Consider the following 72089-nt stretch of genomic DNA (forward strand, 5'->3'; position numbering starts at 1 on the left):
AAGATCAAGAACAAGACAGGGATTTCCACTCTCACCACGTTTATTCAACATAGTTTTGGAAGTCCTAGCTATGGCAATCAGAGAAGAAAAATAAACAAAAGGAATCCAAATTGGAAAAAAAGGAGTAAAATTGTCACTGCTTGCAGATGACGTGATACTATACATAGAAAATCCTCATGTGACCAGAAAACTACAAGAGCTCATCAATTTGTTTGGTAAAGTCACTGGATACAAAATTAATACACAGAAATCTGTTGCATTTCTATACACTAAGAGAAAAAGATCAGAAAGAGAAATTAAGAAAACAATCGTGGGATTCCCTGGTGGCACAGTGGTTAATAATCCATCTGCCAATGCAGGAGACATGGGTTCAATAACTGGTCCAGGAAGATCCCACATGTCACAGAGCAACTAAGCCCATGCACCATAGCTACTGAGCCCACATGCCACAACTACTGAAGCCCACGCACCTAGAGCCCATGATCCACAACAAGAGAAGCCACCACAATGAGAAGCCCATAGGCTGCAATGAAGAGTAGCCCCCACTTGCCGCAACTAGAGAAAGCTTGCCTGCAGCAACAAAGACCCAACACAGCCAAACATAAATAATAAATAAATAAATAAAATTTAAAAAAGAAAACAATTTCATTTACTATTGTACCAAAAATAATAAAATACCTAGAAATAAACCTACCTAAGGAGGCAAAGACCTGTACTCTGAAGACTATAAGATGCTGATGAGAGAAATGAAAGATAACACAAACAGATGGAAAGATACACTGTGTCCTTGGATTGAAAGAGTCAATATTGTTAAAATGAACATAGTACCCAAGACAATCTACAGATTCACTGCAATTCCTATCAAACTACCAATGCCATTTTTCACAGAACTAGAACAAAAAAAAAATTTTGAACTTGTATGGAAACACAAAAGGCCCCAAATAGCCAAAGTAATCTTGAGAAAGAAAAATGGAGCTGGAGAAATCTGGCTTCCTAACTTCAGACTATATACTACAAAGCTATAGTAATCAAAACGGTACAGTCCTGGCACAGAAACAGACACAGAGATCAATGAAACAGATTAGAAAGCCCAGAAAGAAACCTACTTACCTATGGTCAAAGGAGGCAAGAATATACACTGGAGAAAAGACAGTCTCTTCAATAAGGGGTGGTGGGAAAACTGGACAGCTACATGTAAAAGAATGAGATCAGAACATTCTCTAACACCATACACAAAAATAAACTCAAAATGGATTAACGACCTAAATGTAAGGCTGGATACTATAAAACTCCTAAAGGAAAACATAGGAAGAACACTCTTTGACGTAAATTGCAGCAATTTCTTTTTGGATCTGTCTCATAGAATAATGGAAATAAAAACAAAAATAAACAAATGGGACCTAATTAAACTTTAAAAACTTTTGCACAGAAAAGGAAACCATAAACAAAACAAAAAGACAACCCTCAGAATGGGAGAAAATATTTGCAAACAAAGCAACTGGCAAGGGATTAATCTCCAAAATATACGAACAGCTCATACAGCTCAAAACAACAAACAACCTAATCAAAAAATGGGCAGAGGGCTTCCTGTTGGCGCAGTGGTTGAGAGTCCACCTGCCGATGCAGGGGACACGGGTTCGTGCCCCAGTCCGGGGAGATCCCACATGCCGCGGAGTGGTTGGGCCCGTGAGCCATGGCTGCTGAGTCTGCGCGTACGGAGTCTGTGCTCTGCAACGGGAGAGGCCACAAGAGTGAGAGGCCCGCGTGCCGCAAAAAAGAAAAAAAAAAATTGGGCAGAAGACCTAAATAGACATTTCTCCAAAGAATACATACAGATGCCCAAAATGCACATCAAACATTCTCACCATCAGTAATTATTAAAAACAAACGATATCAAAACCACAATGAGGTATCACATCACACTAGTCAGAATGGCCATCATCAGAAAGTCTACAAATATTAAATTCTGGAGAGGGTGTGGAGAAAAGAGAACCCTCCTACACTGTTGGTGGAAATTCGTACAGCCACTATGGAGAACAATATGGAGGTTCCTTAAAAAACTAAAATAGAGCTACCATATGATGCTGCAATCTCACTCTGGGCATATATCCAGAGAAAACCATAATTTGAAAATATATATGCACCCCAATGTTTATTGCAGCACTGTTTACAAGAGCCAAGACATGGAAGCAACCTAAATGCCCATCAACAGATGAATGGATAAAGAGGATATGGTATATTTATACAATGTAATTTTACTCAGCCATAAAAATGAATGAAATTTGCAGCAAAATGGATGGACCTAGATATTATCATACTAAGTGAAGTAAGCCAGACAAAGACAAATATCATTTGATATTACATATATGTGGAATCTAAGAAAAAATGATACAAATGTATTTATATTGAAAACAGAAATAGACACAGAGACATCAAAAATAAACATATGGTTACCAAAGGGGATATCAGGGAATGGAAAAATTAGGCATCTGGGATTAACATATACACAGTCTTATGTGTAAAATAGATAACCAACAAGGACCTACTGTACAGCACAGGGTATTCAATATCTTGTAATAACCTATAAGGGAAAAGAATCTGAAAAAAATAGATATATGTGTATGTATAACTGAATCAGTTTGTCGTACACCTGAATCTAACACAACATTGTAAATCAAATATACTTCAATTTAAAAAAAATAAAATTGCTTATATTTTTTTAAAATGGCCGTATCATTCTACATTTCCCATCAATCAATGCATACGGATTCCAGTTTCTCCACATTGTTTCTAACACTTGCTATTTTTATCTTTTTAATTACAGCCATTTTAATGGTGTGAAGTGGATTGTCATGGCGCTTTTGTTTCTTTTTCTCTAATGACTAAAGATGTTGTGAACCTTTAAATGTGCTTATTGGGCATTTGTATATCATCTTTGGAGAAATGGCCATTCAAATGCTCTGCCCATTTTCAATTTGGTTATTTGTCTTTTGGTTGTTGATTTGGAAGAATTTTACATACAGTATCCCCCTTTTATCCACAGGGGATATGTTCCAAGACTCCCAGTGGAATCCTGAACCCATAGATAGTACTTAACCCTCTGTGTACTATGAGTACTTAACCCTATGTGTACTATGTCTTTTCCTATGCATATATACCTATGATAAAGTTTAATTTATAAATTAGACACAGTAAAAGATTAACAAGTATAACTAATAAGAAAATAGAACAACTATAACAATATACTGTAATAAAAGTTATGTAAATATGCTCTCTCTCAATACCTTCTTGTACAGATTTAATGCTTTTTCCAACTTAACTAAGCACTTATCATGCACTGTGGCTATAACTTTTGTAGTATGAGTTGTCACAGCAAAACTAGCACAAGTTTCTTTTTCCTTCTCCAGAATTTCACAGATAGAAGATTTGTTCTTACTGTAGATCTTAGCAACCTAAGCATACATTTTTTTTCTTTCCTTATTAAGCCATTCTTTTCTTTCACCTTTACCCTTAAAGGAAGCAATTTACAGCTTCTCTTTGGCATATCCAAATTGCTAGCATCACTACTCTTGCACTTTGGGTTCATTATTAAATAAAATAAGTGGTGCTTGAACACAAGCACTGCAATACTGTAACAATCACCGAGGTGTCTACTAAGTGAATAACAGGCAGATAGCATATACAGAATGGATATGCTGGTCAAATTGATGATTCACATCCCAGGCATGATGGAGCATGGCAGCACAAGATTTCGTCATGTTTGTCAGAGTAATACATAAACATAAATTGGTTATTTCTAGAATTTTCTACTTAATGTTTTTGGACAGCAGTTGACTGCAGGTAACTGAAACCACAAAAAGTGAAACCACATATAAGGGAGACTACTGTATTCTCAATAATAGTTTGTTGTTAAATTTATGATTTGCAAATATTTTCTCCCATTCTGAAGATTGTTTTTTAAATTTCTTAATAGTGCCCTTTGGAGGATAAAATTTTTAATTTTTATAAAGTCCAATTTATCTACTTTTTCTTTTATTGCTTGTGCTATTGATGTTTTATCTAAGAAACTATTCTCTGATCTAATGTAATTAAAATTTATCTCTATGTTTTCTTCTAAGATTTTTAAGTTTCATGTTTTACATGTAGGTCCTTGATCTACTTTGAAATAATTTTTATATAATGTGTGAAATATAGGTTCAAATTTATTGTTTTTCATGTGGATCCAGTTCTTGCATCACCATTTGTTATAAAGACTATTCTTTCTCAATTTAATTCTCTTTATATCTTTGTCAGAAATAAATTGACCATAAATATATTTCTTTATTCTGGACACACAGTCCCACTCCACTTATCTCTATGGGCATTTTCAAGCCAGTAAAATACAGTATTGATCATTATAGCTTTGTAGTAAAATTTGAAATCAAGAAGTGTGAGTCCTCCAACTTTGTCCTTCTGTTTTTGTGTTTCTTTTGACTATTTTGGTCCCTTGAATATTCACATGAATTTTAGGGTCAGCTTGTCAATCTCTGCAAAAATATCCCCTGGGATTTTGATAGACTTAGCAGAGACTCTGTAAATTGTTTTGGAGAGTTTTGCTATCTTAACAATATTAACATTTTCGATCCATGAAAATGAATCAATTATTAAATTTATTTTTAAATATTCTATTCTTTTGCATGTTATTTTAAGTGGAATTATATTGTTAATTTAACATTTGGGTTGTTCATTTCTAATGTATAGAAATACAATTAATTTGTATATTGACCTTGTGTCCTACAAACTTGCTGACTTTTATCTTTAACAGCTTTTTGGGGGTTGTTTGAAACTTTCTATATACAAGATCATGTCATCTGCAAATAGAGATAGTTTTACTTCTTACATTAAAATTTGAACGTCTTTCATTTATTTTTCTTACCTAATTGCTCTTGCTAGATCTTTCAGTACAATGTTGAATAGAAGCAGTAAAAGCAAACATTCTTGTGTTGTTACTCATCTTAGAAAAAAGCTTTCAATTTTCCATTATGTATGCTGTCAGATATGGAAATTTTTCATAGATGCTCTTTATCACACTGAGGAATTTATTTTTCCACAACTTTATTTTTGGAGTTTATCTTTTTCATATTGAAAGAGAATTGGAGTTTTTTCAACTGTTTATTTTGCATCTATTCAGATAATTATGTGGTGTGTCCTTCATTCTATTAATATGGTTAATTACCTTTGATTTTCTTATGTGTAACTAATCTTGTATTCCTGGGATAAATCCCACTTGGATTAAATAGGATAATCAAGATGGAATGAACAACTTCCTAGGAACATATAATCTACATGGAGAATTATCCATGTGAACTTGAGAAGAATCTATGTTCTGCTGTTGTTAGTTAGGTCGAGTGTCTGTTAGGCCTAGTTGGCTTATGTTATTATTCAAGTCTTCTATTTCCTTGTAAATCTTCTGTTTAGTTGTTTTATCCATTATTGAAAGTATAGTATTGAACTCTCCAACTAATATTGTTGAATTATCTATTTCTCCATTCAATTCTGTCAGCTTTTGTTTCATGTATTTTGGAATTTTCTTAGGTGCATTTATAGTCATAATTGTTATATAACCTTGGTGGATTGAATTTTTATCGATATAAAATATCCTTTTTTCTCTCTGGTAATATTTTCTGTTTTAAATTCTATTTTGTCTGATGTTAATATGACCACTTCCATTCACTTTTGTTTATGATTTGCATCATTATCTTAGTCTGGTTAGACTATTATAACAAAAGACCATAGACTGGGTGGCATATACACACTGGTCAGAATGGCCATCATTAAAAATCTACAAACAATAAATGCTGGAGAGGGTGTGGATAAAAGGGAACCCTTTTGCACTGTTGGTGGGAATGTAAATTGATACAGCCACTATGGAGAACAGTATGGACGCTCCTTAAAAATACTAAAAATAGAACTACCATATGACCCAGCAGTCCCACTACTGGGCATATACTCTGAGAAAACCATAATTCAAAAAGAGTCATGTACCACAATGTTCATTGCAGTTCTATTTACACTAGCCAGGACATGGAAGCAACCTAAGTGTCCATTGACAGATGAATGGATAAAGAAGATGTGGCACATATATACAATGGAATATTACTCAGCCATAAAAGGAAATGAAACTGAGTTGTTTGTAGGGAGGTGGATGGACCTAGAGACTGTCATACAGAGTGAAGTAAGTCAGAAAGAGAAAAACAAATACCGAATACTAACACATATATATGGAATCTTAAAACAAAAAAAAAAGGTTCTGAAGAACTAGGGGCAGGAGAGGAATAAAGGCACAGACATAGAGAATGGACTTGAGGACATGGGGAGGGGGAAGGGTAAGCTGGGATGAAGTAAGAGAGTGGCATGGACATATATACACTACCAAATATAAAATAGATAGGTAGTGGGAAGCAGCTACATAGCACAGGGAGATGAGCTCGGTGCTTTGTGACCACCTAGAGGGGTGGGATGGAGACTCAAGAGGGAGGTGATATGGGGATATATGTATATGTATAGCTGATTCACTTTATTATAGAGCAGAAACTATCACACCATTGTAAAGCAATTATGCTCCAATAAAGATATTAAATAAATAAACAAACAAACAAATAAATAAACTGATATTAAAAAAAAATCACCTTTGAGAGGCCACTTTTAAATACCATCACCTTGGGGGTTAGAATTTCAACAAATGAATTTTGGGAGGACCTAAATATTGAGACCATAGAAATCACATATTTTTCCAGCCTATTTTTTTTTCAAACTTGTGTATTTGAGTCTAAAGTATGTCATTTGTAGACACAACACATTTGGATAATGTTTTTAATCCACTCTACCAGTCTCTCCCTTTTCTCTGAAGTCCTTAATCCATTTGCTTTAATGTAATCACTGCTAATGTCGGATTTTCATTTCCCATTTTTCTGCATTTTTATATTTCTGATGTATTTTTTATTCACTTATTCCTCCATGACTGCTCTCTTTTTTGTTTAACAGATATTTTCTAGGCTATCATTCTAAATTCTTTCTCATTTTTTTCATATATGCTTGTTATTTTCTGCATGGTTACCCTGAGTGATTACAATTAACGTCAAGTTGAAATTAATACCAAATTGACTTCAATAGTATACAAAATTTTTGCCCCTCCATAGCTCCATTCTCCCACTTAGTGCTATTATTGTCAAAAATTACATTTTTACACATTGTGTGCACATGAGCATAGATTAATAATTATTTTATGCTACTGTCTTTTAAACCATTTAGGAAAAGGAATAGTAACAAAAATGTATTTAAACTGGCATATTTACCTATGTACTTCCGCTTATCAGTGTTTTTATTTCTTTGTGTGGATTTGAGTTACTATTTCATGTGCTTTCATTTCAGCCTAGGGACTCCCTTTAGCATTTCTCTAGAGCAGGTCTAATAGTGACACACCTACTCAGTTTTTGCTTTTGGGGGAATACCTTAATTTCTCCTATAGTTTTGAAGGATAATTTTGCCAGAAACAGAATTCTTGGTTCATAGTGCTTTGCTTTTTGCTTCCTTTCAGCTCTTTGAATATGTTATCCATTGCTCTTTGGCCTCCATGATTGCTGATGAGAGGCAGCTGTTAATGTATTGAGAATAACTTGTACATAACAAGTTGCTTCTCTCTTGCTGCTTTCAAGACTCTCTGGTTTTTGACAGTTTGACTCTAATGTATTTTTTGTACATTTTTTTAACATCTTTATTGGAGTATAATTGCTTTACAATTGTGTGTTAGTTTCTGCTTTATAACAAAGTGAATCAGTTTTACATATACATATGTTCCCATATCTCTTCCCTCCTGCATCTCCCTCCCTCCCACCCACCCTATCCCACCCCTCTAGGTGGTCACAAAGCATCGAGCTGATCTCCCTGTGCTATGTGGCTGCTTCCCACTAGCTATCTATTTTATGTTTGGTAGTGTATATATGTCCATGCTACTCTCTCACTTTGTCACAGCTTACCCTTCCCCCTCCACATATCCTCAAGTCATTTCTTTAGTAGGTCTGTGTCTTTATCCCGTCTTGCCCCTAGGTTCTTCATAACCTTTTTTTTTCCTTAGATTCCGTATATATGTGTTATTGTATGGGATATGTTTTTCCCTTTCTGACTTATTTCACTCTGTATGACAGACTCTAGGTCCAACCACCTCATTACAAACAACTCAATTTCGTTTCATTTTATGGCTGAGTAATATTCCATTGTATATATGTGCCACATCTTCTTTATCCATTCAACTGTTGATGGACACTTAGGTTGCTTCCATGTCCTGGCTATTGTAAATAGAGTTGCAGTGAACATTTTGGTATATGATTTTTTGAATTATGGTTTTCCCAGGGTATATGTCCAGTAGTGGGATTGCTGGGTCATATGGGAGTTCTATTTGTAGTTTATTAAGGAACATCCATACTGTTCTCCATAGTGGCTGTATCAATTTACATTCCCACCAACAGTGCAAAAGGGTTCCCTTTTATCCACACCCTCTCCAGCATTTATTGTTTCTAGATTTTTTGATGATGGCCATTCTGACTGCTGTGAGATGATATCTCATTGTAGTTTTGATTTGCATTTCTCTCATGATTAATGATGTTGAGCATACTTTCATGTGTTTGTTGGCCATCTGTATGACTTCTTTGGAGAAATGTCTATTTAGGTCTTCTGCCCATTTCTGGATTGGGTTGTTTGTTTTTTTGTTATTGAGCTGCACGAGCTGCTTGTAAATTTTGGAGATTAATCCTTTGTCAGTTGCTTTATTTGCAAATATTTTCTCCCATTCTGAGGGTTGTCTTTTGGTCTTGTTTATGGTTTCCTTTGCTGTGCAAAAGCTTTGAAGTTTCAGTAGATCCCATTTTTTTATTTCCATTTCTCTAGGATGTGGGTCAAAAAGGATCTTGCAGTGATTTATGTCATAGAGTGTTCTGCCTATGTTTTCCTCTAAGAGTTTGACAGTTTCTGGCCTTACATTTAGGTCTTTAATCCATTTTGAGTTTATTTTTGTGTATGGTGTTAAGGAGTGTTCTAATTTCATACTTTTACATGTACCTGCTCCGTTTTGGCAGCACCACTTATTGAAGAGGCTGTCTTTACTCCACTGTATATTCTTGCCTCCTTTATGAAAGATAAGGGAACCATATGTGCATGGGTTTATCTCTGGGCTTTGTATCTTGTTCCATTGATATATATTTCTGTTTTTGTGCCAGTACAATAATGTCTTGATTACTGTAGCTTTGTAGTATAGTCTGAAGTCAGGGAGCCTGATTCCTCCAGCTCCATTTTTCGTTCTCACGATTGCTTTGGCTATTCGGGGTCTTTTGTGTTTCCATACAAATTGTGAAATTTTTTTTTCTAGTTCTGTGAAAAATGCCAGTGGTAGTTTGATAGGGATTTCATTGAATCTGTTGATTGCTTTGAGTAGTAGAGTCATTTTCACAATGTTGATTCTTCCAGTCCAAGAACATCGTATATCTCTCCATGTATTTGTATCATCTTTAATTTCTTTCATCAGTGTCTTATAATTTTCTGCATACAGGTCTTTTGTCTCCTTAGGTTGGTTTATTCCTAGATATTTTATTCTTTTTGTTGCAATGGTAAGTGGGAGTGTTTTCTTAATTTCACTTTCAGATTTTTCATCATTAGTGTGCAGGAATGCCAGAGATTTCTCTGCATTAATTTTGTATCCTGCTACTTTAACAAATTCATTGATTAGCTCTAGTAATTTTCTGGTAGCATCTTTAGGATTCTCTATGTATAGTATCTATAATGTATTTTTGTATGGATCACTTTCTGTTTATCCTACTTGAAGTTCATTGAACCACTTTGATGTGTAGATTCATGATTTTATCAAATTTGTGTAGTTTTCAGCCAGTATTTCTTACAATGTTTTTTCTGCCCTTTTCTCTCTTCTCTATTTATGAGACTCGCAGTATGTGTATATTGATATCCCACAGGCTTTATTCATTTTTCCTTATTAATTTTCCTTTTGTGCTTTGCACTGGAAAATCTCAATTAACACATCTTTAAGTTCATTAAGTATTTTTTCTCAGCCTGCTCAAATGGTTGTTGATCTCCTGTAGTAAAATTTTCATTTAAGTTATTTCACGTTTCACCTTCAGAATTTTTATTTGGTTCAGTTTTATAATTTATGTATATTTATCAATATTATCTATTTAGTGACACATTGTTCTCATACTTTCCTTTAGGCTTTTAGAGATAGCTTTCTTTAGTTTTTTAAACATATTTTAAATGATTCATTTAAACTCTTTATCTAGGAGGTCCAATGCCTGGACTTCATCAGGAATAATTTCTATTGACTTTTTTTCCCCATTTGGATAAGCCATACTTATTCATTTCTCTGTATATCTCATACTTATTGTTCCTGAAAAATAGACTTTTTTTTTTTTTTTTTGCGTTATGCCGGCCTCTCACTGCTGTGGCCTCTCCCATTGCGGAGCACAGGCTCCGGACGCACAGGTCCAGCAGCCGTGGCCCACGGGCCCAGCCACTCTACAGCATGTGGGATCCCCCCAGACCGGGGCACGAACCTTCATCCCCTGCACTGGCAGGCAGACTCCCAACCACTGCGCCACCAGGGAATCCTGAAAAATAGACATTTTAAATAATATTATGTAGTAACTCTGGAGATTTTACTTTTCCCCTCCCTAGAGTTTATTATTGTTGCTGTTGTTGTTACTGCTGCTGGTAGTTGGTTTTTGCACTATTCTGAACTAATTCTGTAAAATCTCTATTCTTTTTTTATTTGACCACTGATATTTCTTCTTACTTAGTTTAGTGGCCAGCTAATGATTGGATAGAAATTTCCTCAAATTTAGAGAACCAATAAGTCTCCCAGTCTTTACTGAGGGGTTCTGCGTGTATGTTGGTGTATGCTTGCAGTACTCAGCCAGGAAGTTGACAACTCTGCTTTAGCCTTCACTTAATGCTTGTGCAGAGCCTCAAGGTGAGGTAAAGGTAAGAACTTAGGGCTTTCTTAATTTTTTCTTGAATATGTGTACATCCCTGGACATGTACACAACTCTGCATATTTGTGTGGCCACTAAATTTACAGGATAGTGTCAGAGCTTTTCAAAGCCCTCTATAGACATCTCATCTCCCAGATTTTCCCAAATAACTTCATTTTTTGTTAGCCTATTGTTCGCTCCAACTAGTATCCAGCACCTCAAGTACCTATGATAAACAATTGTGGCTGACTTATTTTTTTACCAAATTTCCCCATGAAAAAGTCACTTTGTACTGAGTAAACTCTTAGTCAGTCCAAATAAAAACAAACCTTGCAAGTGTGTGCTTCCAGCCCAACATTAGACTAAAAAAACATGACAATTCCCTTGGATTGGGACTTTGCAGGTATTTCAAACTTATTTTGCCTCCTCCAGGGGCTGCCAAGATGCTTGTTTTCGCTGTAACTGCAGGTAGTAAAGTTCCAAGGCTACTGTGGGGGTGGGGAAAGGAGATGGAAGTAGGTTAAGTTAAAATGTTACAAAATTCACTGTTATTGCCAAGATTTAGTCTTTTCTTTTTTAAGTACTCTCTCTGGATTGCTGGAAAATTTTGGCTAATTTCCATAGCTATGGAAGTGTTAATTCTGACAATTTTTGTCTTTGATCTCATCACTAGTATAGAGGAGCAGAATTCTGGAGTTTCTTACACCACCATTCTTCCTGACATCACTCAATTAAAATTTATTTTACAGTGCTTGGCTAATAAGTCCCAACATCTGAGTCATCTGTGTATGTGGTTCTGTTGGTTTCTTTATCTCTTGGTGATGGAAGTTTTTTCTTCCTTTTTTCTATGAATCATACCTTTTAATTAAATGTTGGACAAAAGATGTATAAGGATAGTAGAGATTGAAGTAAATAGCATTTGCACCCAGAAATGGACCCACTTCTTTTATTAGGTCATTGCTTTTGGAATTTGAGGCAATCAAGTCAAGAGTTAATCTGGATTTGGGTTTTGTGGTTGCTGTCATTACCTTCAGTGCAGCACAGGCTTCAAGTTACTTCAGATTGCTCCAGAAGTTGGCTGTCATTACTTTGCATTTGGTGTGTATCTGTGGTTCCAGAAGGTTTTTCTTATTGTCCCTACTCCATCCTCAGCTTTCATCACTCCCTGCATGACTATGCTATGGAAATAGTCTCTCTCCATGGTCTTGCTTCTCTCCAAGTAGCAGACTTTTGTTGCTTGTTACTTGGAACTCTCCCCATCGTGGACTCATTCCACTGGTGCAGTCTAAGTCTTGGGCAGGGCTTGTGTTCCTGAAATGCAAGGTAAGACTTTCTCAGAGTTCCGTCTCCTCCCCCACCCCATGACAGTCTATTATGCCTTGTATGTTTGACAAATACTTGGTAGGAAAAATGTTCTGACTCTCCTCATAGTAGCAGATATCTGTTTTGTGTTGGTTCACTATCCCGACCTCAAGATATTTTTATGTCTTTCCTCCAGAATCAGAATGGCTTTTGCTTCTATCCTTCCCCTTAAAGCAGGATCTCTGCCTATTTCCCGGGGATGGGAGAAAGAGTTTACAGTCACTCCTCCAGAAGTCAATGGATTTTGCTTCTATACCTCCCCTCATAGTTTAAGGCTTATGCTTTGTATAACGTAAGGCTCAAAAAATGTGTGTTTTATTCCTACCACCAGTGACTGTCAATCACCTTTTGCACCTCTTTCTCTTTCTCCTCTTGCCCACTTCCCTAACTTTGTCATGATTACTTCATGAATGCCTATGGAGAAGAGTTTGTGAAATATTTTAAACATCCCTTGTATCTGAGGGCTACCATTTATTCTAAAAGAATTCTCAAACTCACATTAGGCCTTCAAGAATTATTTAAACAATTAAATGATTAATTTTCCCCCTTTTCTAGGATAATTACCTCTTCCTCCTTTGCTCTATCAAAGATGAAGCATTTCATGTTTCCCATCACTCCTTGGAGGGGCTTGTCACCATTAGCATTCAGCTCCCTTGGTTGACTTGCAACCTTAGTTCTTTGATGGGTTAAATAAATTGTGACTTGGAACTTCAAGCTCAAGATAGTGATGTAAGAGTATCCTTAATTCACCTCCTCCCACAAACACACTGAATCTACAACTACATACAGACAATTTCCTCTGGGAAAAATAAAAACCCAAGCCAGCTGAGTAACTCTCACATATTGAGCAAAGGAGGAAAAACACTGAGAATGTAGGAGAGGCTGAGACAAAAATCTCACCAGAAATCCCACCCACACAGGGGCAACTCACAACCAGGAAGACACTCAAAATCCCAAGCTTCCCCCTAATGAGCAAAAGGCTTGACCTCCACATCTGGCACCCCAACTTTTAAGACCTACACTTGAGAGGTAAGCCCCCTCAAACATTTGCTTTTGAAAGCCAATGGGGCTTGAATCGAAGAGACCTCTAAGGTATAGCAAACTGAGAAACCATTCTTATCATGCTTGTAGACCCACCCAGCCCAGGACCAAGTGAAGAGGCAATGAAATGATACTCTCCCTTGAAAAGAGGTACATTTGCTTAACTTAAAGCATTAGCTTGAGGGGCACACATCTAATTTAACACATATCTAGGGGAATACTAAAATACCCTGCAAAGATAGAGGTCAGTGGATGTCATCTTTGTACTCTCCCTCTCCCTCACTCCAGGTCACCAGTATCCCCCAGAAAAGAGATTCTACAGTGGTAAGGCACCCCTATTTGGGGGGTTGCTAACCAGGGAACATCTCTAGATTGCTTGTCTCTGGGAGCCAATGGAACATGCTCATGGGTTCTACATGACTCTAACCAACAGGGAAAAAAAATCTTGAGTGGATGCCACCCCCAGGTCACAGCAGAAAGGCAATGGATGGAGATATCCATTATTTCCGTGAAAGAGGCCAATTAGCTTATTTTCGTAGTTGCAGCTGAGAGGAAGTCTTCTAATTAAATATGTATGTAAGGGCTGACTGTGATACACTCCAGCAGTCTTGTCGAGTGGGTCATATATTCATGATCTGCCTCTGCTGCATCATAAAGATGCTCACTGAGAAGAATAAGTGAACAAAGTGAGAATTTCAACAAACAGATATAAAATATAAGAAAGCACAATATAGAAGTCACACAGCAGACTAATATAACACTGAAATAAAAAACACATTAGAAGGGTTCAACAGCAGACTAGATGAAGCAGAGGAAAAGCTCAGTGAATTCAAAGATAGGGCAGTGAAACTCACCCAATCACATCATCAAAGAGGAAAAAAAACTTTAAAAATGTGAGCAGAACTTAATGGAATTGTAGAACAATATTAAGCAGACCATCTTCTGCATTATAGGGATCCTAGAGGGAGAATGAAGATAGAAAGGAGCATAAAACTTATTTGGAGAAATAATGGCTGAAAACTTAAAAATTATTTGGAGAAATAGTGGCTGAAAACTTCCTTCACCTAGGGAAGGAAACAAAATCCCAGATCCAGAAAGCCCAGCAAGTTCCAAATAGAATGAACTGAAAGAGACCCACACCAAGACATATTATAATTAAAGTGTCAAAAATTAAAGCAAGAAGTGAATATTCAAAGCAGTAAGAGAAAAACAACTCATTACATACAGGGGAATCCCCATAAGACTAACAGCAGATTATTTATCAGACACTTTGGAAGCCAGAAGGGAGTGTCATGATGTATTTAAAGTGCTTAAAGAAAAAAACTGCCAACCAAGAATACCCTACCTGGCAAAGATGTCCTTCAACTTTGAAGAAGAGATAGAGTTTCCAGAGAAACAAAAGCTAAAACAGTTCATCACTACTAGAATAAATAATAAAGGGACTTCAAGCTGAAATGAAAGTCACTTATTAGTAACAGGAGAACATATTAAAGTATAAATCTCACAGTTATAGTAAAATTCAGAAAAATCTAATGCTGAAAAAGTGGTGAGTTAATCACTTATAAAGCTAGTATGAAGGTTAGAAGACAAAAGTAGTAAAAATATCTATAACTACAATAATTTATTAAGGGATTCACAAGATAAAAAGATGTAAATTGTGACATCAAAAACATAAATAAATATAGAATAAAAATGTAGAGCTTTGTACTACGTTCAAACTTGTTATCAACTTAAAATACATTGTTATAAATATAAATACTTTTACATAAGCCTGATAGTAACCACAAAGCAAAAACTTAGAGTAAATACAGAAAAGAGAGAGAGAGGTGGGGGAAAAGGAATCTGAGCATATCAGTACAGAAAATAATAAATGTATATATCAACAATTTGGACAACCTAGAAGAAGTTGATAAATTTCCAGAACGATGCAACCCACCAACACTGAATCATGAAGAAAAAAAAAAATCTGAACAGACCAATTACTAATAAGGGATGGAATCAGTAATCAGAAACCTCCCAGAAAACAAAAGTCTAGGATCAGATGGCTTCACTGGTGAATTCTACCAACCATTTAAAGAAGCATTAATACCAATCCTTCTCAAACTTTTTCAAAAAATAGAAGAGGAAGGAACACTTCCAAACTCATTGTATAAGGTCAGTGTTACCCTGATATCAAAATGAGCCTAGGATGCCACAAGAAAAGAAAATCATAGACCAATATCCCTGATGAACATAGATGCAAAACATCCTCAGTAAATATTAGCAAACAAAATTCAACAGTACGTTAAAAGAATCATACGCCATGATCAAGTGGGATTTATTCCAAGGGTTCAAGTATGTCTCAACATCCACAAATCAATCGCTGTGATACAAAACATTAACAAAATGAAGGATAAAAATTATATGATTATTTCAATAGATGCAGAAAAAGCATGTGACAAAATTCAACATTCATTTATTATAAAAACTCTGAAGAAATTCAATGTAGAGTGAACATACCTCAACATAATAAAGGCCATATATGACAAACCCACAGCTAGCATCATACTCAGTGACATGAGTTGAAAATCTAAAAGCTTTTTCTCTAAGATCAGGAACAAGGCAAGGAAGCTCACTTTCATCACTTTTATTCCACATTGTGTGGAAGTTCTAGCCAGAACAATTTAGGCAAGAGAAAGAAATAAAAGGATTCAAATCAGAAAATAAGAAGGAAAACTGTCACTATTTACAGATAATATTATATGTAGAAAATCCTAAAGACTCCATCAAAAAGTTTTAGAACAAATAAATTTAGTGAAGTTGCAGGACACCAAATCAATATTTTAAAAATTGTTTGTGTTTCTATATACCAATAGTGAACGATCAGAAAGAAATTTATGAAAACAATCCCATTTATAATTGCATCAAAAAGAAAAAATATCTAGGAATGAATTTATCCAAGAAGTTGAAAGACCTGTACACTGAAAACTACAAATCACTGATGACAGAAATTGAAGAAGACACAGATAAATGGAATGCTATTCTGTGACCATGGATTGGAAGAATTAATATTGTTAAAATGTTCCTACTACCAAAGAAATCTAAATATTCAATGGAACACCTATAAACATTCCTAGCATTTTTCAAATAAATAGACAAACAACCCTAAAATTTGTATGGAAACATAAAAGGCAACAAATAGCCAAAGCAATCTTGAGAAAGAACATAGCAGGAGGCACCACACTTCATGATTTCAAATTATTTTGCAAACCTATAGTAATCAAAACAGTATTGTATTGGCATAAAACAGGCACATAGATCAGTGTAACTGTTTAGCAAGCCAGGAAATAAACCCACACATATATTGTCAATTACTTTATGACAAAGGAGCCAAGAATATACAATAGGGAAAGGACAGTTTATTCAATATATCGTTTTGGAAAAACTGGACAACCACATGCAAAAAGAAATGTAACTGGACCCCTATCTTATACCATACACAAAAATTAACTCAAAATGGACTAAAGACTTGTATGTAAGACCTGAAACCATAAAACTCTTGAAGAAAATATAGGCAGTAAACTTCTTGACATTATTTTTGCTGATGATTTTTTTGGATTTGACACCAAAATCAAAGGCAAAACATGCGAAACTAAATAAGTGGGACTACATCAAACTGAAAGCTTCTGCACAGCAAGGGAAGCTATCAATAAAATGAAAAGGCAATCTACCAAATGGGAAAAATATTTTCAAATCATATATCTGATAAGAGGTTAAAATCGAAAATATATAAATAACTTATAAAACTCAATAACAAAAAAAGCACCGAGCTGATCTCCCTGTGCTATGCCTGGAGGGGTGGGATAAGGAGGGTGGGAGGGAGGGAGACGCAAGAGCAAGAGATATGGGAACATATGTATATGTATAACTGATTCACTTTGTTATAAAGCAGAAACTAACACACCATTGTAAAGCAATTATACTCCAATAAAGATGTAAAAAATAATAATAGTAACAAAAAAACCCCACAATCTGATTTTTAAAATGGGCAGAGAATCAGGATAGACATTTTTCCAAAGAAAACATACAGATGACCAGCATGTACATGGAAATGTGCTCAACATCACTAATCATTAGGGAAATTCAAATTAAAACCACAATGAGATATCACCTCACACTTGTTAGAATGGCTATTATCAAAAAGACAAGAAATAACTACTGTTGGAGAGAATGTGGAGAAAAGGGAAAACTTGTGCATTGTTGGTGGGAATGTAAATTGGTGCAGCCACTATGGAAAGCAATATGGATGTTCTTAAAACAATTAAAAGATAGAACTAAGTTATCATCCAGCAATTCTGCTTCTGGATATTTGTCCAAAGGAAATAAAAATACTAACTTGATAAGATATCTGCACTCTATGTTCATTGCAACACTATTTACAATAACCAATACATGCAAGCAACCTGTGTTCATCAATGGATGAATGGATAAAGAAAATGTGACATATATTTATATGTATATATATATATGTGTGTGTGTGTGTGTATATATATGTATATATATATATATATATATGTATCAGCCATAATAAAGGAATGAAATCTTGCCATTCACAACAATATGGATGGACGTTGAGGGCATTATGGTAAGTGAAATAAGTCACACTTAAAAAATAAATACCATATGCTTTTACTTATATGTGGAATATAAAAATCAAACAAACAAACAAATGAAAAACAAAATAAAAATCGAAATCATGGATAGGGAGACCATATTGCTGGTTACCTGAGGTGGAATTTGGGAAAAACGGTTGAAAGGGTTCAAAATGTACAAATTTTCAGTTTTCAAATGAATAAGTCATGAGGATGTAACAGCATGGTGACTATAGTTAATAATACTGTATTGCATATTTGAAAGTAGCTACGAAAGGGGATCTTGATAGTTCTCATTACACACAAAATATCTGTAATTATGTATGGTGTCAGATGTAAACTAAACTTATTGTGGTGATCATTTCACAATGTGTACAAATATTACATCATTACATTGTACAACTGAAACTATATAATGTTATGTCAATTATACTCAGATTTTAAAAAAGTAATAAAAGAAATAAAAGGTAGATAAGGTAATATATATATATATACAATGGAATACTCTTCAACCATTAAAAAGAAGGAAATCTTGCCATTTTTGAAAACAGGGTTGGATCTTGAGGATAATTATGCTAAGTGAAATAACTCAGAAAAAGACAAATACCATATGATCTAAATAATATGTTGAATGTAAAAGATAAACTCATAGATACAGAGAATTTGTGGGGGTGGGAGGTGGGTGAAATGGGTTAAGGGAGTCAAGAGGTACAAATTTCCAGTTATAAAATAAATGAAATGACATGCAATGTACATCATGGTATGTACAGTTAATAATAACTTATTGTACATATGCAAGTTGCTAAGAGATTAGATCTTAAAAGTTCTCATCATATTTAAAGGAAATTGGTAACTATATGTGGTGATGGATATTAACTAGACTGTGTCGATCACTTTGCAATATATACAAATATCTATAATTTTTATCTTACACACCTGATACTAATATAATGTTATATGTCAATTATATCTCAATAAAATAATTGTGATTTGTAGATTAGCCAGATTTTTTTCTAATTGTTTGAATAGGAGTGATGTTCTCTTACAGCTTTCTATATCTTAAGTAGAAGCAGAGTCAAAATTACATAAATTAAATTTATAAAAGCAAATGCTATTCTCCTTTTTCTCATTTTGTTGCAGGCCAGCATTAAGGAACCATGGAGATTTTGTATGTAAAGTGTTTAGCTTATTGCATGCTATATAGTGTCCTTTTGATTAGTGATAGTTGTTGTTTTTGTTATCATCATCTTCTTCTTCATTGCCTTTATTTATTTAGGGACCCAGTTAAACAACATATGACCAATGGCTTAGAACTTGTCTCTCCAACATGTCAGAGGGGAGAACCATTTCTCCTTTATTTCTCATTCACTCGTCACACAGCCTAAACTCAATGAATTTACTAGAAAATCCATGTCAGCATAATGGACAATGCCAATATTTTTAAGTCTTCCCCTTGATCAAATTAGAGTTACTGAAAGAAAAGAGAGGGCACTATTTGGTTCTTAAATATGTAATATAAAGCAAGTTGTGAGGACTGGAGATATATATATATATATATCTCCAGTATATATATATATATATATATATAGTTAAGAAGTTTGGTTTCAGTGTCAAGCTAGTCTCAAAATTAATTAGCCTGAAGCTCCTGTTTTTAATGAAGCCCTTAGCACTTACTTTTCACTTATTAGTTCATTTACTCCACCTACTACCTGACAAAACAATTCACACTAGTAGTAATCAATACTGTTGAACAGAACCTCAAATTTAATTTTCCCTTCCATGGTTCTTACTCTCTCATGTGTACATGAAAGGTTCCTGCCTAACACATTGCCTAGAAACGGCTCTCTCATAAGTACAGTAGGAGAATCTACAGAATATGATTAGAGGGTCCCCAAATTGGTCAACCTAGAGCAATGCTTAAACTCTCTTCTGAATTTTACAAGACAGAAACTCCTAGTCCCTCTGTGCCTTCTGTGTGAACCAGGTAAGGGGGGGGGAGGCTGCTATTTGACTCTAAACTTTTCTTCAAGCATCCCTCCACTTCTCACCCTTGGTTCCTTGCTTTCAAGAAGTAATTATAACCCCTGACATGGGTGGACATGTGCCTTTTGTCATATCTGATGTGTCCTGTCATCCCTGTGCTTAAAACCTATTGCTCTCAGGAAAAATTCCTTAAAAAGTTATACAAGTTTCTTTGTAAGCCAAGCCCTGTCTATTTCTCCAGCCACATCTCTCATCACTCCCCACCACACACTATACTTCAATCACACAATATTCCTTGTAGTTCCTCAAATGCAGCATGTTCTCTCATGTCATCCCTGCCTTTGCATGTTTGCATGAAATGTCCTTCTCTTTCAAGCCTGTTGCCTCTATTGACTTAAGTTTCACCAGTGAAATGTGTTGAGGTAAAGATTAAATGAAATAACATGTTGAGCACCAGGTACAGTACTTGGCCTTCTTTCATTTACTCATTCATTCAACAAAAATGTATTGAAATTCTACCACATGCATGATATAGTGCTAGAAGCTTAGGCTACAAAAATGAATACACTGCCTTCAAGGAACTGAGTCCTTGTAAAGAAACTGACAGATGAATAAATACAACAGGATAAGTGCTGACAAAGAGTTATGCATATTGGCCCATGGGAACATAGAGAAAGCACTTAACAGAACAGGAGAGGACAGGGAAGAAGAAAAGTGGCTGGTGGGGGAGAGTTTTAGGAAAGGCTTCCTGAAAGAGTTGACATGATTCCTGAGTTGACTCTTTAAAAGTGAATAGGAGGTAGCCAGAAAGACAAATTATAAGGTGTGGGGGTTAGGTGGTTGTGGGCAAGGATTCTAAGCAATGGGGATAGCATGTAGAAAGGCCCAGAGATGAAAGAGGGTCATGGTACTTTAGGAAACTGGCTCGAACATATGTACGTGCAGGGAACTGGTATTAAAGGAGAATTAGGAACCCATAGTAGGCATTTATTATTCTAGTTTGCTTCCCTCTCTCTTTTTCTCTTTCTCGCTCCCTCCCTCCTTCCCTCTCACCATTCATCCTTTCCTCTCTTTCTCTTTTTTTCCTGCTTTCTTTTTCTGTTTCCTGATGATCTCTCATCATGTTTCCTCTAGAAGTCACAATAGCTCCCTATTCTTACCCTTCTGCTTGCTTATTAAGATGCTTCATAATCTGACCCCTCTTTATCTCTTCACTATTTGCTCCAGTTACTCCTCAACACATACTCTCTGCTTTAGACAGCCTGGTCTCCTCATTGCCTTTAAATGTCCTATAATCATTTTCACTCCTATGTGTTTGCTCACACTCTTTACCATACTTAGAATGCCCTCTCTGCTTATGGCTATCAGAGATGGCAAACTCAAATGCCTGCAAAATCAAGCAGGTAATATAAATGAGTGAAGCTGATCAGGTATTATACAGTAGAGAATGCTAGGGCTTATGGTAAACTTCCATTTATTCATACTTAAAATGGGATTATAAAATCAACCTTAGAGTTTTTCTTAAAGGTCAAATGAATGAGGGTAAAGCAAGTGACTTCATATAGTAGTACTTACTTAACAACTGGTAACATTTAATTTTGCTGAGATTTTCTAGGCACTATGACTAGAAAATCACTATGACTTTGAACTACCTTTAAATTTGTTTCAAGGTAAGTTATAATTTCTTTTTAAAGTGTTTTATCACAGCTTCTTTAAAATCATTGTCAACTAGATCCAATATCTGATTCATCTTGGTGTTGGTGTCAATTTGTGATTTTCCTGGTTTTTGGTATGATGGGTGATTTTTGAGCATATCATGGATATTTTGTCTATCATTTTAGGATACTCTGGGTCCTATTGAACTCTTTTATTTTAGCAGAAAGTGTAGGGCTAGCATGCAGGCCTTGGTATACTTTTGTGAGTTGTAATTTCAATGGCAGCTTAATTTTCATAGCATTTGCTGGGTTATTTTGATCCTCTTGTTTTAGCTGCTTCTACTGAGACTTCCACTGGTTACACTGGTTTCTGTTGGTACTGCCTAAAGGGATGGGAGGGGACTACCCAGGCTGACCATCTGGATGGATGGGGTGTCTCTCCATGGGATTGTGGTGTGATGGGATCTCTCTACTACCTGACTCCCTCTTGAGATGCCCCAGTCTCTCTGAGGAGAAGACTCTTGGCCTGAGAGGACAGAGAATTCCAAGGCAGCCACTTATTATGGTTACTTCTCTCCAACCAGTTCTGCCTGCCAGCCCTGGTGTCTGGGTTCAGGAGGAGAGCCTCAAGGTTAAGAGGACAGAGGTTTCCTGGACCAGGTCATCTGCTGCATCTGGATCTCTCCTGTCATCTCTGTCCACCAGTCTCAATATCTATTTATGAGTAGGGGAGGACAGTTTCAGGCCTGGCAGGAGTGTCTCCCTTGGCTCTTTATTTTTGGCTGGACTCCTATTTTATACTCCTTTCTGGAAGTGTCAGGATTACTTGATGTCAGATGGACTCGTTTCACCCAGGAAAGGAATCTGCTTACCTGGCTGTCTTCTGTCACTAAGTCATGGGAAGGGAGACACTGGTTCTAGGTCACCTTCTTTCTCATGGTGGACACAAGATGTATTTCACTTTCTTCCTACCACCTTTCAAAATTCTCCTTTGGTTGTCTCTTGGGCCATTTGCAGAGTTTATAATTTTGTTTAGTGAGGAGAAGGGGAAAACAGGCGTATACCATCTTGTCTTGACAGAAAGTCTCCACATTTATTCTTAATAAGAGGAATGATAGAAAGAAAAAGTTGTGTAGACTGACTGGTAGAATTAATGATGGTATTTATTTTATTTTCCTATTTAAGTAAAATTGAAACTAAAATTAGTCATCAGTCTCTGCAATGAGATGGCATAGTGGAATAAGCAGAGCTTTGTAATCCTGAGTTTGATTTCCAGCTCTATCACTTCTTAGTGGGGTGACATTGGGCAAAATGACAACTTCTTTTAGCCTCATTTTCATAGACTTAAAATGCATCTACTAATATCTCCCTGTTAGAGTTTTGTGATGATTAAATAAGACAAAGTATATACTATAGTTAGCACAGGTCTGGTCCATGCTCACTTGATAGTAGTTATCTTTATGTATTATTACCATCTCTCTTTTAGAACCCCACTCCCTTCTTTGTCAGAGATTAATCCCCTGACCACTAGGTGAATTTTAGAGTACTTTCTCCATTCTTGAGGATAAAAATAAGTAGCTTTCTTCTAATGATGGTCAACTTCCAGTCTATGGACTATCTCTGGCAAAAACTCTACATGCTGTACTATACACATCTGTACAAGTGTTTAAGCTTTTTTCTCCTTTGTCTGTTGAAAGCAGGGATCCCACTTCAGGATTCCAGCAGATGTTTCTTTATTTAAACTGCATTCACTGAGAGGAAGGAAAGAGAGACAGACACACACAAGGAGGAAAGAGGTCTGGGTCATAGCAACACATTTATTCAGAGACCACAGTGCCAGGAAAAATGTGCACACCAATTGTAATTTGTTTTTTCCGTTTTATTTGATTTTTTTAAACAGGAATTTCTTGTTTCCTTAGATACTTATTAAATCTCAGTTACTGAGAACTGGTCAGCGGTCTTTCGATGTGGTGACAGATGGCTAGATACTGTATTTATTGTATACCCTAGCAGGAAATTTGATAGAGAATTTTTATTTCAATGCAGTGACTGGTTTTGTCTTCATGTGTATGTTTTTGTTTCATATGCAGTGTACACTGAAACATATACCAGAGGAGGAATTAAGTTTAGGGCAATTGTTTATTTTCAGGTTTGGGTCTATCTTTTATTTCATGTTTCCTATACATCAGCTTTGTTGTCTCTGGATAATTGTCACTCTTTAGACCATGTCATTATTCCATCTAACCCATTATTTTAACCTGTGGCCTTTGTTTAGATTAAATTTGCCCATTGTTCTCAACTACAAATTCTAACTTAAGCTGCTTTAGCACTATGCCAGAAAACATTGGTTGAAACATGAAAAATTTAGTCAAACTAGTGATTAGGTATCAAATAGAACAAAATTCCATTCCAAACTGTCTGCCTGGATTCAAAGTTGTTTTTGTAACAACTCAATCACTCTGGTAAGAGAATGTAAAGTCTGGAAAGAAACCTGTGTTGAAGAAAAGTCCTGGAGGACAAACCAGAGACTTAATTCTGGGCAGCATTGGATTCAAGTCCCATTCTTCGAGATGTTTGGTCTCTAGATGAAGCCAGGAATAATATGGGCCATCCTAGTTAAGTTCACAGGAACAACTGTGTGGCTAGGACATGTATGGAGATGAAGAATTACAGAAATATCTCCTAAGCAGTAAGCCAAGTGAGTTGTCCCTCCTTAGCAAAGACAACTATCTTTAAAGGAGACATGGCATGGTAGAAAGAGCAGGCCTTTAGAGTTAGGCAGAATTGACTTTGAGCTACCTTTATTATACATGTGACTGAGGAGATTATATAATCTCTCCAAGTCTCAGTTTCATCATCTGAAAAATGGGACTAATCAGATTATCTTAATTCAACCAATAAGGAAAACACTAATAACCTTAAAGGAAAAAGAGCAAAGAGTACAATAAACTTACAGAAGAACAAAATATAAATGACTGAAAACTAAAGAATTTCAAGCATCACTAATAAAGAAACACACATTAAATATGATGCTTAATACTGTGTGTTTTCACTTATATGTGGAATCTAAAAAATAAAATCAACTAGTGAATATAACAAAACAGAAATAGACTCACATAAACAAAGCAAACTAATGGTTAATAGTGGAAGAGGGGTGGCAGGAGGGGAAAGATAGGGGAAGGGGTTTAAGAGGTAACAACTACTAGGTATAAAATAAATAACATACAAGGATGTAAAGTACAGCACAGGGAATATAGCCAATATTTCATAATAACTTTAAATGGAGTATAATCTGTAAAAATATTGAATCACTATGTTGTACACCTGAAACTAATATAACATTGTAAGTCAACTATACTTCAATTAAAAAATGTGACACAGCTCTTTGTTTCCTGGTGCGCGAGGAGAGGGGTTTAAGAGCGCTGCTTAAAGGAACTCCAGAGACGGGCGCGAGCCGTGGCTGAAAGCGCGGACCCCAGAGACAGGCGCGAGCCGCGGCTAAAAGCACGGACCCCAGGGACGGGCGGGAGACGCTAAGGCTGCTGCTGCCGCCACCAAGGGGCCTGTGTGCGAGCACAGGTCACTATCCACACCCCTCTTCCGCGGAGCCTGTGCAGCCCGCCATTGCCAGGTTCCTGGGATCCAGGGACAATTTTCCCGGGAGAACGCAGGGCGGGCCTCAGCCTGGTGCAACGTCACGCCGGCCTCTGCCGCCGCAGGCCCGCCCCGCACGCAGTGTCCCACCCTCCCCCCCCCCCGGCCTGAGTGCACCAGAGCCCCCGAATCAGTGGCTCCTTTAACCCCGTCCTGTCTGAGCAAAAAACAGGCAACCTACACGCAGAGGCAGGGCCAAATCCAAAGTTGAGCCCCTGTGAGCTGTGAGAACAAAGAAGAGAAAGGGAAATCTCTCCCAGCAGCCTCAGAAACAGCGGATTAAAGCTCCACAATCAACTTGATGTACCCTGCATCTGTGGAATACATGAATAGACAACGAGTCATCCCAAATTGAGGAGGTGGGCTTCAAGAGCAAGATCTATGATTTTTTTCCCCTTTTCCTCTTTTTGTGAATGTGTATGTGTATGCTTCTGTGTGAGATCTTGTCTGTATAGTTTTGCTTCCACCATTTGTCCTAGGGTTCTATCCGTCCATGTTTTTTTTTAATTTTTTTCTTAATAATTAATTTTAATTTTAATAACTTTATTATACTTTACTTTCTTTCTTTCTTTCTCTCTTTCTTTCTTTATTTCCTTCCTTCCTTCCTTCCCTCCTTTAGACAACGAATCATCCCAAATTGAGGAGGTGGTCTCTGAGAGCAAGATTTATGATTTTTCCCCTTTACCTCTTTTTGTGAGGGTGTACGTGTATGCTTCTGTGTAAGATTTTGTCTGTATAGCTTTGCTTCCAACAGTTGTCCTAAGGTTCTATCTGTCCCTTTTTTTTAATAAGTATTTTCTAATTCAATAACTTTATTATACTTTATTTTATTTTACTGTATGTTCTTTCTTTCTGTCTCTTTTCCTTCTTTCCTTCCTTCCTCCCTCCCTCCCTCCTTTCTTTCCTTCTTGCCTTCTTTCTTTCTTTGCTTCTTTCTTTCTTGATTTCTTTCTTTCTTTCTTTCTTCCTTCCTTCCTTCCTTCCCTCCTTTCCTTCTTTTTCTTCATACTGCTACTAATTCTTTCTACTTTTTCTCACTTTTATTCTAAGCTGTGTGGATGAAAGGCTCTTGGTGCTCCAGCCAGGAGTCAGGGCTCTGCCTCTGAGGTAGGAGAGCCAACTTCAGGACACTGGTCAACAAGAGACCTCCCAGCTCCACATAATATCAAATGGCAAAAATCTCCCAGAGACCTCCATCTTAACACCAGCACCCAGCTTCACTCAATGACCAGCAAGCTACAGTGCTGGACAACCTATGCCAAACAACTAGCAAAACAGGAACACAACCCCACCCATTAGCAGAGAGGCGGCCTAAAATCATAATAAGGCCACAGACACCCCAAAACAAATCACCAGACGTGAACCTGCCCACTAGAGAGACAAGATCCAGCCTCATCCACTACAACACAGGCACTACTCCCCTCCACCAGGAAGCCTACACAACCCACTGAACCAACCTTAGCCACTGGAGACAGACATCAAAAACAGCGGGAAGTACGAACATGCAGCCTGCAAAAAGGAGACCCCAAACACAGTAAGATAAGCAAAATGAGAAGACAGAAAAACACACAGCAGATAAAGGAGCAAGATAAAAATGCACCAGACCTAACAAATGAAGAGGAAATACGCAGTCTACCTGAAGGAGAATTCAGAATAATGATAGTAAGCATGATCCGAAATCTTGGAAGAAGAATGGACAAAATGCAAGAAACAGTTAACAAGGACCTAGAAGAAATAAAGATGAAACAAGCAATGATGAACAACACAATAAATGAAATTAAATGTACTCTAGATGAGATCAATAGCAGAATAACTGAGGCAGAAGAACGGATAAGTGATCAGGAAGATAAAATAGTGGAAATAACTACTGCAAAACAGAATAAAGAAAAAAGAATGAAAAGAACTGAGGACAGTCTCAGAGACCTCTGGGACAACACTAAACGCACCAACATTCGAATTATAGGGGTTCCAGAAGAAGAAGAGGAAAAGAAAGGGACTGAGAAAATATTTGAAGAGATTATACTTGAAAACTTCCCTAATATGGGACAGGAAATAGTTAATCAAGTCCAGAAAGCAGAGAGAGTCCCATACAGGATAAGTCCAAGTAGAAATACGCCAAGACACATATTAATCAAACTGTCAAAAATTAAATACAAAGAAAGCATATTAAAAGCAGCAAGGGAAGAACAACAAATAACACACAAGAGAATCCCCATAAGGTTAACAGCTGATCTCTCAGCAGAAACCCTACAAGCAAAAAGAGAGTGGCAGAACATACTGAAAGTGATGAAGGAGTAAAACCTGCAACCAAGACTACTCTACACAGCAAGGATCTCATTCAGATTTGATGGAGAAATTAAAACCTTTACAGACAAGCAAAAGCTGAGAGAGTTCAACACCACCAAACCAGCTTTACAACAAATGCTAAAGGAACTTCTCTAGACAAGATACACAAGAGAAGGAAAAGACCTATACTAACGAACCCAAAACAATTTAGAAAATGGGAATAGGAGCATACATATCGATAATTACCTTAAATGTAAATGGACTAAATGCTCCCACCAAAAGACACAGATTGGCTGAATGGATACACAAACAAGACCCATATATACGCTGTCTACAAGAGACCCACTTCAGACCTAGAGAGACATACAGACTGAAAATAAGGGGATGGAAAAAGATATTCCATGCAAATGGAAACCAAAAGAAAGCTGGAGTAGCAATTCTCATATCAGACAAAATAGACTTTAAAATAAGGACTATTAGAAGAGAAAAAGAAGGACACTACATAATGATCAAGGGATCGATCCAAGAAGAAGATATAACAATTGTAAATATTTATGCACCCAACATAGGAGCACCTCAATACATATGGCAAATACTAAAAGCCATAAAAGGGGAAATCGACAGTAACACATTCATAGTAGGGGGCTTTAACACCCCACTTTCACCCATGGACAGATCATCCAAAATGAAAATCAATAAGGAAACACAAGCTTTAAATAATACATTAAACAAGATGGACTTAATTGATATTTATAGGACACTGCCTCCAAAAAAAACAGAATACACATTTTTCTCAAGTGCTCAAGGAACATTCTCCAGGATAGATCATATCTTGGGTCACAAATCAAGCCTTGGTAAATTTAAGAAATTTGAAATTGTATCAAGTATCTTTTCCGACAACAACGCCATGAGACTAGATATCAATTACAGGAAAAGATCTGTAAAAAATACAAACACATGGAGGCTAAACAATACACTACTTAATACTGAAGTGATCACTGTAGAAATTAAAGAGGAAATAAAAAAATAGCTAGAAACAAATGACAATGGAGACACAACGACCCAAAACCTATGGGATGCAGCAAAAGCAGTTCTAAGGGAGAAGTTTATACCAATACAAGCCAACCTTAAGAAGTGGGAAACATCTCGAATAAACAACCTAACCTTGCACCTCAAGCAATTAGAGAACGAAGAACAAAAAAACCCCAAAGCTACCAGAAGGAAAGAAATCATAAAAATCAGATCAGAAATAAATGAAAAAGAAATGAAGGAAACAATAGCAAAGATCAATAAAACTAAAAGCCGGTTCTTTGAGAAGATAAACAAAATAGATAAACCACTAGCCAGACTCATCAAGAAAAAAAGGGAGAAGACTCAAATCAATAGAATTAGAAATGAAAAAGGAGAAGTAACAACTGACACTGCAGAAATACAAAAGATCATGAGAGATTACTACAAGCAACTCTATGCCAATAAAATGGACAATCTGGAAGAAATGGACAAATTCTTAAAAATGCACAACCTGCCAGGACTGAATCAGGAAGAAATAGAAAATATGAACAGACCAATCACAGGCACTGAAATTGAAACTGTGATTAAAAATCTTCCAACGAGCAAAAGCCCAGCACCAGATGGCTTCACAGGTGAATTCTATCAAACATTTAGAGAAGAGCTAACACCTATCCTTCTCAAATTCTTCCAAAATATAGCAGAGAAAGGAACACTCCCAAATTCCTTCTACAAGGCCACCATCACCTTGATACCAAAACCAGACAAGGATGTCACAAAGAAAGAAAACTACAGGCCAATATCACTGATGAGCATAGATGCAAAAATCCTCAACAAAATACTAGCAAACAGAATCCAACAGCACATTAAGAGGATCATACACCATGATCAAGTGGGGTTTATTCCAGGAATGCACGCATTCTTCAATATATGCAAATCAATCAATGTCATAAACCATATTAACAAATTGAAGGAGAAAAAACATATGATCATCTCAAAAGATCCAGAGAAAGCTTTTGACAAAATGCAACACCCTTTGATGATAAAAACCCTACAGAAAGTAGGAATAGAGGGAACTTTCCTCAACATAATAAAGGCCATATATGACAAGCCCACAGCCAACATCACCCTCAAGGGAGAAAAACTGAAAGCATTTCCACTATGATCAGGAACAAGATAAGTTTGCCCACTCTCACCGCTGTTATTCAACATAGTTCTGGAAGTTTTACCCAAAGCAATCAGAGAAGAAAAGGAAATAAAAGGAATCCAAATCGGAAAAGAAGAAGTAAAGCTGTCACTGTTTGAAGATGACATGAAACTATACATAGAGAATCCTAAAGATGCTACCAGAAAACTGCTAGAGCTAATCAATGAATTTGGTAAAGTAGCAGGATACATAATTAATGCACAGAAATCTCTGGCATTCCTGCACACTAATGATGAAAAATCTGAAATGGAAATAAAGAAAACACTCCCATTTACCATTGCAACAAAAAGAATAAAATATCTAGGAATAAACCTACCTGAGGAGACAAAAGACCTGTATGCAGAAAATTATAAGACACTGATGAAAGAAATTAAAGATGATACATATAGATGGAGAGATATACCATGTTCTTGGATTGGAAGAATCAACATTGTGAAAATGACTCTACTACCCAAAGCAATCTATAGATTTAATGCAATCCCTATCAAACTACCACTGGCATTTTTCACAGAAGTGGAACAAAAAATTTCGCAATTTGTATGGAAACACAAAAGACCCCAAGTAGCCAAAGCAATCTTGAGAACGAAACATGGAGCTGGAGGAATCAGGCTCCCTGACTTCAGACTATACTACAAAGCTACAGTAATCAAGCCAGTATGGTACTGGCACAAAGAAAGAAAGATATATCAATGGAACAGGTTAGTAAGCCCAGAGATAAACCCATGCACATATGGACACCTTATCTTTGATAAATGTTCCAGGAATGTACACTGGAGAAAGGAGAGCCTCTTCTATAAGTGCTGCTGGGAAAAATGGACGGGTACATGTAAAAGTATGAGATTAGATCACTCCCCAACACCATATACAAAAATAAGCTCACAATGGATTAAAGACCTAAATGTAAGACCAGAAACTATCAAACTCTTAGAGGAAAACATAGGCAGAACACTCTATGACATAAATCACAGCAAGATCCTTTCTGACCCACCTCCTAGAGTAATGGAAATAAAAACAAAAATAAACAAATGGGACCTAATGAAACTTCAAAGCTTTTGCACAGCAAAGGAAACCATAAACAAGACCAAAATACAACCCTCAGAATGGGAGAAAATATTTGCAAATGCAGCAACTGACAGAGGATTAATCTCCAAAATTTACAAGCAGCTCATGCAGCTCAATAACATAAAAACAAACAACCCAATCCAAAAATGGGCAGAAGACCTAAATAAACATTTCTCCAAAGAAGATATACAGACTGCCAACAAAAACATGAACGAATGGTCAACATCATTAATCATTAGAGAAATGCAAATCAAAACTACAATGAGATATCACCTCACACCTGTCAGAATGGCCATCATCAGAAAATCTAGAAAAAATAAATGCTGGAGAGGGTATGGAGAAAAGGGAACACTCTTGCACTGCTGGTGGGAATGTGAATTGGTTCAGCCACTATGGAGAACAGTATGGAGGTTCCTTAAAAAACTACAAATAGAACTACCATATGACCTAGCAATCCCACTACTGGGCATATACCCTGAGAAAACCAAAATTCAAAAAGAGTCATGTACCAAAATGTTCATTGCAGCTCTATTTACAATAGCCCGGAGATGGAAACAACCTAGGTTCCCATCATCGGATGAATGGATAAAGAAGATGTGGCACATATATACAATGGAATATTACTCAGCCATAAAAAGAAACGAAATTGAGCTATTTGTAATGAGGTGGATAGACCTAGAGTCTGTCATACAGAGTGAAGTAAGTCAGAAAGAAAAAGACAAATACCATATGCTAACACATATATATGGAATTTAAGAAGAAAAAAACTGTCATGAAGAACCTAGGGGTAAGACAGGAATAAAGACACAGACCTACTGGAGAACGGACTTGAGTATATGGGGAGGGGGAAGGGTGAGCTGTGACAGGGTGAGAGAGAGTCATGGACATGTACACACTAACAAACGTAAGGTAGATAGCTAGTGGGAAGCAACCGCATAGCACAGGGATATCGGCTCGGTGCTTTGTGACCGCCTGGAGGGGTGGGATAGGGAGGGTGGGATAGGGAGTGTGGGAGGGAGGGAGATGCAAGAGGGAAGAGATATGGAAACATATGTATATGTATAACTGATTCACTTTGTTATAAAGCAGAAACTAACACACCATTGTAAAGCAATTATACCCCAATAAAGATGTTAAAAAAATCAAATGTGACACAACTTTTCTCTTTTCAAATTATCAAAGATTCCAAAAATAATAATGCGGTTTTGGCAAGGGTATGGCGAAATGAGCATTTTGTATACTGATGGAGTGTAAATTGATGGAACTTTTCTGGAAGGCAATTGCAAAACGTATCAAAAGGTTTCAAATAGTTCACAACCAATAATCTTTGACACAGGAATTTCTCTTTTAAAACCTTGGTAAAAGGGATTAGTCAAAAGCCCGACAAACCTTAATTTTCAAAGTCACTCATTGCAGTATTATTTATAATAGCAATATTGGAAACCTAAAGGACCAACAATAGGAAAAAAGGTTAAATAAATTATCATTTATTTCTTTAATGGAATATTATGAAAAATTTTAAAGGATATTTTAAACAATATTTATTCTTATTAGAAAACACTCATAATGTGAAGGCAAACAAGGAAAAAATAATATATACAGTATTGTCCCAATTTACTAATATATATACATACTGTGTGTGTGTGTGTGTGTGTGTGCGTGTGTGTAAAACAATGAATGACTTGAAGGAAAGAAATATTTTTGTTAATTATGAAGAGATTACGTCACCTTTTTTGTTTTATTTTTCTGTAACTTTCAACATTACTACAATGAACATATTTTCACAATCAGAAAAATATAGGATGATAGCATGATGGCTGTGAGGATTAAATGAACCAATTTGTCTAGTAACTTACACAAAGGTGTGTAGGTTCTCTTCATTAAATATTATCATTTTTGTTTTATTTGACTGATATATTTTAAGTTCAACTAGAGTACTGATATCTTCCTCAACTTTGTTTCCAGTTCCAAATCGTGCACATTTTGTAGTTCTGAATCAGAACTTACTTCACTCAAAACTCACTTTTTCTCTGATAGTTTTCTTCTCTGGGTTCCATCAAAAAGCATGGATAACATGAAAATATGTTCAAAATCATTAGGAATCAGGGAAATGCAAATTAAAATCACAATGAGATATCACCACACACCATCAAAATGGCTAAAATTTTTTTAAAAAATAGTGACAACACCAAATGCTAGCAAAGATGCAGAGAAACGATCACTCATACATTGCTGGTGGGAATGTAAAATAGTACAGACACTCTGGAAAACAGTTCTGCAGTTTCTTATCAAAGTAAACATGCAATTACTACACTATCCAATAATTGCACTCTAAGGAATTTATCCTAGGAAATCAAGAATTATGTTCACAGAAAAAGATCTGTAAATGGATGTTCATAACAGGTTTAATTCATAATATCCCCAAACTGGAAATGGCCCAGCTGTCCTCCAATGCGTAAATGGTTAAGCAAAGTAGGTACATCCTGGTACCATGGTATGGAAACAACACGAAATACTACTCAGAAATAAAAAAGAATGTATATTTTTAACATCTATATTGGACTATCATTTCTTCACACAGTTGTGTCAATTTCAGCTGTATAACAAAGTGAATCAGCTCTATGAATACATATATCCCCAAGTCTCTCCCTCTTGCATCTCCTTCACACACTCCCTATTCCACCCTTCCAGGTGGTCACAAAGAACCGAGTGGATCTCCCTGTGCTATGAAGTTGCTTCCCACTAGATATCTACTTTACATTTGGTAGTGTACATATGTCCATGCCACTCTCTCACGTTGTCTCAACTTACCCTTCCCCTCCGCGTGTCCTTGAGCCCAATCTCTACATCTGCATATCTATTCCTGTCCAGCCACTAGATTCATCAGAACCATTTATTTATTAGATTCCATATATATGTGTTACCATACAGAAATTCTTTATCATTTTCTGACTTACTTTAATCTGTGTGACAGACTCTAGGTCCATCCACCTCAAAACAAATAATTCAATTTCATTTCATTTTATGGCTGAGTAATATTCCATTGTATATATGTGCCACATCATTTTTTTTCATCTTTATTGGAGTATAATTGCTTTACAATGGTGTGTTAGTTTCTGCCTTATAACAAAGTGAATCAGTTATACACATACATATGTTCCCATATCTCCTCCCTCTTATGTCTCCCTCCCTCCCAACCTCCCTATCCCACCCATCCAGGCAGTCACAAAGCACCGAGCTGATCTCCCTGTGCTATGCGGCTGCTTCCCACTAGCTATCCATTTTATGTTTGGTAGTGAATATATGTCCATGACACTCTCTCACTTTGTCACAGCTTACCCTTCACCCTCCCCATATCCTCAAGTCCATTCTCTAGTAGGTCTGTGTCTTTATTCCTGTCTTACCCCTAGGTTCTTCATGACATTTTTTTTTCTTAGATTCCATACATAAGTGTTAGCATACGGTATCTGTCTTTCTCTTTCTGACATACTTCACTCTGTATGACAGACTCTAGGTCAATCCACCTCACTACAAATAACTCAATTTCATTTCTTTTTATGACTGAGTAATATTTCCTTGTATATATGTGCCACATCCTCTTTATCCATTCATCCGATGATGGACACTTAGGTTGTTTCCATCTCCTGGCTATTGTAACTACAGCTGCAATGAACGTTTTGGTACATGACCATTTTTTTTTTTACTTATTTATTTATTTTTCCTTTTTTATTCATTCTTTTACTTTTTTTTTACAACTTTATTGGAGTATAATTGTTTTACAATTGTGTGTTAGTTTCTGCTTTATAACAAAATGAATCAGTTATACATATACAGATGTTCCCATATCTCTTCCCTCTTGTGGCTCCCTCCCTCCCAACCTCCCTATCCCACCCCTCCAGGTGGTCACAAAGCACCGAGCTGATCTCCCTGTGCTATGTGGCTTCTTCCCACTAGCTATCTACCTTACGTTTGGTAGTGTATATATGTACATGCCTCTCTCTCGCTTTGTCATAGCTTAAACTTCCCCCTGCCCAAATCACAAGTCCATTCTCTAATAGGTCTGGGTCTTTATTCCTGTCTTACCCCTAGGGCCTTCATGACATTTTTTTTCTTAAATTCCATATATATTTGTTAGCATACAGTATTTGTCTTTTACTTTCTGACATACTTCACTCTGTATGACAGACTCTAGGTCTATCCACCTCATTACAAATAGCTCAGTTTCATTTCCTTTTATGGCTGAGTAATATTGCATTCTATATATGTGCCATATCTTCTTTATCCATTCATGCGATGATGGACACTTAGGTTGTTTCTATCTCCGGGCTACTGTAAATAGCGCTGCAATGAACATTTTGGTATATGACTCTTTTTGAATTATGGTTTTCTCAGGGTATATGCCCAGTACTGGGATTGCTGGGTCATATGGTAGTTCTATTTGTAGTTCTTTAAGGAACCTCCATACTGTTCCCCAGAGTGACTGTATCAGTTTACATTCCCACCAACAGTGCAAGAGGTTTCCCTTTTCTCCACAACCTCTCCAGCATTTAATGTTTGTAGATATTTTGATGATGGCCATTCTGACGGGTGTGAGATGATATCTCATTGTAGTTTTGATTTGCATTTCTCTAATGATTAATGATGTTGAGCATTCTTTCATGTGTTCTTTTTATTGCAATGGTAAATGGGAGTGTTTTCTTGATTTCACTTTCAGATTTTTCATCATTAGTGTATAAGAATGCAAGAGATTTCTGTGCATTAATTTTGTATTCTGAAACTTTACCAAATTCATTGATTAGCTCTAGTAGTTTTCTGGTAGCATCTTTGGGATTACCTATGTATAGTATCATGTCATCTGCAAGCACTGACAGCTTTACTTCTTCCTTTCCAATTTGGATTCCTTTTATTTCCTTTTCTTCTCTGATTGCTGTGGCTAAAACTTCCAAAACTATATTGAATAAGAGTGGTGAGAGTGGGCATTCTTGTCTTGTTCCTGACCTTAGTGGAAATGCTTTCAGTTTTTCACCATTGACCATGATGTTGGCTCTGGGTTTGTCATATATGGCTTTTATTATGTTGGGGAAAGTTCCCTGTATTCCTACTTTCTGCAGGGTTTTTATCATCAAAGGGTGTTGCATTTTGTCAAAAGCTTTCTCTGCATCTTTTGAGATGATCATATGTTTTTTCTCCTTCAGTTTGTTAATATGGTTTATGACATTGATTGATTTGCGCATATTGAAGAATGCTTGCATTCCTGGAATAAACCCCACTTGATCATGGTGTATGATCCTTTTAATGTGCTGTTGGATTCTGTTTGCTAGTATTTTGTTGAGGATTTTTGCATCTATGTTCATCAGTGATATTGGCCTGTAGTTTTCTTTCTTTGTGACATCCTTGTCTGGTTTTGGTATCAAGGTGATGGTAGCCTCGTAGAATGAATTTGGGAGTGCTCCTCCCTCTGGTATATTTTGGAAGAGTTTGAGAAGGATAGGTGTTAACTCTTCTCTAAATGTTTGATAGAATTCACCTGTGAAGCCATCTGGTCCTGGGTTTTTGTTTTTTGGAAGATTTTTAATCACAGTTTCAATTTCAGTGCTTGTGACTGATCTGTTCATATTTTCTATTTCTTCCTGATTCAGTCTTGGCAGGTTGTGCATTTCTAAGAATTTGTCCATTTCTTCCAGGTTGTCCATTTTATTGGCACAGAGATGCTTGTAGTAATCTCTCATGATCTTTTGTATTTCTGCAGTGCCAGTTGTTACTTCTCCTTTTTCATTTCTAATTCTACTGATTTGAGGCTTCTCCCTTTTTTTCTGGATGAGTCTGCCTAATGGTTTATCAATTTTGTTTATCTTCTCAAAGAACCAGGTTTTAGTTTTATGGATCTTTGTTATTGTTTCCTTCATTTGTTTTACATTTATTTCTGATCTGATTTTTATGATTTCTTTCCTTCTGCTAACTTTAGGGTTTTTTTTGTTCTTCTTTCTCTAATTGCTTGAGGTGCAAGGTTAGGTTGTTTATTCGAGATGTTTCCTGTTTCTAAAGGTAGGATTGTATTGCTACATAATTCCTTCGTAGAACTGCTTTTGCTGCATCCCATGGATTTTGGGTCATCGTGTCTCCATTTTCCTTCGTTTCTAGGTATTTTTTAATTTCCTCTCTGGTTTCTTCAGTGATCAGTTCATTATTAAGTATTGTATTGTTTAGCATCCATGTGTTTTTTTTTTTTTACAGATCTTTTCCTGGAATTGATATCTAATCTCATAGCATTGTGGTGGAAAATATACTTGATACAATTTCAATTTTCTTAAATTTACTAAGCCTTGATTTGTGACCCAAGATATGATCTATCCTGGAGAATGTTCCATGAGCACTTGAGAAAAATGTGTATTCTGTTGTTTTTGGATGGAATGTCTTATAAATATTAATTAAGTCCATCTTGTTTAATGTATCATTTAAAGCTTGTGTTTCCTTATTTAATTTCATTTTGGATGATCTGTCCATGGGTGAAAGTGGGGTGTTAAAGTCCCCTACTATGATTGTGTTACTGTCCATATCCCCTTTTATGGCTGTTAGTATTTGCCTTATGTATTGAGGTGCTCCTATGTTGGGTACATAAATATTTACAGTTGTTATATCTTCTTCTTGGATCAATCCCTTGATCATTATTTAGCGTCCCTCTTTGTCTCTTGTAACATTCTTTATTTTAAAGTCTATTTTGTCTGATATTATAATTGCTACCCCAGCTTTCTTTTGGTTTGCATTTGCATGAAATATCTTTTTCCATCCCCTTACTTTCAGTCTGTATGTGTCTCTAGGTCTGTAGTGGGTCTCTTGTAGACAGCAAATATATAGGCCTAGTATTTGTATCCATTCAGCTAATCTGTGTCTTTTCTTGGGAGCATTTAGCCCATTTACATTTAAGGTAATTATCGATATGTATATCCCTCTTCCCATTTTCTTAATTTTTTGGGGTTCGTTATTATAGGTCTTTTCCTTCTCTTGTGTTTCTTGCTTAGAGATGTTCCTTTAGCAGTTGCTGTAAAGCTGGTTTGGTGGTGCTGAATTCTCTCAGCTTTTGCTTGTCTGTAAAGGGTTTAATTTCTCCATCAATCTGAATGAGATCCTTGCTGGGTAGAGTAATCTTGGTTGTAGATTTTTCTCCTTCATTATGTTAAATATGTCCTGCCAGTCCCTTCTAGCTTGCAGAGTTTCTGCTGAAAGGTCAGCCATTAACCTTATGGTTATTCCCTTGTGTGTTATTTGCTGTTTTTCCCTTGCTGCTTTTAATATGTTTTCTTTGTGTTTATTTTTTAACAGTTTGATTAATATGTGTCTTGGCATAAGTCTTCTTGGATTTATCCTATATGGGACTCTCTGTGCTTCCTGGACTTGATTAACTATTTCCTTTCCCATATTAGGGAAGTGTTCAACTATAATCTCTTCAAATATTTTCTCAGTCTCTTTGTTGTTCTCTTCTTCTGGAAACCCTATAATTTGCATGTTGGTGCACTCAATGTTGTTCTAGAGGTCGCTGAGACTGTCCTAGTTATTTTCATTCTTTTTTCTTTATTCTGCTCTGCAGTAGTTATTTCCAATATTTTATCTTTCAGGTCACTTATCCGTTCTTCTGCCTCAATTATTCTGCTATTGATCCCATATTAAGTATTTTTCATTTCATTTATTGTGTTGTTCATCATTGTTTCATCTTTATTTCTTCTAGGTCCTTGTTAAATATTTCTTGCATTTTGTCTATTCTATTTCCAAGATTTTGGATCATCTTTACTATCAGTATTCTGAATTATTTTTCAGGTAGACTGCCTACTTCCTCTTCCTTTGTTAGGTCTGGTGGGTTTTTATCTTGCTCCTTCATATGCTGGTGTTTTTCTATCTTCTCATTTTGCTTACCTTACTGTGTTTGGGGTCTCCTTTTTGCATGCTGTTGGTTTGTAGCTTCCGTTGTTTTTGGTGTCTGTCCCCAGTGGCTAAAGTTGGTTCAGTGGATTGTGTAGGCTTCTTGGTGGAGGGGACTAGTGCCTGTGTTCTGGTGGATGAGGTTAGATCTTGTCTTTCTGGTGGGCAGGTCCACGTTTGGTGATGTGTTTTGGGGTGTCTGTGTACTTATTATGATTTTAGGCAGCCTCTCTGCTAATACGTGGGGTTGTATTCCTGTCTTGCTAGTTTGACATAGGTTGTTCAGCACTGTAGCTTTCTGGTTGTTGAGTGAAGCTGGGTGACTGTGTTGAGATGGAGATATCTGGGAGATTTCCGCCATTTGATATTGTGTGGATCTGGGAGGTCTCTTGTGGACCAGTGTCCTGCAGCTCGCTCTCCGACCTCAGAGGCACAGCACTGACTCCTGTCTGCAGCACCAAGAGCCTTTCATCCACACGGCTCAGAATAAAACAGAGAAAAATTAGAAAGAAATAATTTGTAGAAGTAGAATGAAAGAAGGAAAGAAAAATAGAAAGAAAGAAGGGAGGGAGGGAGGGAGGAACGAAGGGAGGAAGGAGGGAAGGAAGGGAAAAAAGAAGATAAAGTAAAATAAAATAAAGTAGGAAATATAATAAATTTATTAAAATAAAAAATTATTAATAAAAAAAGAAAAAAATTTTTAAAAAACGGATGGATAGAGCCCTAGGACAAATGGTGGAAGCAAAGCTATACAGACAAAATCTCACACAGAAGCATCCAGATACACACTCACAAAAAGAGGAAAAGGGGAAAAAATCATAAATCTTGCTCTCAAAGTCCACCTCCTCAATTTGGGATGATTCATTTTCTAAAGGAGGGAAGGAAGGAAGGAAAGAAAGAATGAAAGAAAGAAAGAAGATAAAGTAAAATAAAGTTATTAAAATAAAAATAATTATTAAGAAAAAAAATTTTTTTTAATGGATGGATAGAACCCTTGGACAAATGGTGGAAGGAAAGCTATACAGACATAATCTCACACAGAAGCATACACATACACACACACAAAAAGAGGAAAAGGGGAAAGAATCATAAATCTTCCTCTCAAAGTCCACTTCCTCAATTTGGGATGATTCGTTGTCTATTCATTTATTCCAAAGATGCAGAGTGCATCAAGATGATTGTGGAGCTTTAATCTGCTGCTTCAGAGGCAGCTGGGAGAGATTTCCCTTTCTCTTCTTTGTTCTCACACCTCCCAGGGGCTCAGCTTTGGATTTGGCCCCGCCTCTGCGTGTAGGTCACCAGAGGGCGTTTGTTCTTTGCTCAGACAGGACGGGGTTAAAGGAGCAGCTGCTTCGGGGTCTCTGGCTCACTCAGGCCGGGGGGGGGAGGGGCATGGAGTGCGTGGTGAGCCTGTGGTGGCCGAGGCAGGTGTGACACTGTACCAGCCTGAGGCGTGCCGTACATTCTCCAGGAGGAGTTGTCCCTGGATCCTGGGACCCTGGCAGTGGCCTGTTGCACAGGCTCTCAGGAAGGGGGTTGTGGATAGTGACCTGTGCTTGCACACAGGCTTCTTGGTGGTGGCAGCAGCAGACTTAGAGTCTCATGCCCGTCTCTCTGGTCCACGCTTTTAGCCATGGCTTGCGCCCATCTCTGGAGCTCCTTTAAGCAGCGTTCTTAATCCCCTCTCCTCGCGCACCAGGAAACAAAGAGGGAAGAAAATGTCTCTTGCCTCTTCGGCAGGTCCAGACATTTTCCCGGACTCCCTCCTGGCCAGCTGTGGCACACTAGCCCCCTTCAGGCTGTGTTCATGCCACCAACCTCAGTCCTCTCCTGGCCCTCCAACCGAAGCCCGAGCCTCAACTCCCATCCATGCCCACCCCGGCGAATGAGCACACAAGCCTCTCGGGCTGGTGAGCCCTGTTCAGCACCAATTCTCCCTGTGGGAATCTCTCCCCTCTTTGCCTCCACACCCCTCTTGCTGTGCTCTTCTCCATGGCTCCGAGACTCTCCCCTCTGCCACCTGCAGTCTCCGCCCATGAAGGGGCTTCCTAGTGTGTGGAAACCTTTCCTCTTTCACAGCTCCCTCCCACTGGTGCTGGTTCCATCCCTATCCTTTTGTCTCTGTTTATTCTTTTTTCTTTTGCCCTACCCAGGTATGTGGGCTGTTTCTTGCCTTTTGGGAGGTCTAAGTTCTTCTGCCAGCATTCAGTAGGTGTTCTTTAGGAGTTGTTCCACTTGTAGATGTATTTCTGGAGTACTTGTGGTCAGGAAGGCGATCTCCACGTCTTACTCTTCTGCTATCTTCCCAGAAGTCTATGACTCTTTTTGAATTATGGTTTTCTCAGGGTATATGCCCAGTAGTGGGGTTGCTGGGTCATATGGTAGTTCTATTTGTAGTTTTTTAAGGAACCTCCATACTGTTCTCCATAGTGGCTGTACGAATTCATATTCCCACTAGCAGTGCAAGAGTGTTCCCTTTTCTCCACAATCTCTCCAACAATTATTGTTTCTAGATTTTTTCATGATGGCCATTCTGACTGGTGTGAGATGATATCTCATTGTAGTTTTGATTTTCATTTCTCTAATGATTAATGATGTTGAGCATTCTTTCATGTGTTTGTAGCCAATCTGTATATCTTCTTTGGAGAAATGTCTATTTAGGTCTTCTGCCCATTTTTGGATTGGGTTGTTTGCTTTTTTGTTATTGAGCTGCATGTGCCCCTTGTAAATTTTGGAAATTAATCCTTTGCCAGTTTCTTCATTTGCAAATATTTTCTCCCATTCTGAGGGTTGTCTTTTGGTCTTGTTTATGGTTTCCTTTGCTGTGCAAATGCTTTGAAGTTTCATTAGGTCCAATTTGTTTATTTTTGTTTTTATTTCCATTTCTCTAGGAAGTGGGTCAAAAAGGACCTTGCTGTGATTTATGTCATAGAGTGTTCTGCCTATGTTTTCCTCTAAGAGTTTGATAGTTTCTGGCCTTACATTTAGGTCTTTAATCCATTTTGAGTTTATTTTTGTGTATGGTGTTAGGGAGTGATCTAATCTCATACTTTTAAATGTACCTGTCCAGTTTTCCCAGCACCACTTCTTGACGAGGCTGTCCTTTCTCCACTGTATATTCCTTCCTCCTTTATCAAAGATAAGGCGACAATACATGCATGGGTTTATCTCGTGGATTTCTATCCTGTTCCATTGATATATCTTTCTGTTTTTGTGCCAGTACCATAATGTCTTGATTACTTAGCTTTGTAGTATAGTCTGAAGTCAGGGAGTCTGAATCTTCCAGCTTCGTTTTTCGTTCTCAAGATTGCTTTGGCTATTCAGGGTCTTTTGTGTTTCCATACAAATTGTGAAATTTTTTGTTCTAGTACTGTGAAAACTGCCAGTGGTAGTTTGATATGAATTACATTGAATCTGTAGATTGCTTTGGGTAGTAGAGTCATTTTCACCATATTGCTTCTTCCAATCAAAGAACATGGTATATCTCTCCATCTATTTGTATCCTGTTTAATTTCTTTCATCAGTGTCTTATAATTTTCTGCATACAGGTCGTTTTCTCCTTAGGTTTATTCCCTGGTATTTTATTCTTTTTTTTCGAATGGTAAATGTGTTTCCTTAATTTCTCTTTCAGATTTTTTGTCATTAGTGTATAGGGATTCAAGAGATTTCTGTGTATTAATTTTATCTCCTTCTACTTTACCAAATTCATTGATTAGCTCTAGTAGTTTTCTGGTAGCACCTTTAGGATTCTCTATGTATAGTGTCATGTCATCTGCAAAAAATGACAGTTTTACTTCTTCTTTGCTGATCTGGATACCTTTTTTTCTTTTGCTTCTCTGATGGCCATGGGTAAGAATTCCAAAACTGTGTTGCATAATAGTGGTGAGAGTTGGCAAACTTGTCTTGTTCCTGATCTTTGGGATAATGGTTTCATTTTTTCACCATTGAGAACAATGTTGACTGTGGGTTTGTCATATATGGCCTTTATTATGTTGAGGTAATTCCCTCTATGTCTATTTTTTGGAGGGTTTTTATCATAAATCAGTGTTGAATTTTGTCAAAATCTTTTTCTGCATCTATTGAGATGATCATATGGTTTTTCTCCTTCAATTTGTTAATACAGTTTATCACATTGATTGATTTGCGTATATTGACAAATCCTTGCATTGCTAGGATTAACCCTACTTGATCATGGTGCATGATCCTTTTTATGTGCTGTTGGATTCTGTTTACTAGTATTTGTTGTGCTTTTTAAGAATTTGTCCATTTCTTCCTCGTTGTCCATTTTATTCACATATAATTGCTTGGAGTAGTCACTCATGATCCTTTGTATTTGTTCAGTGTCAGTTGTTACTTTTCCTTTTTCATTTCGAAAGCTGTTGATTTGAGTTTTCACCCTTTTTTTCTTGATGTGTCTGGGTAATGGATTATCAATTTTGTTTATCTTCTCAAAGAAACTGCTGTTAGTGTTATTGATCTTTGCTATTGTTGTCTTCATTTCTTTTTCATTTATTTCTGATTTGATCTTTATGATTTGTTTCCTTCTGCCAACTATGGGTTGTTTTTGTTCTTCTTTCTCTAATTGCTATAGGTATATAATTAGGTTGTTCATTTAAGATCTTTCCTGTTTCTTGATGTAGGACTGTATTGCTATAAACTTCTCTCTTAGAACTGCTTTTCCTGTATCCCATAGGTTTTTTGTCATCGTGTTTTCATTGTCATTTGTTTCTATGTATTTTTTTATTTCCTCTTTGATTTCTTAAGTGATCTCTTGGTTATTTAGTGGTGTACTGTTTAGCGTCCATGTGTTTGTATTCTTTACAGCCTTTCTCTTTTAACTGGTATCTAGTCTCATAGCAATGCGGTCAGAAAAGAGAGTTGATGTGATTTCAATTTCCTTAAAATTACCAAGGCTTGATTTGTGACCCATGATATGATCTATCCTGGAGAACGTTCCATGTGCATTTGAGAAGATAATGTATTCTGTTGCTTTTGGATGGAATGTCCTATGAATATTAATTAAGTCCATCTTGTCTAATGTGTCATTTAAAGCTTGTGTTTCCTTATTTATTTTCATTTTGGATGATCTGTCCATTGGTGAAAGTGGGTTTTTAAAGTCCCCTTCTATGATTGTCTTACTGTCAATTTCCCCTTTAGTGGCTGTTAGCATTCCCCTTATGTATTGAGGTGTTCCTTTGTTGGGTACATAAATATTTACCATTGTTATATCTTCTTCTTGGATTGATCTTGTAATTATTATGTAGTGTCCTTTGCGTCTTGTAATAATCTTTATTGGAAACTCTATTTTGTCTAATGTGAGTATTTCTACTCCAGCTTTCTTTTGATTTCCATATTCATGGAATATCTTTTCCCATCCCCTCATTTTCAGACTGCATGTGTACTAAGTCTGAAGTGGGTCTCTTCTAGACAGCATATATATGGGTCTTGCTTTTATATCCATTCAGCCAGTCTGTGTCTTTTGGTTGGAGCATTTAATCTATTTACCTGTAGGGTAATTATCAATATGTATGTTCCTATTACCATTTTCTTAATTGCTTTGGGTTTGTTTTTGTAGGTCTTTTCCTTCTCTTGTGTTTCCCGCCTAGAGAATTTCCTTTAGCATTTGTTGTAAAGCTGCTTTTGTGGTGCTGAATTCTCTTAACTTTTGCTTGTCTTTAAAGGTTTTAATTTCTCCATAGAATCTGAATGAAATCTTTGCTTGGTAGAGTAATCTTGGTTTTAGGTTTTTCCCTTTCACCACTTTAAATATGTCCTGCCACTCCCTTCTGGCTTGCAGAGTTTCTGCTGAAATATCAGCTGTTAACCTTATGGTGATTTCCTTGTATGGTGTTTCCTGCTTTTCCCGTTCTGCTTTTATTATTTTTTCTTTGTATTTAACATTTGATAGTTTGATTAATATATGTCTTAGTGTGTTTCTCCTTGGATTTTTCCTATATGGGACTCTCTGTGCTTCCTGGACTTGGCTGACTATTTCCTTTCCCATGTTAGCGAAATTTATGACTCTAATCTCTTCAAATATTTCTCAGACCCTTTCTTTTTCTCTTCTTCTTCTGGGATCACTATAATTTGAATGTTGTTGCATTTAATGCTGTTCCAGAAGTGTCTGAGGCTGTCCTCAGTTATTTTCATTCTTTTTCCTTTATTCTCCTCTGCAGCAGTTATTTCCAATATTTTATCTTCCAGGTCACTTATCTGTTCGTCTGCCTCAGTTATTCTGCTACTGATTCCTTCTAGAGTATTTTTAATTTCTTTTATTGTGTTGTTCGTCATTGTTTGTTTGCTTTTTATTTCTTTTTCATCCTTGTTAAGGCTTTCTTGTATTTTCTCCATTCTATTTACGAGAGTTTGGATATCTTTACTCTCATTACTCTGAATTCTTTTTGAGGTAGACTGCTTATTTCCTCTTCCTTCATTTGGTTTGGTGTGTTTTTACCTTGCTCCTTCATCTGCTGCATATTTCTCTGTCTTCTCATTTTGTTTAACTTACTATGTTTGGGGTCTCTTTTTTGCCACCTGCACATTTGTAGTTCCATTTATTTTTGGTGTGTGCCTGCAGTGGGTGAGGTTGGTTCAGTGGCTTGTGTAGGCTTCCTGGTGGAGGAGACTGGTGCCTGTGTTCTGGTGGATGAGGCTGGATGTTGTCTTTCTGGAGGCAGGACCTCTTCCCATGGTATGTTTTGGGGTGTATGTGAACTTAGTATGACTTTAGGCAGCCTCTCTGCTAATGGGTGGAGTTGTGTTCCTGTCTTGCAAGTTGATTGGTATGGGACCTCTAGCACTGGAGCTTACTGGCTGGTGGGTGGAGCTGGGTCTTAATATTGAGATGGAATTCTCTGGGAGAGCTCTCACTGATTGATATTACTTGTGGCCCGGAATTCTCTGGTCATCCAATGTCCTGGACTAGGCTCTCCCACCTTGGAGGCTCATGCCTGACACCTGGACAGAGAACCAAGTCCCTTCCAGCCACACGGCTCAGAAGAAAAGGAAGAAAAGAAAAGAAAAATGAAGAGTTAGAACCTCAAACCAAATGGTAAAAGGAAAACTAAACCAACAAACTCACACAAAGAAACATACACACACACAATCATGAAAAGAAAAATTAAAAAATACAAACAAACAAAAAAGGCAGAACCCTAGGACATATGGTAAAAGCAAACCTAAACAGACAAAATCACACAAAGAAACATACACATACACACTCACAAAAAGAGAAAAAAGGAAAGAAAAATTAATTTTTTAAAAAAATAATAAATAAATATTTAAATAAAGGAAGAGAGCAACCAAACCAATAAATAAATCCACCAGTGATAACAAGCACTAAAAACTAAACTATGACAAACCTAAATCTGAAAACAAATCAGATGCAGAAATCAATCCCCAAGTGTCTAGTTGCTCCCAATGTCCACTGCCTCAATGTTGGGAACTTTCTTTGTCTATTCCTTTATTCCACAGATGCATGGTTTATCAAGTTGACTGTGGGTATTTAATCTGATGCTCCTGAGGCTGCATGGAGAAATTTCCCTTTCCCTTCTTCTTTCATATAGCTCCTGTGTTTCAGCTTTGGTTTTGGCCCTGCCCCTGCATGTAGGCCACCCTCAGGCCTTTTTTCCCTGACCAGATAGGAGAGGGTAAAAGCAGTAGCCAATTAGGGCTCTCTTGCTCACTCAGGCAGGGAAGAGGGAGGGGTATGGTAGTCATAACTGGAATGCAGGATTACTCTGCAGCGGCAGAGGCCAGCGTGACATTGCAACAGCCTGAGGCATGCTGTGTGTTCTCCCAGGGAAGATGTCCCTGGATCACCAGACCCTGGCAGTGGTAGGCTGCAGAGGCTCCCTGGAGGGGAGGTGTGGATAATGACCTGTGCTTGCACACAGGATTCTTGGTGGCAGCAGAGGCAGCATTAGAATTTCATGCCTGTCTCTGGGTCCTAGCTGATAGCCATCGTTCACGCCCATCTCTGGAGCTCACTTAGGCAGTGCTCTGCCTTCTGTGTGCACACAGAGCAGGAACCCCTCTCCTTGCCCACCTCAAAACAATGTCCTCTTGCTTCTTCTGCAGGTCCGGACTCTTTTCCCAGACTCCCTCCCAGCTAGCTGTGGCGCACTAGCCCTCTTCAGGTTGCCTTCACACAGCCAACCCCAGTCTTCTCCCTGGGGTCTGACCTCTGAAGCCTGAGCCTCATCTCCCAGACCCCACCCACCCTGGCGGGTCAGCAGAGAAGCTGACAGTTTGGTGTCTCAGTTTGGTGAGTGCTGGTCAGCACTGAACCTCTGTGTGGAAATCTCTCCGCTTTGCCCTCTGCACCCCTGTTGTTGCACTCTCCTCCATGGCTCCAAAGCTTCCCGCCTCTGCCACCCACAGTCTCCACCTACAAAGGGGCTTCCTAGTGTGTGGAAACTTTTCCTCCTTCACAGCTCCCTCCCAGAGGTTCAGGTCCTGTCCCTATTCTTTTGTCTCTGTTTTTTCTCTTTTCTTTTGCCCTACCCAGGTACGTGTGGATTTTCTTGACTTTTGGGAAGTCTGAGGTCTTCTGCTAGCATTCATTATGTGTTCTGTAGAAGTTGTTCCACATGTAGATGTATTTTTGATGTATTTGTGGGAAGTAAGGTGATCTCCATGTCTTACTCCTCTGCCATAATGAAGGTTCAAAAAGAATGTATTAATGATGCATGCAACAATTTAAATGAATGTCTAGGAAATTATGCTGAGTGAAAATAGAAATGGTAATCTCAAAAAGTCACATATTATATTATTACATTTTTATATAATTTTTGAAATGACAAAATTGTAGAGAAGGATTGCTTATTAGTTGTCAGGAGTTAGAGATTCAAGCAGGTGTGGAAGGCTGGGTGGAGAGCTAGGTGGTGGGTGTGGCTATAAAGAGATAGCATGAGGGAGCCTTGCTAGATATCCAACATAGAATAATTCTGTATCTGGATTTTGACAGTTGATACAGAAACACCCACAGTCAATAAAATTGTAGAGAACTTATATTGCACACACATATACATATACAAATGAGTACAAGTAAAATCAGGAAACTCTGAAAAAGATTGGTGGATTGTATCAAGGTCAATTTCTTGGTTGTAACATTATACTACAATTTTGTGATATATTACCACTGGGGATAACTGGGCAAAGTATACAAGGGATTTTTCTGTATTATTTCTTATAACTTCATGTGCTTCTATAATTATCTCAATAAAATATTTTAATTAAAGAATTTATGTATATATACCACATACCCTTGTTACCTATGTATACTGTGCCCTTGTAGGCATTGTTCCCTGTTCACCACAACTCCCTGTGAGCAGCCAATGTCTTGTATTTTTGTATCACCAGGATGCCAAACACAGGGTTGAGTGCACTAATTTCATTTTATTAAATTAGAAAGCAATACCCCCACAAAAAAATAATTTTTATGACAGCAGTAGAATTTGAGTTATTTTATTTTTTATTTTTCAATTATTCAATAGTACTATTGTAAAAATGTTTTGAACACCAACCAGTTTCTGAAAACTGGTAGAATATGAAGCTAACAGCAAAAAAAGGGAAAAGAAAAACAAAGGAACAACAACAACAAAATACCAATAGGTATTCCCTACCTTCTAGGCATTATTAGAAGCATTTTAGCATAATGCTTTAAAGTGAGTTGAAGTCCCAGCTTTTCCCCTCATTAGCCTTTGGGTAAGTTATTTAACCTCAGTTTCCTCATTCCATAAAATGTGGATAATAATAGTACCTGTATCATAAGTTTGTTATGAAAATTAATTGAGCATGAAAAATGATTATTACAGTACCTGGAAAAGAGTAAGTGCTCAATAATGTTATCTATTTTTCCTATTGCTGATATCTTTCTGGTCAGCTCCTAGTATAGATGCTACTTAAGTGCTAAACCATGTAATACAGACAAAAGATATGTTAATATGTTAGTGTCTCAGAATGCCATAATAAAGTATCACAAACTTGGTGGCTTAAAACAGAAACTTGTGCTTTAGAAGTTCTGGAGACTAAAGTCTGAAATCAAGGTTGACAAGGTTGGTTCCTTCAGAGCACTCTGAAGGAGAATCTGTTCCATGTTTCTCTCCTAGCTTCTGGTAGTTACTGGCAATACTTGGTGTTACTTGACTTATAGACTTATCTCTTCAATATTTTCCTCCATCTTCACATGACATTCCCCTCATGTATCTCTGTGCCTGTCCTCATATCTACCTCTTCATATAAGGGCACCAGTTATATTAGATTTAAGTCTCACCTTACTCCAGTATGACCTCATCTTAACTTGATTATATCTGAAATAACCCCACTTCCAAATAAGATCAGATTCACAAGTTCCTAGAGCTAGGACTTCAACATATCTTTCAGAGGGGGTGGGGGACACAATTCAACCCATAACAGTGGGTATTGGGAGTGAGGGTAATGACTGAAGACTGAAATAATTATTAAGAGCTTTTTGAAGGAAGTGGGACTAGAGGTCTTGAATTGAGCTGGTAAAGAACAGTGGGCAGGGGAAGAAGAACACTGGCAATGGACACAGGCATAATTAGAAACATTACCTGATAAACAAATTCAATTATTTTCTCTTTATCTCTTCCTATATTTTGTCTCTGTTACTCACATTGTGCTTGTATTAACCTGTAAGCTCTTCATTAGTGTGAGGGCTTTTGAAGGATGGAGATAGCTATTTCTTACCTGTCTCCCCTGCATTCTCTTACCCAAGGCTTGGCATAACACATGTACTCAATAAGGGCTTTCAGAACTGATCTGTACTTAGCAATGTTAGCAAGTAATTGATGATTGAAGCAGTCTTCCAACTGATGCAAATAGACTTTTTTCTCTGTATGGGCTCCCCGAACATAATTAAATATGTTTCAAAGATCAGATTCATATATTATGGTTTTTGTGAAGATGCAGTAGAAAGAGATCTAAGAGGCTGAACTTGTATCAGAGTTACAAGTTCTTTCTACCATAGGTGACTGCCAAACTTTGCTTGAATGTCTTTGGGAATGGCCGACTTAGTACTTCTCATAACTCTAATTGTTAGAAAGTTTATTTATTTGTTTGTTTGCTTGTTCGATTAAATATTTAGGTCAAATGTTTGTTTCTGTAATTAAGACCCATTGGCCTTAGTAACGCCCTCTGGGAATACACAAATTAGGTACTATTACAAAACCACAGTCCAAGAGTAATATTCAGTGGTGAAAGCCAAGGTAGAGGAAAGGCAGAGGTACAATCAGCATTCCCAGAGTAAATCATTTCCGTTTGTATGTCTGGTGGACATATGCATTTGACCTACTCTCTCCTTGTAATTTCTTTGAATGTGACTTGTAAGGCAGGGCAGACAAGATTTCTGTTTGATTCAAGTCCAGGACATTAGCTGCACAAATATATTTTTACTCTTAAGATGGCTAACTAGGTCAATGGTTTAACATTGGAAAATGCCTACTTCTCTCTTCCTCTCCCCCAGGGCCTCTGAACACTGAAGTATGGCAGGAAACAAGTTTGAGTTCCTTCTTAGGCGTGTGTGTAAATCATGTCATTTTTTTTCGGGGAAGCCCAGACAGCCTAATTTACACTATCTGTTATTGATATGAGTACATATTGCAGATGGGGAAACTGAGACTCACATGGATTAAATGAAGTGCTAAAATCACAAAGCTCATATAGTCTTTCCTAAAGTCTGGAACTCACTATAAATAACCCAAAGAATGAACAAGAATTCTACAAATGGGGAAAGAAAATCACATGTGCAATTTTACAGTGAACCAGCCATAATCAGCAAGCTGTTGGTGACAGGAAAAAGAATCAATCCCAAAAATTTGTCCTAGGAATTTGATCCAGTCTCAATACTGTTTGGTGTTTCAGACCCATTAAACCTGAGATGGAGTGGAGTACCAGCCAAATTAACATTGGGTGGACCAACCCAATTTGGCTTTGCTTCTAGAGCCCCCATCCCATAGCAATCCCTTTCAGAAGTTGTGCATTCAGTGTTGTACACTTAATCTTTTTGTTTGTTTGTTTCCTTGTCTATATTTCTTTTATTTCTTTTTTTCACATACAGCATAAACTAACATAACATTGTACACCTAATCTTAACCCACCAGTATGCCACTTCTGTTTCCTGAAGGAGTATTACATTAGAAGAGAATTAAAGGTCTACTTCTTTGGTCAGCTACTTACTTGCAGTCATGGTAACCATTAACAAAGTTGAGACTCTGGGCCACCTGCTATCCAATCTATCTTGGACACTTCCTTTTTAAAAAAAGAGAGAAAGACGTGATTATATCAAATAGTAGTACTGTGTTTTCCATGACTACATAATAGTCAGCTGTGGCTTTGGCTGAGTATGCAATAATGGAATCACATTTTTGGTGATTTAAAAAAAACCTCAATGCCCACCTGGGCATCAAATGAATTAACTTATTAGGAAGATTTTATTGCTACCCACAGGAAAGGAGACTTAGTTCTTGCTTTCTATTGGAAACTGTGAGTCCCATTTCATTTATACATTCTCTGTGGGCTTTGCCAACACTGTAAAGGTAAAACTTTTAAAAATCAGTATCAGATGACTTCCAAGAGAAATTCTCTGAATAGTCACAGAGGTCAGCGTAAGTTTTATGTAACTTTTACATCTCATTTGAATTTATATGAAATCCGTTTTATTATTTCATGAAATGAAAATCCCAAAGCTGGGTATAATAAGAATACCAATTCCAGGAATAATGTCACACCATATCAGGCCGTTGGAGCTCCTTTCTGTAGGAGGATTTAATTAGGACTACTGAGAAAAGAAAGTGGCAAGGAGGACTGTGACTCTAAGAGTTAGACCGTAGTACGCTGGAATTTTAACTGTAAAACCAAAAAGAGAATAAGATACCCTTAATACTTCAGGAGATTATTGTGATTGTTGTTTGAGAGGGACACTTTGAGTTGGTATCACTTAAATATCCAGGTCTGGGGGTTCTTGTGCAAAATTTCTCAAGAGACAGTTCTATAATAAATGAAGATAGAAAAACCATTCTTTAGAAGAGCCCGATAAAAGAGTTTACCTGCTGGGACGATGTAACGACCTGAAAGAAAGTCTCTCCTCACCTCTTTAGGGAGTCTAGTAAGGTTTTTAATTCTGGTGGAGACACTCCTACTCTTCCTGCGAGAGAATAACATCTGTGATAACATAGCTAGAGACACATAAGAGAGCATGGGCAGGGCCACCAACATGGACAGCAGTAGTGAGGTTAAACACCAGTGACAATGTCAAGATCCAACCAACAGTTAGAAGTGCCAGAGTCAAAAAAAGCCACAAGGCAACAGAGCAGAGATGGCAGCATCAGACATTATCAGGAAAACTCAGGCCACAATAAGGTATAATTGATCCATCCGGGGTACTACCATGGAAAGGAATGGGCTTGAGAGCCTTGGACAATCAGCAAATTCTATGTGGGAACTTTTAGAAGTAGAAATTCCTTTGGTTTCCATTGACATGGCTACTAATATCTCTTAGTTTTCTTCCCCAGGTCTTTACTTCATCTCAATACACATACAGATGTGTAAATGCACCTTTCAGGAGCAACCTATGTCCTAATCACAGCTCTTTGCCAAGAGACACTTTGTGACTCTTCACAGTAAATGGTATGACACCATGGTATAGGACCATCTAAAATCTGAGACAGTTCCTTAAGGGTGGCCTCACAGGACAAAAGTGAGAACAAGTGTCAATTCCACAATCTTTCAATCAAAGCATCTCCATTTGATCTTTTATCTACTTTGAGTTCTATGTAAGTTTAATTTGAAGAAAGATTCTGCTTTTTTTTTTTTTACTCCATTTATATTTATTGTAGTTATTGCTGTGGATGGATTTTTTTTTAACATCTTTATTGGGGTATAATTGCTTTACAATGGTGTGTTAGTTTCTGCTTTATAACAAAGTGAATCAGTTATACATATACATATGTTCCCATATGTCTTCCCTCTTGCGTCTCCCTCCCTCCCACTCTCCCTATCCCACCCCTCCAGGCTGTCACAAAGCACCGAGCTAATATCCCTGTGCCATGTGGCTGCTTCCCACTAGCTATTTACCTTACTACGTTTGTTAGTGTGTATATGTCCATGACTCTCTCTCGCCCTGTCAAAGCTCACCCTTCCCCCTCCCCATATCCTCAAGTCCGTTCTCCAGTAGGTCTGCGTCTTTATTCCTGTCTTACCCCTAGGTTCTTCAGGACATTTTTTTTTCTTAAATTCCATATATATGTGTTAGCATACGGTATTTGTCTTTTTCTTTCTGACTTACTTCACTCTGTATGACAGACTCTAGGTCTATCCATTTCATTACAAATAGCTCAATTTCGTTTCTTTTTAAGGCTGAGTAATATGACCCCAGCAATCCCACTACTGGGCATATACCCTGAGAAAACCAAAATTCAAAAAGAGTCATGTACCAAAATGTTCATTGCAGCTCTATTTACAATAGCCCAGAGATGGAAACAACCTAAGTGCCCATCATCGGATGAATGGATAAAGAAGATGTGGCACATATATACAATGGAAGATTCTGCTTTTAAAAGTTGAAAATGACTGAACTAGTAAAACTTTCTCTGGCATCGGTCTCTTTTTGGTAAAATTGGGATAATAATAATATTTACAACATAACCTACAATAGTCCATTACATTATATCCTTGCACTAGCCTACCTCCCTCCAGGAAAATAGGAGCTCCCTGAGAGTAGGTAACTGTCATTCATTCATAAAATAAATAATCATTGAATGTCTTTTTTTGTACCAGGCACTGGAGATAGGCAAGTAGGCATTCATGATGAACAAAATAGACATGGCTCTTGCCTTCCTGGAGCTTACTCTCCAATTGTTCCAAAGTCCTTACAACAGCCTACAGAGCCCTATATAATGGGGTTTAACTGACCTCATTTCCTTCTACTCTACCTCTTGTTCTTTGTGTTCTAGCCACACTGACCTTTTTGCTTTCTCTTCAACACTCCAGTCATGATCTATTGATACACTATCTGTTTCCTTACTTGAAATATTATATATATAGTTAAGCCTCTACTCCCTTCAATCTGCTTTAGTGTCACCTTCTCAAATGAAGCCCATTCTGACCAATGTATTTGCAATTTAACTCCAATTCCCAGTATTCATTGCCCCCCTTATTATGGTGTAATTTTTTCTCCACAATATTCATCACTTTCTAAATCCCATATAATTTAGCTGTTCATTATGTTTATCATTTATCTGTCTCCCCCTATTAGAATAGTACTTCCATTAAGGCAGACCAAGATTTTTGTCTGTTTTGTTCATTTAATGGCCTAGAACAATGCTTGGTACAGAGTAAGTGCCTCAATTAATATTTGTTAAATGAATGGATTCCTAGAGGACTTTTCATATTCCCCCTCCCCCCGTGTGACTCTGTGTCCACCCAGATTCCTTTATTCTGTTATCCTCAAAGAACTGCATTTTTCTTTCCTATTCCTCCTTTTCCTGGAAAAAAAAAAAAGCCTCACTGGTGTTTCATCCGTTCAGGGCCCTGTTTTCTGTTAAGGAACCAACCAACTCCACAGAGTCTAATAGCTTAAAGTAACCTAGAGTATGTCCTTGCTTACAAACCCAAATAAATTAGGATGGTTGGGAGATTTTAGGAATGATACAGAGCTGGTGTGGGAGATATTTGAGGCCAAGTAAGCCTTTTTCTGGTCACAAATTTCATCCCATACTATCTGCGGGTAGTAGAAAGACAGCCTGATATAATGGAAATATCTTAGGATTTAGACTCAGAAGCTATGGATTTCAGTCTGGACCTGCCACATATTTATTTGTGATATCGGGAAATTTACTTGAAACTTCTGATTATCAATTTACTTATGTCAAAAATTGGGAGGGATAGTAGTAATTGTTATGCAGAGTTGCTATGGTGAGAAAATGGATCATATAATAACTAATGCACTTAGCCCATATTAATCTCTAAGTAAATCATAGCTATCTTTTCCAGCACACTTTTCTATCACATAATTTGTGCACATAAAATATTAGTTCTCTGTCTCACAAGGTCATGATTGTTAAATAACATAATGGATTAAGAAACTATAAAATGCTGCACAAAGCTTAATTGGAGACAACTGTTAAGTCAAAAGAAAAAATAATCCAGTGTATGCAAGTATGACAAGTATAGCAGTATGGAAACTAATTACCAATTCAGTCTAAATTTTAGAAGATGTTGTAAGAAGGTAGGTATCATCTGATTGACAATTCAAGCTGTTTCTGAAAAGTTAGCAAATGTTAAACTGAAAAGCACATTCTGATTATGTGATGGAATTACTGTGTGAAATCTTTTCTTTGGATATACATCCTATGTTGGATTTTTAAAAACCACTTCAGGGAGACCTTCAAGATGGCAGATGAGTAAGACATGGAGATCACATTTCTCTCCACAAATACATCAGAAATACGTTTACATGTGGAACAAATCCTACAGAACACATACTGAGTGCTGGCAGAAGACCTCAGATTTCCCAAAAGGCAAGAAACTACCCAAGTACTGGGGTAGGGCAAATGAAAAAACAGAGATAAAAGAATAGGGACAGGACCTGCACCTCTGGGAGGGAGCTGTGAAGGAGGAAAAGTTTCCACACACTAGGAAGCCTCTTCACTGACAGAGACGGGGGGTGGCAAGGTGCAAGCTTCAGAGCCACGGAGGAGAGTGCAGCAACAGGTGTGCAGAGGGCAAAGCAGAGAGATTCCCTCACAGAGGATCTGTGCCGACCAGCACTCAGCAGCCGGAGAGGCTTGTCTACTCATCTGCTGGGGCGAGTGGGCCTGGGAGCGGAGGTTCAGGCTTTGGAAGTCAGAACCCAGGGAGAGGACTGGGCTTGGCTGCGGGAACACAGCCTGAATGGGGCTAGTACGTCACAGCTAGCCAGGAGGGAGGCCAGGAAAAAGTCTGCAACTGCCTAAGAGGCAAGAGACCATTGTTTCGGGGTGCACAAGGAGAGAGGATTCAGAGAACTGCCTAAACGAGCTCCAGAGACGGGTGTGAGCAGCAGCTATCATCGCAAACACCAGCGACGGGAATGAAATGTTAAGGATGCTGCTGCAGCCACTAACAAGCCTGTGTGCAAGCACAGGTCACTGTCCACACCTCCCCTCCTGGAATCCTGTGCAGCCCGCCACTGCCAGGGTCCCCTGATCCAGGGACAACTTCCCCGGGAGAACACATGGCACAGCACATGTTGCTGCAACATCACCCCAGCCTCTGCTGCTGCAAGCTCGCCTTGCATTCCGTACCTCTCCCTACCCCAGCATGAGTGAGCCAGAGACCCTAATCAGCTGCTCCTTCAACCTCGTCCTGTCTGGGTGGGAACACACACCCTCAGGCGACCTACATGCAGAGGGAGGGACAAATCCAAAGCTGAACCCCAGGAGCTGTGCCAATAAAGGAGAGAAAGGGAAATTTCTCCCAGCAGCCTCAGGAGCAGCAGGTTAAATCTTCACAGTCAACTTGATGTACCCTGCATCTCCGGAATACCTGAATAGACAATGAATCATCCCAAAATTGAGGCGGGGGACTTTAGGACCAATCGCAGACCTGGGGTTTTCTTTCTGCATCTAATTAGTTTTTTGTACTATATTTACCTTAGTTTAGTATTTAGAGTTTATTATTATTGGTATACTTGTTTATTAATTTGGTTGCTTTTTACTCCATTTTTACATATATATATATAGATATTTTTTTTCTTCCTTTTTCTCTTTTTGTGAATGTGTATGTGTATGCTTCTTTTTTTTTTAACATCTTTATTGGGGTACAATTGCTTTACAATGGTGTGTTAGTTTCTGCTCTATAACAAAGTGAATCAGTTATATATATACATATGTTCCCATATGTCATTCCTCTTGCGTCTCCCTCCCTCCCACTCTCCTTATCCCACCCCTCCAGGCTGTCACAGAGCACCGAGCTAATATCCCTGTGCCATGCAGCGGCTTCCCACTAGCTATCTACCTTACTACGTTTGTTAGTGTGTGTATGTCCATGACTCTTTCTCGCCCTGTCAAAGCCCACCCTTCCCCCTCCCCAGATCCTCAAGTCCGTTCTCCAGTAGGTCTGCGTCTTTATTCCCATCCCACCCCTAGGTTCTTCATGACATCCTTTTTTTTCTTAAATTCCATATATATGTGTTAGCATATGGTATTTGTCTTTTTCTTTCTGACTTACTTCACTCTGTATGACAGACTCTAGATCTATCCATCTCATTACAAATAACTCAATTTCGTTTCTTTTTACGGCTGAGTAATATTCCATTGTATATATGTGCCACATCTTCTTTATCCATTCATCCGATGATGGGCACTTAGGTTGTTTCCATCTCCGGGCTATTGTAAATAGAGCTGCAATGAACATTTTGGTACATGACTCTTTTTGAATTTTGCTTTTCTCAGGGTATATGCCCAGTAGTGGAATTGCTGGGTCATATGGTAATTCTATTTGTAGTTTTTTAAGGAACCTCCATACTGTTCTCCATAGTGGCTGAACCAATTCACATTCCCACCAGCAGTGCAAGAGTGTTCCCTTTTCTCCACACCCTCTCCAGCATTTATTGTTTCTAGATTTTTTGATGATGACCATTCTGACTGGTGTGAGATGATATCTCATTGTACTTTTGATTTGCATTTCTCTAATGATTAATGATGTTGAGCATTCTTTCATGTGTTTGTTGGCATTCTGTATATCTTCTTTGGAGAAGTGTCTATTTACGTCTTCTGCCCATTTTTGGATTGGGTTGTTTGTTTTTCTGTAATTGAGCTGCATGAGCTGCTTGTAAATTTTGGAGATTAATCCTTTGTCAGTTGCTTCATTTGCAAATATTTTCTCCCATTCTGAGGGCTGTCTTTTGGTCTTGTTTATGGTTTCCTTTGCTGTACAAAAGCTTTGAAGTTTCATTAGGTCCCATTTGTTTATTTTTGTTTTTATTTCCATTACTCTAGGAGGTGGGTCAGAAAGGATCTTGCTGTGATTTATGTCATAGGTGTTCTGCCTATGTTTTCCTCTAAGAGTTTGATAGTTTCTGGCCTTACATTTAGGTCTTTAATCCATTTTGAGCTTATTTTTGTGTATGGTGTAAGGGAGTGATCTAATCTCATACTTTTACATGTACCTGTCCAGTTTTCCCAGCACCATTTATTGAAGAGGCTGTCCCTCCTCCAGTGTACATTCCTGCCACCTTTATCAAAGATGAGGTGTCCATATGTGCGTGGGTTTATCTCTGGGCTTTCTATCCTGTTCCATTGATCTATCTTTCTGTTTTTGTGCCAGTACCATACTGTGTTAATTACTGTAGCTTTGTAGCATAGTCTGAAGTCAGGGAGCCTGATTCCTCCAGCTCCTTTTCTCGTTCTCAAGATTGCTTTTGCTATTCGGGGTCTTTTGTGTTTCCATACAAATTGTGAAATTTTTTGCTCTAGTTCTGTGAAAAATGCCAGTGGTAGTTTGATAGGGATTGCATTGAATCTGTAGATTGCTTTGGGTAGTAGAGTCATTTTCACAATGTTGATTCTTCCCATCCAAGAACATGGTATATCTCTCCATCTATTTGTATCATCTTTAATTTCTTTCATCAGTGTCTTATAATTTTCTGCATACAGGTCTTTTGTCTCCTTAGGTAGGTTTACTCCTAGAAATTTTATTTTTTTGTTGCAGTCGTAAATGGGAGTGTTTTCTTGATTTCACTTTCAGATTTTTCATCATTAGTGTATAGGAATGCCAGAGATTTCTGTGCATTAATTTTGTATCCTGCTACTTTACCAAATTCATTGATTAGCTCAAGTAGTTTTCTGGTAGCATCTTTAGGATTCTCTATGTATAGTATCATGTCATATGCAAACATTGACAGCTTTACTTCTTCTTTTCCAATTTGGATTCCTTTTATCTCCTTTTCTTCTCTGATTGCTGTGGCTAAAACATCCAAAACTATGTTGAATAAGAGTGGTGAGAGTGGGCCACCTTGTCTTGTTCCTGATCTTAGTGGAAATGCTTTCAGTTTTTCACCATTAAGGATGATGTTTGCTGTGGGCTTGTCATATATGGCCTTTATTATGTTGAGGAAAGTTCCCTCTATGCCAACTTTCTGCAGGGTTTTAATCATAAATGGGTGTTGAATTTTGTCAAAAGCTTTCTCTGCATCTATTGAGATGATCATATGGTTTTTCTCCTTCAATTTGTTAATATGGTTTATCACATTGATAGATTTGCGTATATTGAAGAATCCTTGCATTGCTGGAATAAACCCCACTTGATCATGGTGTATGATCCTTTTAATGTGCTGTTGGATTCTGTTTGCTTGTATTTTGTTGAGGATTTTTGCATCTATGTTCATCAGTGATATTGGTCTGTAGTTTTCTTTCTTTGTGACATCCTTGTCTGGTTTTGGTATCAAGGTGATGGTGGCCTCGTAGAAGGAATTTGGGAGTGTTCCTCCCTCTGCTATATTTTGGAAGAGTTTGAGAAGGACAGGTGTTAGCTCTTCTCTAAACGTTTGATAGAATTCACCTGTGAAGCCATCTGGTCCTGGGCTTTTGTTTGTTGGAAGACTTTTAATCACAGTTTCAATTTCAGTGCTTGTGATTGGTCTGTTCATATTTTCTATTTCTTCCTGATTCAGTCTTGGCAGGTTGTGCATTTCTAAGAATTTGTCCATTTCTTCCAGAGTGTCCATTTTATTGGCATAGAGTTGCTTGTAGTAATCTCTCATGATTTTTTTTATTTCTGCAGTGTCAGTTGTTACTTCTCCTTTTTCATTTCTAATTCTATTGATTTGAGTCTTCTCCCTTTTTTTCTTGATGAGTCTGGCTAGTGGATTATCTATTTTGTGTATCTTCTCAAAGAACCAGCTTTTAGTTTTATTGATCTATGCTATTGTTTCCTTCATTTCTTTTTCATTTATTTCTGATCTGATTTTTATGATTTCTTTCCTTCTGCTAGCTTTGGGGATTTTTTGTTCTTCTTTCTCTAATTGCTTTTGGTGCAAGGTTAGGTTGTTTATTCAAGATGTTTCCTGCTTCTTAAGTTGGGCTTGTATTGCTATAAACTTCCCCCTTAGAACTGCTTTTGCTGCATCCCATAGGTTTGGGGTGGTTGTGTCTCCACTATCATTTGTTTCTAGGCATATTTTTATTTCCTCTTTGATTTCTTCAGTGATCACTTCATTATTAAGTAGTGTATTGTTTAGCCTCCATGTGTTTGTATTTTTTACAGATCTTTTCCTGTAATTGATATCTAGCCTCATGGCGTTGTGGTCAGAAAACATACTTGATACAATTTCAATTTTCTTAAATTTACCAAGGCTTGATTTGTGACCCAAGATATGATCTATCCTGCAGAATGTTCCATGAGCACTTGAGAAAAATGTGTATTCTGTTGTTTTTGGATGGAGTGTCCTATAAATATCAATTAAGTCCATCTTGTTTAATGTATCATTTAAAGCTTGTGTTTCCTTATTTATTTTCATTTTGGATGATCTGTCCATGGGTGAAAGTGGGGTGTTAAAGTCCCCTACTATGAATGTGTTACTGTCGATCTCCCCTTTTAGGGCTGTTAGTATTTGCCTTATGTATTGAGGTGCTCCTACGTTGCGTGCATAAATATTTACAATTGCTATATCTTCTTCTTGGATAGATCCCTTGATCATTATGTAGTGTCCTTCTTTGGCTCTTTTAATAGTCCTTGTTTTAAAGTCTATTTTGTCTGATATGAGAATTGCTACTCCACCTTTCTTTTGGTTTCCATTTGCATGGAATATCTTTTACCATCCCCTTACTTTCAGTCTGTATGTGTCTCTAGGTCTGAAGTGGGTCTCTTGTAGACAGCATATATAAGGGTCTTGCTTTTGTATCCATTCAGCCAATCTGTGTCTTTTGGTGGGAGCATTTAATCCATTTACATTTAAGGTTATTATCGATATGTATGTTCCTATTCCCATTTTCTAAATTGTTTTGGGTTCATTATTATAGGTCTTTTCCTTCTCTTGTGTTTCTTGTCTAGAGAAGTTCCTTTAGCATTTGTTGTAAAGCTGGTTTACTGGTGCTGAACTCTCTCAGCTTTTGCTTGTCTGTAAAGGTTTTAATTTCTCCATCAAATCTGAATGAGATCCTTGCTGGGTAGAGTAGTCTTGGTTGCAGGTTTTTCTCCTTCATCACTTTCAGTATGTCCTGCCACTCCCTTCTGGCTTGTAGGGTTTCTGCTGAGAGATCAGCTGTTAAGCTTATGGGGATTCCCTTGTGTGTTATTTGTTGTTTTTCCCTTGCTGCTTTTAATATGCTTTCTTTGTATTTAATTTTTGACAGTTTGATTAATATGTGTCTTGGCATATTTCTCCTTGTATTTATCCTGTATGGGACTCTCTGTGCTTCCTGGACTTGATTAACTATTTCCTTTCCCATATTAGGGAAGTGTTCAACTATAATCTCTTCGAATATTTTCTCAGTCCCTTTCTTTTTCTCTTCTTCTTCTGGAACCCCTATAATTCGAATGTTGGTGCGTTTAATGTTGTCCCAGAGGTCTCTGAGACTGTCCTCAGTTCTTTTCATTCTTTTTTCTTTATTCTGCTCTGCCATAGTTATTTCTACTACTTTATCTTCCAGGTCACTTATCCGTTCTTCTGCCTCAGTTATTCTGCTATTGATCCCTTCTAGAGTATTTTTAATTTCATTTATTGCGTTGTTCATCGTTGCTTGTTTCATCTTTATTACTTCTAGGTCCTTGTTAACTGTTTCTTGCTTTTTGTCCATTCTATTTCCAAGATTTCGGATCATCCTTACTATCATTATTCTGAATTCTGTTTCAGGTAGACTGCTTATTTCCCTTCATTTTTTAGGTCTGATGCATTTTTATCTTGCTCCTTCATCTGCTGTGTGTTTTTCTGTCTTCTCATTTTGCTTACCTTACTGTGTTTGGAGTCTCCTTTTTGCAGGCTGCAGGTTTGTAGTTCCCGTTGTTTTTGATGTCTGTCTCCAGTGGCTAAGGTTGTTTCAGTGGGTTGTGTAGGCTTCCTGGTGGAGGGGAGTAGTGCCTGTGTTGTGGTGGATGAGGCTGGATCTTGTCTCTCTTGTGGGCAGGTTCATGTCTGGTGGTGTGTTTTGGGGTGTCTGTGGCCTTATTATGATTTTAGGCCGCCTCTCTGCTAATGGGTGGGGTTGTGTTCCTGTTTTGCTAGTTGTTTGGCATAGGTTGTCCAGCACTGTGGCTTGCTGGTCGTTGTGTGAAGCTGGGTGCTGGTGTTAAGATGGAGGTCTCTGGGAGATTTCTGCCGTTTAATATTATGTGGAGCTGGGAGGTCTCTTGTTGACCAGTGTCCTGAAGTTGGCTCTCCTACCTCAGAGGCAGAGCCCTGACTCCTGGCTGGTGCACCAAGAGCCTTTCATCCACACGGCTCAGAATAAAAGGGAGAAAAAGTAGAGAGAATTAGTAGAAGTATGAGGAAAGAAAGAAGGAAAGGAGGAGAGGAAGGAAGGAAGAAAGAAGCAAAGAAGGAAATAAAGGAGGGAAGGAAGGAGGGAGGGAGGAAGGAAGGAAGGAGGGAAAGAAGGAAAAAAGACAGAAAGAAAGAAGATATAGTAAAAATAAAATAAAGTATAATATAATTATTGAATTAAAAAATATTTAGAAAAAAAAAAGGGACGGATAGAACCTTAGGACAAATGTTGGAAGCAAAGCTATACAGAGAAAATCTTACACAGAAGCATACACTTACACCCTCACAAAAAGAGGTAAAGGGGGAAAAATCATAAATCTTGCTCTCAGAGACCACCTCCTCAATTTGGGGTGATTCGTTGTCTAAAGGAGGGAAGGAAGGAAGGAAAGAAAGAAAGAACGAAGGTAAAGTATAATAAAGTTATTACAATTAAAATTAATTATTTAGAAAAAAAATTTTTTTAAAAAACCATGGACGGATAGAGCCCTAGGATAAATGGTGGAAGCAAGACTATACAGGCAAGATCTCACACAGAAGCATACACATACCCATTCACAAAATGAGGAAAAGGGAAAAAAATCATAAATCTCGCTCCTAAAGTCCACCTCTTCAAATTGGGATCATTCCTTATCTATTCAGGTATTCTACAGATGCAGGGTATATCAAGTTGATTGTGGAGCTTTAATCCGCTGCTTCTGAGGCTGCTGGGAGAGATTTCCCTTTCTCTTCTTTGTTCTCACAGCTCACAGGTGCTCAGCTTTGCATTTGGCCCTGCCTCTGCGTGTAGGTCGCTGGAGGGCATCTGTTTTTGGCTCAGACAGGACGGGGTTAAAGGAGCCGCTGATTCGGGGGCTCCGGCTCACTCTGGCCGGGGGTGTGGGGGGGGAGGGACGGCCACTGCGTGCGGGACGGGCCTGCGGCGGCAGAGGCCGGCGTGACGTTGCTCCAGCCTGAGGCCCGCCGTGCGTTCTCCCGGGAAAGTTGTCCCTGGATCCCAGGAACCTGGCAGTGGCGGGCTGCACAGGCTCCGCGGAAGAGGGGTGTGGATAGTGGCCTGTGCTCACACACAGGCCCCTTTGTGGCGGCAGCAGCAGCCTCAGCGTCTCCCGCCCGTCTCTGGGGTCCGCGCTAATAGCTGCGGCTTGCGCCCGTCTCTGGGGTTCGCACTTTTAGCCGCGGCTCGCGCCCGTCTCTGGAGTTCCTTTAAGCAGTGCTCTTAAACCCCTCTCCTCGCGCACCAGGAAACAAAGAGGGAAGAAAAAGTCTCTTGCCTCTTCGGCAGTTGCAGACTTTTCCCCGGACTTCCTCCCGGCTAGCCGTGGTGCACTAATCCCTTCAGGCTATGTTCAAGCGGCCAACCCCAGTCCTCTCCCTGCACTCCGTCCGAAACCGAAACCCAAGCCTCAGCTCGCCGCCCCGCCTGCCCCGGCGGGTGAGCAGACAAGCCTCTCGGGCTGGTAAGTGCCGGTCGGCAGGAATCCTCTATGCGGGAATCTCCCCGCTTTGCCCTCCGCACCCGTCGCTGTGTACTACTCCGCGGTCCCGAAGCTCCCCCCTCCGCCTCCCGCAGTCTCCGCCCGCGAAGGGGCTTCCTAGTGTGTGGAAACTTTTCCTCCTTCACAGCTCCCTCCCACTGGTGCAGGTGCCGTCCTTATTCTTTTGTCTCTGTTTTTTCTTTTCTTCTTTTGCCCTACCCAGGTACGTGGGGAGTTTCTTGCCTTTTGGGAGGTCTGAGATCTTCTGCCAGCCTTCAGTATGTGTTCTGTAGGAGTTGTTCCACGTGTAGATGTATTTCTGGTGTATCCGTGGGAGGAAGGCGATCTCCGCATCTTACTCTTCCGCCATCTTCAAGCCCTCCCTATGTGTATGCTTCTTTAATTTTGTCTGTATAGCTTTGCTTTTACCATTTGTCCTAGGGTTCTCTGCATTTTGTTTATTTGTTTGTTTGTTTTAACTACAGTTTTTAGCACTTGTTATCATTGGTGGATTTGTTTTTTGGTTTGGTTGCTCTCTTCTTTCTTTCTTTTTCTTTTTTTAATTTCTAATAATTTTTTTATTTAAATAAATTTATTTTATTATTTTATTTTATTTTATTTTTTTCTCTTTTTTCTTCTGAGCCGTGTGGTTGACAGGGTCTTGGTGCTTTGGCGGGTGTCAAGCCTGTGCCTCTGAAGTGGGAGAGCCGAGTTCAGGACATTAATCCAACAGAGACCTCCTGGCTCCACGTAATATCAAATGGTGAAAGCTCTCCCAGAGATCTCCATCTCAATGCTAAGATCCAGCTCCACTCAACGACAAGCAAGCTATGGGGCTGGACACCCTATGCCAAACAATGAGCAAGACAGGAACACAACCCCACCGATTACCAGAGAGGCTGCCTAAAACCATACTAAGCTCACAGAACCCCAAAACACAACACCATACATGGTCCTGCCCACCAGAAAGACAAAATCCAGCCTCATTCACCAGAACACAGGCACTAGGCCCTCCAACAGGAAGTCTACACAAACCTCTGAACCAACCATAACCACTGGGGGCAAACACCAAAAGAAACGGGAACTACGAACCAGCAGTCTGTGAAAAGGACGCCCCAAACACAGTAAGGTAAGCAAAATGAGAAGACAGAGAAACACACAGCAGATGAAGGAGCAAGGAAAAACCCACCAGACCAAATAAATGAACAGGAGATAGGCAGTCTACCTCAAAGAAGACTCAGAGAAATGATAGTAAAGAGAATGAAAAATCTTGGAATTAGAAAGGAGAAAATACAAGAAACGTTTAACAAGGAACAAGAAGAAATAAGAAGAAACAAACACTGATGAACAACACAATAAATGAAATTAAAAATTCTCCAGAAGGAATCAATAGCAGAATAAGTGAGACAGAAGAACAGATAAGTGAACTGGAAGATAAAATAGTGGAAATAAATGTCGCAGAGGAGGATAAAGAAAAAGAATGAAAAGAATTGAGGACAAGTTCAGAGACCTCTGGGACAACATTAAATGCACCAACATTTGAATTATAGGGGTCACAGAAGAAGAGAAAAAAAGAAGGACTGAGAAAATATTTGAAGAGATTATAGTTGAAAACTTCCTTAATATAGGAAAGGAAATAGTCAACCAAATCCAGGAAGCACAGAGAGTCCCAAACAGAATACATCCAAGGAGAAACACAACAAGACACATATTAATCAAACTATCAAAACTTAAATACAAAGAAAAAATATTAAAAGCATCAAGGGAAAAGCAACAAATACCATATAAGGAAATCCCCATAAGGTTAAAAGCTATCGTTCAGCAGAAAATCTGCAAGCCAGAAATAGTGGCAGGACATATTTAAAGTGATGAAAGGGAAAAAACTACAAGTAAAAGTACTTTACCCAGTAAGCATCTCATTCAGATTTGCCTGAGAAACTAGAACCTTTACAGATAAGCAAAAGCAAAGAGAATTCAGCACCACCAAACCAGCTTTACAACAAATGCTAAAGGAACTTCTCTAGGCAAGAAACACAAGAGAAGGAAGAGACTTACAATAACAAACCGAAAACAGTTAAGAAAATGGTAATAAGAACATACATATCAATAACTATCTTAAATGTAAATGGATTAAATTCTCCAACCAAAAACCATACACTGGCTGAATGGATAAAAAAACAAGACTGTATATATGCTGTCTACAGGAGACCCATTTCAGACCTAATGACACATACAGACTGAAAGTGAGGGGATGAAAAATGATATTCCATGCAAATGGAAATCAAAAGAAAGCTGGAGTAGCAATTCTCATATCAGACAAAATAGACTTTAAAATAAAGACTCTTATAAGAGAAAAAGAAGGACACTACAAAATGGTCAAGGGATGAATCCAAGAAGAAGATGTAACAATTGTAAATATTTATGCACCCAACATAGGAGCACCTCAGTACATAAGGCAAATGCTAACAGCTATAAAAGGGAAAGCTGACAATAACACAATCAGAGTTGGGGATGTTAACACCCCACTTTCACCATTGGACAGATCTTCCAAAAAGAAAATAGATAAGGAAACACAAGCTTTAAACGATACCTTATTAAAGATGGACTTAATTGATATTTATAGGACATTCCATCCAAAAACAGCAGATTACACTTTCTTCTCAAGTGCTCATGGAATATTCTCCACGATAGATCATATCTTGGGTCACAAATCAAGCTTTGGTAAATTTAAGAAAATTTTAATCATATCAAGTGTCTTCTCCTACCACAACGCTATGACATTAGATATCAATTACAGGAAAAAATCTGTAAAAAATAGAAACACATGGAAGCTAAACAATACACTACTAAATACCCAAGAGATCACTGAATAAATCAAAGAGGAAATCAATAAAACCTGGGAAAAAAAGACCATGAGAACACAGTGACCCAAAATCTATTGGATGCAGGAAAAGCGGTTCTAAGAGGAAAGTTCACAGCAATACAATCCTACCTCAAGAAAGAAGAAAAATCTTAAATGAACAACCTAATCTTCTACCTAGAGCCATTAGAGAAAGAAGAACAAAAATCCCAAAGCTGGCAGAAGGAAAGAAATCATAAAGACCAGATCACAAATAAATGAAATAGAAATGAATGAAACAATAGCAAAGATCAATAAAACTAAAAGCTGGTTCTTTGAGAAGATAAACATAATTGATAAACCATTAGGCAGACTCATCAAGAAAAAGAGGGAGAAGACTCAAATCAATAGAATTAGAAATGATAAAAGAGAAGAACTGACACTGCAGAAATACAAAGGATCATGAGAGATTATTACAAGCCACTACATGCCAATAAAATGGACAACCTGGAAGAAATGGAGAAATTCTTAGAAATGCACAACCTTCTGAGGCAGAACCAGGAAAAAATAGAAAATATAAACAAACCAAACACAAGCACTGAAATTGAAACTGTGAATAAAACTCTTCCAAAAAGCAAAAGCCCATGACCAGATGGCTTCACAGGTGAATTCTGTCAAACATTTAGAGAAGAGCTAACACCTATCCTTCTCAAACTCTTCCAAAATATAGCAGAGGGAGGAACACTCCCAAACTCATTCTTCGAGGCCACCATCACCCTGATACCAAAACCAGACAAAGATGTCACAAAGAAAGAAGACTACAGGCCGATATTACTGGTGAACATAGATGCAAAAGTCCTCAACAAAATACTAGGAAAAAGAATCCAACAGCACATTAAAAGGATCATACACTATGACCAAGTGGGGTATATCCCAGGAATACAAGGATTCTTCAATATATGTAAATCAATCAATGTGATAAACCATATTAACAAATTGTAGGAGAAAAACCATATGATCATCTCGATAGATGCAGAAAATCTTTTGACAAAATTCAAGACCAATTTATGATAACCCCCCCAGAAAGTAGGCATAGAGGGAATTTACCTCAACATAATAAAGGCCATATATGACAAACCCACAGCCAACATCATTCTCAATGGTGAAAAACTGAAATAATTTCCACTAAGTTCATGAACAAGGCAAGGGTGCCCACTCTCGCCACTGTTATGCAACATAGTTTTGGAAGCTTTAGCCGCAGCAAGCAGACAAGAAAAAGAAATAAAAGGAACCAAATCAGAAAAGAAGTAAACCTGTCAGTGTTTGCAGATGACATGATACGATTCCTAGCGAATCTAAAGATGCTACCAGAAAATTATTAGAGCTCAACAATGAAATTGGTAAAGTAGCAGGATACAAAATTAATGAACAGAAATCTCTTGCATTCCCATACACTAATGATGAAAAATATGTATGAGAATTTAAGGAAACACTCCCATTTACCATTGCAACAAAAAGAATAAAATACCTAGGAATAAACCTACCTAAGGAGACAAAAGACCTGTATGCAGAAAACTATAAGACACTGTTGAAAGAAATTAAAGATGATACAAACAAATGGAGATATATACCATGTTCTTGGATTGGAAGAATCAACATAGTGAAAATGACTATACTACCCAAAACAGTCTACAGATCCAATGCAATCCCTATCAAACTACCAATGGCATTTTTCAGAAAGCTAGAACAAAAAATTTCACAATTTGTATGGAAACACAAGAGACCCTGAATAGCCACAGCAGTCTTGAGAAAGAAAAACAGAGCTGGGGGAATCAAGCTCCCTAACTTCAGACTATACTACAAAGCTACAGTAATCAAGACAGTATGGTACTGGCACAAAGACAGAAATACAGATCAATTAAACAGGATAGCAAACCCAAAGATAAACTCACACACATATGGTCACCTTATCTTTGATAAAGGAGGGAAGAATATACAATGGAGAAAAGACAGCCTCTTCAATAATTAGCGCTGTGAAAACTGTACAGCTACATGTAAAAGAATGAAATTAGAATACTCCATAGCACGATACACAGAAATAAACTCAATATGAATTAAAGACCTATATGTAAGACCAGACCCTATAGAACTCTTAGAGGAAAACCTAGGCAGAATACTCTATGACATGAATCATACCAAGATCCCATTTGACCCACCTCCTAGAGAAATGGAAATAAAAACAAAAATAAATAAATGGGACTTAATGAAACTTAAAAGCTTTTGCACAACAAAGAAACCATAAAAAAGATGAAAAAGCACCACTCAGAATGGGAGAAAATATTTGCAAATGAAGAAACTGACAAAGGATTAATGACCAAAATATACTGACAGCTCATGCAGCTCAATTTCAATAAAGCAAACAACCCAATCCAAAAATGGGCAGAAGACCTAAATAGACATTTCTCCAAAGAAGATATACAGATTGCCATCAAACACATGAAAGGATGCTCAACATCACTAATCATTAGAGAAATGCAAATCAGAACTACAATGAGGTATCACTTCACACCTGTGAGAATGGCCATCAACAAAAAATCTACAAACAATAAATGCTGGAGAGGGTGTGGAGAAAGGGAACCCTCTTGCACTGTTGGTGGGAATGTAAATTGGTACAGCCACTATGGACAACATTATGGTTGTTCCTGAAAAAACTAAAAATAGAATTACCAAACGACCCAGCAATCCCACTACTGGGCATATACCCTGAGAAAACCATAATTCAAAAAGAGTCATGTACCACAGTGTTCATTGCAGCTCTATTTACAATAGCCAGGACATGGAAATGACCTAAGTGTCCATCGACAGACAAATGGATAAAGAAGATGTGACACATATATACAATGGAATATTACTCAGCCATAAAAGGAAACGAGATTGAGTTATTTGTAGTGAGGTGGATGGACATAGAGACTGTCATACAGAGTGAAATAAGTCAGAAAGAGAAAAACAAATACCATATGCTAACACATATATATGGAATCTACAAAAAAAAAAAGGTTCTGAAGAACCTAGGAGCAGGACAGGAATAAAGACACAGACCGAGAATGGACTTGAGGACACGGAGAGCAGGAAGCATAAGCTTGGACGAAGTGAGAGCGTAGCATGGACATATATACACTACCAAGTATAAAATAGATAGCTAGTGGGAAGCAGTTGCATAGAACATGGAGATCAGCTCAGTGCTTTGTGTCCACCTAGAGGGGTAAGATATGGACGATGCGAGGGAGATGCAAGAGGGAGGAGATATGGGGATGTATGTATATGTATAGCTGATTCACTTTGTTTTACAGCAGAAATTAACACACGATTGTAAGGCAATTATACTCCAATAAAGATGTTAAAGAATTTTTTTAATTAAAACAAAGTCACCACAGAACTTTTATTGTTGTTTTTGTTGTTGTCGTTGTTGAATAATGTAGAATTGTTTATTGCCAAGTTTAAAGTTACCCATACCACATTGTTAAATTTTAAAAATTATGAAATAGTAGGTAGTATGATTATATTTTTATGAAGTATAGCTATATACATTGATACTTAGTAATCTAAAAGAATCCAAAATATTAATAGTGATAAGATGATGCATATTTTATTTTCTCTGTAGCTGTCTGTACTATGAATTTTTAAAATAATAACATTTATTTGATTTATTATTTTCTAATTTAACAGTCATTTCTATTTTGGAAAACATCAAGTTGACATTAAAACTACTTTATTTTCTGTCACAGAGCTTCATTTGAACAACTTCCTTTGGCATACAATACCTAATTGGACTGTACTGGAAGCAACCTGGACATCTGAATGCAAAGCAAAATATTTGCTTATATTCATTTTGGTGCTCTTTCTGATTATAGTGGGTCTTTAACAAAATAATTTTAATGATCCCTTACTTTGTGTGTCACATTATTTTATTTTTCTGTCCATGCTTATTAAACTTGTATCTCTCCTCTTATTAGCTTTCCAACTCAGGATATGGAAAATGAACAGCTTTTATTTTTTCATACCATCCTACTTTTAAGTGAATGCCAAGAAAGTTCAAAGGCAGTAGACTCTGAATAAAAATAATGTCAGAAGCTGCTACATTTAAAGTATTTTCTTTACATGAAACAAGTTTGAAAAGTTTTTCCCCCCAGGAAAACACCAAAATGCTACAAAAATTCTAAAAATGTATCCATTTTAAACAAATACCTTCTAATGGTCCTACTGCTTGTAAAGCTATAATTTAGCATTTTTAAATATTAGCTCATAATTTTGTAAAGAAGACATTTGCTAATGATCTCTAAGGAGGAAGGACATACTCCAGGATATCTTAAAAAATAAGCATAATTTCACTTATTTTATACAACAATTTGGATTATTTGGGTAAAATAGGAAATATTCCTTTACATAAATTTGTTTTCCCCATTAAGAATAGTTGAAAGGGGCTTCCCTGGTGGTGCAGTGGTTGAGAGTCCGCCTGCCGATGCAGGGGACACGGGTTAGTGCCCCGGTCTGGGAGGATCCCACATGCCACAGAGCGGCTGGGCCTGTGAGCCAGCCATGGCCGCTGAGCCTGCGCATCCGGAGCCTGTGCTCCGCAATGGGAGAGGCCACAGCAGTGAGAGGCCCGCATACTGAAAAAAAAAAAAAAAGAATAGTTGAAAGAAAAGGGTTTTTAAAATTTTTTTTTGTTTTAGTTTCTGCTTTACAACAATGTGAATCAGCTACACATATACATATATTCCCATATCTCCTCCCTCTTGTGAAAAATTTTGTTAAAAAAATTAAAATGAAGCAAATTTTGTATTTAGCTACCTATTAGTACCATTAATCTTATTGTTCTTTCTAGTTCCAATCTACTGACACAAAGACTTCAGCACAATATTAAGTCACACTATGACCTATAAAATTTTAAAACCCTTGGGGGCACTACTAGCACAGCATTACTTATTTTAAATAAAATAAAAGAATAGTGTTAAATTTTATAACTTAAAACTTAATACAACAAGTAATTCATATTACAAATTATAATAAAGAACATCGCGGGCATAGCTAGACTTTACATATTCTTTAGAAGCCCACAGAATTCCAAGATGTCTCATAAATTTTCATTTCAGACCTAGTAGCATAGAACCTAGGTTTTCTAAGTAGAATTTCCACAGGTTTGAGAAGTGGGACATTGATCAGCTGACCAATTCACTTTCACTATCTGTGCTTTATATACTTTCTCTTTCTGGTTAAATCAGTGAAGGACTTTAACTGTTCCAAGAACTCCAGTTGCTGCTTCAGGTAGCAATATCATGGTTTGGTATAGATTTTACATTGAACAATCTGACCATGTAGAACAGCGTCGTTTTCAGCAACTGATGTGGATGACTATACTTGAATGAAGAATAACTGAAGAAACACACATATTTTGATTCTAAAACATGAACATTGCTACAT

The sequence above is a fragment of the Delphinapterus leucas genome, chromosome X (assembly GCF_059928025.1).
Source record: "Delphinapterus leucas isolate spDelLeu-1000000601 "Yukka" chromosome X, BTC_Dleu_Yukka2, whole genome shotgun sequence".
Lineage (NCBI taxonomy): Eukaryota > Metazoa > Chordata > Mammalia > Artiodactyla > Monodontidae > Delphinapterus > Delphinapterus leucas.